The 58,668-nt window shown below is 34.3% G+C and overlaps 3 protein-coding genes across 3 annotated transcripts; 1 reads left to right on the top strand and 2 right to left on the bottom strand.

The window, feature by feature from the left end:
* The first annotated feature begins 20,660 nt into the window (after positions 1-20,660).
* LOC131612059 (AT-hook motif nuclear-localized protein 7-like) lies at positions 20,661-23,166 on the top strand. Its single transcript, XM_058883875.1, has 6 exons — positions 20,661-20,834; positions 21,450-21,858; positions 21,955-22,010; positions 22,089-22,220; positions 22,329-22,490; positions 22,612-23,166. The coding sequence occupies exons 2-6, from the start codon at positions 21,498-21,500 to the stop codon at positions 22,909-22,911; spliced, it is 1,011 nt and encodes a 336-aa protein (XP_058739858.1). The 5' UTR covers positions 20,661-20,834; positions 21,450-21,497; the 3' UTR covers positions 22,912-23,166.
* Positions 23,167-32,693: 9,527 nt separating this feature from the next.
* On the bottom strand, positions 32,694-33,641 carry LOC131612058 (protein cornichon homolog 4-like). Its single transcript, XM_058883874.1, has 4 exons — positions 33,570-33,641; positions 33,260-33,441; positions 32,823-32,945; positions 32,694-32,727 (listed from the first exon to the last, which is right to left on the bottom strand). Exons 1-4 carry the CDS (start codon positions 33,639-33,641, stop codon positions 32,694-32,696), a joined length of 411 nt encoding a protein of 136 aa, XP_058739857.1.
* Positions 33,642-40,190: 6,549 nt separating this feature from the next.
* On the bottom strand, positions 40,191-43,739 carry LOC131614311 (uncharacterized). Its single transcript, XM_058885914.1, has 7 exons — positions 43,603-43,739; positions 43,455-43,511; positions 43,194-43,319; positions 40,943-41,012; positions 40,721-40,816; positions 40,377-40,490; positions 40,191-40,250 (listed from the first exon to the last, which is right to left on the bottom strand). The coding sequence occupies exons 1-7, from the start codon at positions 43,737-43,739 to the stop codon at positions 40,191-40,193; spliced, it is 660 nt and encodes a 219-aa protein (XP_058741897.1).
* Positions 43,740-58,668: the final 14,929 nt, after the last annotated feature.

Raw genomic sequence — 58,668 nt, 5'->3', positions numbered from 1 at the left:
GAGCAACTTCAGAAAAGATTTTGGTTTTAGTTTCTTAATTGATATTATATATTTAATAATTAATAATTGAATGTTTTTTTGCGAAGTTATAAAAATATTAAAACAAATTCTATTCTTTATAAATAAACATTATAATTTAGCATTTAAAAACATTTTTCCAAAATTATTTTAATAAATTAAAAAAATCTATAAAATATAATAAAGCAAGATGAATAAATGAGCAAGTCTGACACATGGCAAACTCAAATCAATATTTTTAATAAATTATAAATACATCTAAATATTTTTTATTTTAAAAACTATTATAAATCTCACCACTTATAAAACTTTTTCATTTTAAATTGTAAATTATAAATAAATCTAAAATATAGTTTTCTCATAAATTTAAATCCGTGCCTCGCACGGGTATACACACTAGTAGTTATTCATTTGTCAACCATTTCGATTGAGATAGTTTGGTTGATTTCAAACAACTAAGTATTAACGTAAGAAAATTCAGTGTTCAATTAAATGCTACACCTATCACTTTTGACCACAATAGTAAGTGTTTTTTCCTGTCCTATTTGCGATAATGACTGCATACACATATCTCTCATGACCAAATTTAAGTGATTTTTACAACTGTTTGCTTAACATGTGGAATATTTTTTAAGATTAAAATTCAAAACTCAAGAACTAAACTATTCTCTCTATTTCCACATGTCCTGCGTAGAACAGCAATACAAATCAAAACAACAATGAGAGCATTCCAAAACAATAAGAATTGTATATGTATCATATAAAAATAAAAAGTTTAATATTGTAATGTGCGTATCTAATGGAAATCATGGGTACGCTATTGTGTCGATTAACAGTTAAAAACGTTGTTGTGTTTATTCTATGCAAATTTTTTGTATATATTAGTTGCATTTTCTAAAGAGTGGGCATTCACTCTAGTTTCACAAAGTGACACTTACTGTCCTTAGAGTGTGTACTCGTTATAGTTTATGTTGTCGACACAATTTTACAACTCATTTGGTCATGTTTCCATTAGTCATTAGACAAAGATCTACTGTTTATGTAACTACATAGCACTATATTTGATATCTTATCACTCCATGTGTCCGCTATCTAAATCACTCAATAGATTATAAAATAGAATTTGAGTCTTAATATTAAAGTTAATGTTGTTTATATCGGTCACATGTAATTTGCATGGCCTGCATAGCTATCAATTTTCAAAAATATAAAAATATTTATATTGTCTTATTAAAAAAATAACACGAATTATTTTGTTTATTACGTTTTATTAATTCTATTATATTCAAAAAATTTATGTTAAATATTATATATTAATATAATTATATCTTATTAATTAAAGTTGTTAAGTCTCTTTAGCAATTTTGCCGTCTAAATTTAAGACAATTTTATAATTTTTTATATTTATTTATGGGTTTAATGAATATACACTGACAGTGTAAAATAGTTTTACACTGTCATCCAATAAAAAACAAGGAGTATGCCATGTCATTAAATTTTTCTTAAAATAAAAATGTAGAGAAATTAGATACATGGTTGTGATTGGTTGACACTGTAAAATAATTTTACACTGTCAGTGTATGATCCCTTTTCTCTTTATTTATTATTATTTATCATAATAACACCTATTTTTCTAATAATAACTACTCCATATAATTTTTCATAAACTACCCACTTCTCCAATAAAAAATTTCAAAAAAATTTCCCACAATCTATTTTATCATGATACTTTCGTATTTCAATTGAGTTAAAAGGTAGTGCATTGACAGAGATGTAAAAAATCTTTACACTGTCATTCAATAATTTAAAATTTGCAGTATGATTTGGTGCTGAACAAGGTCGTGATTGGTTGACAATGCATCACTCATTTTCTCATTTCAATTTCTCTTAAATTAATTACCCACATAATTTTTCAAAAACTACCTACTTGTCACTTAATCACGTTTCAATTTATTTATAATAATAATTAAATAAAAAACTAATGGCTTAAGCCACGTTCCAATTTATAGAAAAAACTAAGAAAATTTTTTTAGCCACCTCCCTATGGGGTCACCCCCCCAGCGAAAATTCCAAAATACCCCTGCTTCGGAAATGAACTTCCGAAACGCTTTTTTTTTTAAAAAAAATTTCCATAATTCGGAAGTGCATCTCCGAAAATACCTCATGGGGGGTGTCTTCGGAGATGAACTTCCGAAAACACCTCATGGGGGGTGAATTCGGAAATGAACTTCCAAATTATGCAGAAACTGTGTTTTTTTTTTATGTTTTTTCTTAACAGTCTCGCATTTTAATTAAACACAAACGCCAAATAAAATAAGCAACAGATAAACTGAAAATACTAATATGATAAATCTGATGAAAATAATATATACAAACCGAAAATAATAATAATACTGTGCGAAAGATACAATCCGAAATCAAAAAATAAATAAACCCGACCACTACTGGGTGTGCCTAACCCTCTCACCCTGGGCCCTCCTCTGCCGCCTGTACCCCGCCGCACGGCCCGCATCAGTGACGATCATCTCCATCACGGCGACTGCATCTGGACCGCCCTGATGAACGACACGTCGATCCAACGCGTCCCGCCCAAGCATCTCTATCCGCTGGCAGATCGGCATGAGATCAATGGCGTGGTCATCCTCGGCCTGCTGGTTCTCCAGGATCTCCTCATGTGTTGGCCTAGGAGCGCCGGGAACGTCGGGTCTCAGCAGAGGATGGGACACCCGGTAGAACCATGTGACGTACCCCTCCTCACTGTGCGAGTCCTGTGTGACCCGAGTGAGACGGTACTCTTGCGGTACCACATGCTGCTGCCACTCCGCCCATATGGCAGTGAGCTGCCCTCGGGTCACTCTGTCGGGAGCAGCCTCAAAGGGTGACCTAGGTATCCGCTGCACGAATCCGAACTGACGCATGCACCGCTCAGGGAGATATCGAACCATGATGGTAGTCCCGCATGTCAACCAGCCAGAATATAAAGCAATGCCGTCAAAGGGGACAATCTGAGCGTAGTCGGCGAACGGCCTCCAGGTGACGTCGTCGTGCATCGTGCGGTCCAAGTACAAACGGTATGGTCCCACCGCATCGTTCCCCCTCTGGAGAGCGTATCTGGCGGCCCTGGGCATGGCGTCAACGTACGCAGGATCGATGTGGAAGCCGTGAATGCGGGAGAAGTAGGAGATGATCCAGCTCTGAAACACAAACACGATAATGTATTAAAAATAAATACGAAACATAGATAAATAAATAAATACGATAATGTGTTAAAATAAAACGTATCGTAAGTAGTGTGCAGGATCCGACCAACTGCCTCGTCCTCCAGTTGGAGGCCTCATTCAGCTTCTGGTAGAGGTATGCCAGAGTAGCTGCCCCCTAGTTCCACTGGTGAACGGTAACCAGGTCCATGAAGTAGCGGAGGTAGGTCACGTCGACGTACCTGGCACTCTTGTCCACAAAGCATGCAGCGCCTACCACATGCATGTACCAGCACCGGAGAGCGCAGCCGCGGTGATAGTGTGTGAACAGCTCGTCACCCTCACCCTCTGCCTCGGCAGCCGCATCCAGATGGTGCTCAAAATAAGTGCTCAGTGTGGTGAACCGGACATGAGGCCCAGAAGTCGTGACGCACTCAAAGTGAGCAACCTCGTGCTCCATGCCTAAATAGAGCGTCATCCACTCAATGGCCTCGACCCTCTGGATCTTGGAGTGGTGCAACAGCGGCCCCCTAATCGGCAGGTGGAGAAAACACTGCACATCATGCAAGGTGATCGTCATCTCCCCAACCGGAAAGTGGAAAGAGGACGTCTCCTTGTGCCAGCGCTCCACAAATGCCCCCTGCATGCCAGTGCTGATGGTGGTGTACCCCGTCATGCAGAGCCCGCTGGGCCCTGAACCTCGCACATGGTCGTTAAACCACTCAGCTGCTGGTTTAAACAGACTCAAAATCTTGCGGGCGTGTGTCATACCCCAATTTTTGACCCTAAGATTCTATATCATTCATATCTCAATCACTAATCAAGAGCTTCACTTGGAAGTTTTGTTTATGGTGTTGCACTCACCTCATCAATAAGAGGGACCATCAAGCACCAATGATTGTTTATCTTGTATGCATATTATACTAACCCAAATACCAAAAACATTGCTTTATTTCTTTGTAGGCTTTTGTTTTGTAGGTACCAAGCCAAGACATGCAATAAACAAGGCATTTTTCACATTTTTGACTGATGAAATCGATTTCCCTACTGGGTAAATCGATTTCCCTGCAGCAATCTTCAACAAAATCACATTCTGGACAGCATGAAATCGATTTCCCTCCTGGGTAAATCGATTTCCCTAGTGTATTTTGCGCCAAATTCTCTTCTGGAACAGAGTGAAATCGATTTCACTCCTGGGGAAATCGATTTCCTTAAGGCGAAATTCAAAAAAATATAAGGAGGGAAGCTTGACATCATTTTGGCACCTTTTCCTTTTATTATTTTTTATCATTTTACCAATTTTCCACCTCATCAAAATTAACCCCTTCATTAGACCCACTTAAACCCCCCCATTTTACCACTTTTTACCATTTAAATACCACTTTAATCACCAATTAAACACAAGCTAATTACCAAATGCAAAAAGACCAAACTACCACTACTCTTGATCTCATCCTATAAATAGAGCCCACTACTCTCTCATTTCTCAAGCTTTGAGAACCAAAAAACCCCTTGCAATTTCTCTCCTCATCCTTACCAAATTCACCAAAGCTCTTTTCCTTTCATAAAGTTTGTGAGTCACATCTTGAACCTCACAAACTTTGAGCTAAACCACCATCAATTTCACTCTTTTTTCTTCAATTGTTGAGAGATCAAGATTTGTGTTGGTGATTCTTGAAGTAGATCTAAGTTTTGTTCAAGATTTGGTAATTTTCTTCATCTCTATTCATCCATCATAATGTGATTCTTTTGTGTTTGTGTGTGATGCATCTTTGATGCTATATTGGTCCTATTTGATGGTGATTTGATGGAAAATTCGTGCTCCAATTGATATGTGATCATAAGGTGTTTGTATATTTGCTTAAGTCAAGTTTTATGCCTTTAAATGTTGTTTTTGCTGAAATTTGCACTGGTCAAATCGATTTCCTTAAGGCTCAAATCGATTTCATGCTGTACGTAACTTGTTTTTTTGAAAACTGCCTTATGGAAATCGATTTCCCTCTGCATGAAATCGATTTCCTGCTGGCAGAATGTGTTTTTTTGCCTTTTTTATGCTTGTTTTGGCTTCCTACTTCCTCCATTTCATTAATATCATTGGATCTAGGATGTTGATAGGTTTGAAATGACCTAATCCATAATATTAGATGAATGATATTAATGATAGTGTGAGTTGATTATCTTTTGTGAATTTTATTCTTCTTCCTCCATTTCATTAATATCATTGGATCTAGGATGTTGATAGGTTTGAAAGAACCAAATCCATAATATTAGATGAATGATATTAATGATAGTGTGAGTTGATTATCTTTATGCATTTTATCTTCTCCTTCTCCTTTTTTTCTTTTGATCGATGAAAGTCTTAATACTTTGAGAATTCTTATGGATTCTTAGTAAAGACTAGATCGTTACCTATTTTATTTTCGTGTGGTATTGCTTTCGGAAGGCGATCTACATATCGTTCTTCTCGCATGCATTAGCACATAAAGTTTTGACCGGCCTCGTTGTAGGGTGATTTCTACATAAATCACTTGGCGATCTGCTTAACATAGCGCAATATTTCGTGTCCCGAATAAAAAAGATTAAACATGGAAGAGAATTGTATGCGGTTGATTTAAGACTTGTGGAGGTTTTTATCGTGTAGTCGCTATGATTCTATCAAGCTTCTGATAAACCCCATTGAATTTAAATCCGAGTACATCATTCACTCACCATAGATCTTCCTACTAACTTTGATAACATACTTGACAAGTTTCAAGATGGTTATCTTTAACACTTAACAACTAACTTTAATTTCCGCACCTTTACTATACCGCTCTTTATATTACCGCTCTTTACATTTCTCGCTTTATCGCTTTACTTTATCATTTCATCATATTTACTTTCCGTCATTTTCTCTTTGTCCACTTGGACATATGTTTATGCTTCTGTTATTTTTCTTTTGTCCACTTGGACCATACTTTATTTTTTTTCGCTAAAACACTAATAAACAACCAAAAATCTAAAAAATACATAAGGTTCTCTTTGGACTATCGGTTACTATCCCTAGCGCTTTGGAGATTCGGACTTATGGACCTAGTACCTCTGGACTCATTCTATTACTATCCTGTGATTATTTAGTCTGTCTGGCATTGGATTGTTGTCTGTTTGTATGTGCAGGTATTTCCTTGAAAGCCCTTGATGGTTAATTCCAAGGCATTGAGATAAGGATTTTACCCGAAAACAGCCGTTACTCTGCCCGATTTTCATCAGAATCTTAATGTGCTTAATGCAAAGTGGTGCTAAGATAATAAGTTCATCTGGATCCCCAAGTGATAATGTTGGTTTAGTATTGATATTCTAAAGGATGGGAAATCTACCTTGACTCATAATGTCAAGTGTTGGCTTCTTCTTCGGTTAGACCGTTCTTTTCCTTAGCTTTTATTTTACGCAATAGGATAGCCTCTTCATCTCCTTCCCATTCTTAAATTTTCAAAATCTTCTCCCTTTTTCCAAAACATTCTTATGTTTGCAAACCTTTTCAAAACCTTTTTCTAAAAAATATCTTTCGCCCTTAGTGGCTTTTCTTCAAAAGTTTAGACACCGTTAATTGTCAAAACGAGTGGTTATACCCCACGATTTTGAAATTGATTGATAATAACGAGATCTTTTCCGCGTGAGAGAGCTAGTGGCATACTCGTTGATTTTATCCGAGTTGGCGCCCTTCTTTCATTTGCGATGCAAAGAACTTGTTTGTTCTCATGCTCAAGATCAATGGCTGAGTATTTCTCTCTAACGACAACAAAGTGTTTATTCGTTTTAAAAACGTTTTCCCAAAAAGCGGAACTACATTAGCTCTGACTTCTCCATTGCACCGAGGAGGTATGTAGGCCCGAAGCTTAACGCTTTGCCGAGCTTATTTAAAAAAATAAAACAAACCGTTTTTTAGCACACACACAACACAGATTTTCAAAAAGGTTCCCGTGGAGTACCACGGATATGAGGGGTGCTTTAAACCTTCCCCTCATATAATCAACACCCGTACCTGAGATCTCTTTCTTGTTTTAAAAAACAAAACTTTGGGTTTTACGTTCTTTTCCCTTTTCCTTTGAAAAAATAAAGCGCGGTGGCGATTTCAAAACGGAATATTGATTCGAGTCAATCCCATGGCTTCGATGTCAGATTTTCCCCGCTACAGAAAAATGGCGACTTCACTGGGGACCCAGTTTTAAGTGTGTTAAGCCTATTTTTGTTTATCTGTATATATTGTTGTGTGCTTTGTATGTTTATTTTCTTTTTTTTTCTTTTTGGTGCTCGATGGTTCCTCTGTGATGAGATAAAGTTCTAACCCGAACTTTGGTGAGTAACTTGAGATAGGAGGTGGTAAGACCAATAGTCGCATGTCTGGAGCAATCCTTAACATGAGCGTCATATGGTGGAACCCCAATCAGTGGAGGCCTCATGGAAGGTAGTAGAGGTTGTTACGAACCATCGTGATAACGCTATTACTTTCAATAGTGAGTGTCCGTAGAAGCTGAATGGCCTAGAACCCTTTTAACCAATCTAAGCCTTTTTAGGATGTAGTGCAGAAACAAGATCAAGTACCAATTTGAGCTTGTTGTCATGCGATACTACGCTCAGACGAGGTCTTTTTAGGCATATTATTGGCGCCCATGAGCAATTGTGCGTGCCGGTAATATCCGATAGAAGATTGAAAACTCTGGGAACCTTTGTAGAACCCGATCGGCAGGTACAAAATTCCTTAGATCATACCTTTTGGGATGGTTAGACCCATGGCTCCATGCTCGTGACGTCGAACCTTTGAACTATGATCTTATGTGACCTTGCGTGCTCTTGGTTGTGGTTGATGCATAAACCATGCATTCATGCATCCATGAAAACTCTTTTTCTTTTGATTTTCAAGGAACTTAGAGGTCTTTCCTTGTAAACATCATAAGTTTCATCAAACTCAATGGATCTTGGGTGTTGATGGGGTGAAAACTCTAATCCACCAAAATGGATGATTGATTTTGATGATAACTTAATCAAAGCTTTAGTCCAATGTTTGAGTGTTTACAAGTTAATATCTTTTTCCTTGAAACTCAAATAATAATAAAAAACAAATTACTGCATTGCATGCATCATTCTACATTTGGTCCTGCTTTCTAAAGAAATTCTCCAGAGCCTTATTTCCTTTCTCCTGGTATCATCAGTACAAAACTTGTGCTAAGAAGAAATGGAAAGCATCAAACAAGAGATTCTTGAGCTCCGTGAAGAGGTGGTTACTTTGAAGGTTGGTATGGAGCATCTGACTGCTCTGGTTGAGGCTTTAGTTGTTGCCCAAGTCAATCCTTCTATGAAGGAAGAAAGGATGGCAAAGGTCTTTCTTGAAACTTTGAACTCATCTTTTCCTGAGGGGATAGTAGTCCATACACCTACTGACTCCCGTGGAGAGGTAGATATGAAAGCGCTTCTAGAAAAGGATGTCCGAAAGGAATGTTTGTTTGAAGAAGGTAACTCAGCTGGTAGTGTGAAGAAGTTTGGTAATGACTTTTCAAAGAAGATAGTCAGGGGAGGAAACAATCATCATCAACATCAGAATGTTTCCTATGTCATTCCTGTATCCAATTCAGTTCATGCAATCCCAGATTATCAGCAGAGCACTCGTCAACAAGATTCTCCACTGAATGAGCAAAATCAATCTCGAAAGCCTAATTTTGATCCTATCCCTATGACCTACACAGAATTGTTCCCTGCTCTAGTTCATAAGAATTTGGTTCAAACAAGGTCACCACCTCCAATTCCAGAGAAGATTCCATGGTGGTACAGTGCTGATGTTACTTGCGCTTTTCATCAGGATGCTCCCGGACACAGTTTAGAAGATTGTTGGGCTTTAAAGGTTGAAGTTCAAAGATTGACTTGTGCTGGTATTTTGTCTTTCCGAGACATTGGCCCTAATGTTCAAAACAATCCCTTGCCAAAGAATGAATGAGTCACTATTGATGGTAGCCTGAAGTTTGAAAGATGTTTCCTTCAGCACAAACCCAGATGGAGAAAGCCTTCTCAGTTTTTAGTATTCTTATTGATTTCCATTTGTAATATTTCTTGTTTTTCAATGCATTGTTTGCATGTAGAAACTTGTTTATTTTTGAATGTTAATGCTAACACAATGATAATGTTTGTCTTGAAGTAATCCATTTGTTTCACTCATGTTTATTTGTTTTTATGCATTATGATACCAATTACTTTTGCCAAACTCTTGCTTATGCAAAGATTGGAAGGAGGATGATGATCTGAAAACGCAAAATTTCTGGTTGTATGCTTTTGAATAAGACCCTGCTGATGATGTACAGGCATTGTTTCAAATTCCCAAACACCGGAGATATAAGGAAGATAATCCCTTGTTAACCCCTTTGAGCCTTGAAGTAGGAGTTTATTTTCTAAACAAAAAAACCCTAATTTTTAACCTGGGGCAGGGTAGTCTTCAGTTAATTTGACCGAGTGTTCATATTTCAAAAAGGATTGTGCATCCAAAGGTCAAGCACGTCATATCCACATCAAAGGATGGATCATGGGAAACCACAATGGTTATTCCCCGCGCATCAAAAGGCTGGAAAATGTGAAACCACAATGGTTATCCTTCGTCCGCCAAGAAATGAGGCAGTCACAACCCTCTCAACAAGTCAAGACAAAGTCAATATCACACGATTTGTTCAAATCAAAAGAATGAATACAAAAAAAATGAAAAAAAAAGAAAGAAGAAGAAAAAGCTCGCTAAGTCAGAAACTTGAAAACAAATGACTTAGGCAAAAGTTAGAGCATCCCGCTGGACGACCAATTCAAAAGAATCAGTCCAGGCAAAAGTTAGGGAAATATAAAAAAAAAAAGAAGAGAAAAGAGTGAAAAGTGAAAAGAAAGGACTACAAAGCAAAAGTCCTCAAAAATGAACAAATCTGTGTGAATACAAAAATGAAGACAAAAGGGTGACTGCTACTCCAAGAAAGCCTCATTAGGTCCTTAATGGCACAAAATCCTTTTGAGAGATGAATACTCATGTTGAGTTAACTGAACATAGAATTGGAGAACATCACGAAGTTGGGGTGGGCTAAATAAACTTTGAGCCTAAAAATCTTTTTTTCTGAAAACCGTGAACCAGGCCACGTTACAACCCTCAAAAGTCCTAATTGAAGCAGGGTTTATTTCGAAAGCATACTTAAACAAGAAAGCGTTCCTGACTCCTATCGGTTATGCTGAAAACTTGTGTTGGTATCATATGCATACAAAAATCAATGTCATTCCTTAACCAGTGATTCATTCACAAGGTTTTGTGACATCTTTTCAATAAAACTTCAAGACTTACATAATTGTTGCATTTTCATTATCATTCTCAGAATAAACATTTTTCTGCTTGTAAACATTTGTTTGACATCCAGGAAGTTTACATCTGATCATCAGTAGAAAACTAAAACATTGCCAGGGGCATGTTGTTTTCCTAGTATAATGCTTTTGCAAGTTTGATTACCATCATGGGGAAAATCTCGAAGACTTTGTCGAGTAAAAGAATGTGCCAAGTTTAGTCAATCTGGGGCAGTTACGTCGAGATTTGACAAATCTCTCCAAAAATCTGTTGATCTGGGGCAGATTATTCCAAGTCTGCATGACGCCAAGGATCTCTATGAACCTTTTTGAGGTAGTTTCCTTTCATAGACCATGTAATCTGGGGCAAGTTGTGAATCCGAAGTTACCTTGATCACCTCATTAGGTTGAAGAACAAAGGTTGTTGCCATGATCAATCCAGGGTATGTCACTCTCTACCAAGAAGTTTTGAGACAACGGTTGACTGTTGGGTTTTCTTTCTCACCTTGTGTTGAGTTTTGAACTAAAATCCCCCGCATGTTAACTTGTTTTCTTTGATGTTAAACTTCTTAGTTCCTCTGCAAGTTCGGAATGGTGATTCTCTCCAAAGAAATTTTCTCTGATTTCCCATAATAGAGCTTGATGTGTTGTCCAATCTTTTTGATAAGAAGAAGATGATCTATAAATTCCTCGCAGAGATTGATAATCCCCACTGAGTTTGTTCTTCGTGGAAGAATTTTTCTTCAGTGTTCCTCCTCAGCTCATTTGTCAGGATGGAATTAATCCCCAGTTGAGTTTATTCCTCAAGGGGCAAAGCTTTGTTTGACCGTTTCTATCCAGCTTGTTCTTGGAGTTGAACTTTGGTCTCTTGCAATACTATTTTGAACCTCTCTAGGCTGGGAAACCTAGATTGAGAAGGCATTTATTTTGCACCTCTTGAGGATTATGCTTTCCTCTATAATGGAGAACTTGTTTGTGATTGATGTTCCTATCAGATATCGAAAGATTTATTTTCCAGCAGTGATGTTATTGCACTCCCTTGGAATTTGTGCTTGAAACCAAGGGGCAGGTTTTGACTTTGAGCAACTTGTGTTATCCCCATCATGTTTTGGTTGACAACAAATTGAAGCCTCTTTATTTGAGCAAGTTTGTGCGTCTCCACATATCAATCTTATCTTCAAATCAAGTGATAATCTCTCATACTTTATGAACTTCTTGATTCCAAATGGAAGAAGCTCAACGAATGGCAGTCTCTTTCAGCAGAAGACAGTTCGTTCCGCTTAAGGATTTCTCGACAGGGTCGGCAAATGGCAGTCTCTTTCAGCAGAAGACAGTTTGTTCCCTTTGAGATAACGGATGGCAGTCTTCTTCATGAAGACAGTTCGTTTAAGAATTCTAATTTTAAAGTCAGCAAATGGCAGTCTCCTCCATTAGAAGACAGTTTGCTCACTTTTTCCTAAGATGGGTCAACGAATGGCAGTCTCTTTCAGCAGAAGACAGTTCGTTCCGCTTAAGGATTTCTCGACAGGGTCGGCAAATGGCAGTCTCCTCCATTAGAAGACAGTTTGCTCACTTTTTCCTAAGATGGGTCAACGAATGGCAGTCTCTTTCAGCAGAAGACAGTCGTTCCGCTTAAGGATTTCTCGACAGGGTCGGCAAATGGCAGTCTCCTCCATTAGAAGACAGTTTGCTCACTTTTTCCTAACATGGGTCAACGAATGGCAGTCTCTTTCAGCAGAAGGCAGTTCGTTCCGCTTAAGGATTTCTCGACAAGGTCGGCAAATGGCAGTCTCTTTCAGCAGAAGACAGTTTGTTCCCTTTGAGATAACGAATGGCAGCCTTCTTCACGAAGACAGTTCGTTTTTGCTTAAAGATTCCTCAGCAAAGTCAGCAAATGGTAAGTCGCTTCAGTGTAAGTGACAGTTTGCATCCAGTTCCTTTTCTCAAGCCATGTCCTTGATTAAAGAAGAAGTTGATCCCTATTCTCAGCGGCAACTCATTGTTCTCAGCAGCTTATCGTCAACCATTGAGGCGGTAATTCAATTTTCTTCTACCTTCAACTATTGAGTTGGTAGCTTATCGTCAACCATTGAGGCGGTAATTCGATCTTCTTCTACCTTCAACCATTGAGTTGGTAGCTTATCGTCAACTATTGAGTCGGTAATTCAATTTTCTTCTACCTTCAACTATTGAGTTAGTAGCCTATCGTCAACCATTGAGGCGCGAAAGGTGATGCTATAACCTCTCTGACGCGAAGTGTTTTCCCCAGAGAAGTTTCTTTTCCCACCAAAGTTCCGTCTCTCCAACAAAGTCTTGCCTTCCCCAGTGGATTTATGCCAGCAAGACATTTGTTTTCCCCAGCGGAGTTATAGCAAGACATGTTTCATCATCATCATATGCATTCATTAAACATTGCATTGCATCTTAGGATCAAAAATTGTGTTTTATATATTTAAGTCTCTTCGATCTTGTCAAAACGAAGATTTCCAATCATCGTATCTCCAAAATCGAAGAAACTTAAATAGAGGCATCTGTCATACCCCAATTTTTGACCCTAAGATTCTATATCATTCATATCTCAATCACTAATCAAGAGCTTCACTTGGAAGTTTTGTTTATGGTGTTGCACTCACCTCATCAATAAGAGGGACCATCAAGCACCAATGATTGTTTATCTTGTATGCATATTATACTAACCCAAATACCAAAAACATTGCTTTATTTATTTGTAGGCTTTTGTTTTGTAGGTACCAAGCCAAGACATGCAATAAACAAGGCATTTTTCACATTTTTGACTGATGAAATCGATTTCCCTACTGGGTAAATCGATTTCCCTGCAGCAATCTTCAACAAAATCACATTCTGGACAGCATGAAATCGATTTCCCTCCTGGGTAAATCGATTTCCCTAGTGTATTTTGCGCCAAATTCTCTTCTGGAACAGAGTGAAATCGATTTCACTCCTGGGGAAATCGATTTCCTTAAGGCGAAATTCAAAAAAATATAAGGAGGGAAGCTTGACATCATTTTGGCACCTTTTTCTTTGATTATTTTTTATCATTTTACCAATTTTCCACCTCATCAAAATTAACCCCTTCATTAGACCCACTTAAACCCCATTTTACCACTTTTTACCATTTAAATACCACTTTAATCACCAATTAAACACAAGCTAATTACCAAATGCAAAAAGACCAAACTACCACTACTCTTGATCTCATCCTATAAATAGAGCCCACTACTCTCTCATTTCTCAAGCTTTGAGAGCCAAAAAACCCCTTGCAATTTCTCTCCTCATCCTTACCAAATTCATCAAAGCTCTTTTCCTTTCATAAAGTTTATGAGTCACATCTTGAACCTCACAAACTTTGAGCTAAACCACCATCAATTTCACTCTTTTTTCTTCAATTGTTGAGAGATCAAGATTTGTGTTGGTGATTCTTGAAGTAGATCTAAGTTTTGTTCAAGATTTGGTAATTTTCTTCATCTTTATTCATCCATCATAATGTGATTCTTTTGTGTTTGTGTGTGATGCATCTTTGATGCTATATTGGTCCTATTTGATGGTGATTTGATGGAAAATTCGTGCTCCAATTGATATGTGATCATAAGGTGTTTGTATATTTGCTTAAGTCAAGTTTTATGCCTTTAAATGTTGTTTTTGCTGAAATTTGCACTGGTCAAATCGATTTCCTTAAGGCTCAAATCGATTTCATGCTGTACGTAACTTGTTTTTTTGAAAACTGCCTTATGGAAATCGATTTCCCTCTGCATGAAATCGATTTCCTGCTGGCAGAATGTGTTTTTTTGCCTTTTTTATGCTTGTTTTGGCTTCCTACTTCCTCCATTTCATTAATATCATTGGATCTAGGATGTTGATAGGTTTGAAATGACCTAATCCATAATATTAGATGAATGATATTAATGATAGTGTGAGTTGATTATCTTTTGTGAATTTTATTCTTCTTCCTCCATTTCATTAATATCATTGGATCTAGGATGTTGATAGGTTTGAAAGAACCAAATCCATAATATTAGATGAATGATATTAATGATAGTGTGAGTTGATTATCTTTATGCATTTTATCTTCTCCTTCTCCTTTTTTTCTTTTGATCGATGAAAGTCTTAATACTTTGAGAATTCTTATGGATTCTTAGTAAAGACTAGATCGTTACCTATTTTATTTTCGTGCGGTATTGCTTTCGGAAGGCGATCTACATATCGTTCTTCTCGCATGCATTAGCACATAAAGTTTTGACCGGCCTCGTTGTAGGGTGATTTCTACATAAATCACTTGGCGATCTGCTTAACATAGCGCAATATTTCGTGTCCCGAATAAAAAAGATTAAACATGGAAGAGAATTGTATGCGGTTGATTTAAGACTTGTGGAGGTTTTTATCGTGTAGTCGCTATGATTCTATCAAGCTTCTGATAAACCCCATTGAATTTAAATCCGAGTACATCATTCACTCACCATAGATCTTCCTACTAACTTTGATAACATACTTGACAAGTTTCAAGATGGTTATCTTTAACACTTAACAACTAACTTTAATTTCCGCACCTTTACTATACCGCTCTTTATATTACCGCTCTTTACATTTTTCGCTTTATCGCTTTACTTTATCATTTCATCATATTTACTTTCCGTCATTTTCTCTTTGTCCACTTGGACATATGTTTATGCTTCTGTTATTTTTCTTTTGTCCACTTGGACCATACTTTATTTTTTTTCGCTAAAACACTAATAAATAACCAAAAATCTAAAAAATACATAAGGTTCTCTTTGGACTATCGGTTACTATCCCTAGCGCTTTGGAGATTCGGACTTATGGACCTAGTACCTATGGACTCATTCTATTACTATCCTGTGATTATTCTGTCTGTCTGGCATTGGATTGTTGTCTGTTTGTATGTGCAGGTATTTCCTTGAAAGCCCTTGATGGTTAATTCCAAGGCATTGAGATAAGGATTTTACCCGAAAACAGCCGTTACTCTGCCCGATTTTCATCAGAATCTTAATGTGCTTAATGCAAAGTGGTGCTAAGATAATAAGTTCATCTGGATCCCCAAGTGATAATGTTGGTTTAGTATTGATATTCCAAAGGATGGGAAATCTACCTTGACTCATAATGTCAAGTGTTGGCTTCTTCTTCGGTTAGACCGTTCTTTTCCTTAGCTTTTATTTTACGCAATAGGATAGCCTCTTCATCTCCTTCCCATTCTTAAATTTTCAAAATCTTCTCCCTTTTTCCAAAACATTCTTATGTTTGCAAACCTTTTCAAAACCTTTTTCTAAAAAATATCTTTCGCCCTTAGTGGCTTTTCTTCAAAAGTTTAGACACCGTTAATTGTCGAAACGAGTGGTTATACCCCACGATTTTGAAATTGATTGATAATAACGAGATCTTTTCCGCGTGAGAGAGCTAGTGGCATACTCGTTGATTTTATCCGAGTTGGCGCCCTTCTTTCATTTGCGATGCAAAGAACTTGTTTGTTCTCATGCTCAAGATCAATGGCTGAGTATTTCTCTCTAACGACAACAAAGTGTTTATTCGTTTTAAAAACGTTTTTCCCAAAAAGCGGGACTACATTAGCTCTGACTTCTCCATTGCACCGAGGAGGTATGTAGGCCCGAAGCTTAACGCTTTGCCGAGCTTATTTAAAAAAATAAAACAAACCGTTTTTTAGCACACACACAACACAGATTTTCAAAAAGGTTCCCGTGGAGTACCACGGATATGAGGGGTGCTTTAAACCTTCCCCTCATATAATCAACACCCGTACCTGAGATCTCTTTCTTGTTTTAAAAAACAAAACTTTGGGTTTTACGTTCTTTTCCCTTTTCCTTTGAAAAAATAAAGCGCGGTGGCGATTTCAAAACGGAATATTGATTCGAGTCAATCCCATGGCTTCGATGTCAGATTTCCCCCGCTACAGCGTGGTTCACCATTTTCACCTTTTTCTTGCATTTCGGAAATGCATTTCCGAAGTCAGGGGTAGTATGGGGTTTTCACCAGAGGTGGACTAGAAGGTAGGGAGGTTGGCAAAGAAATTTTCAAAAACTAATAGAAATAACTAAATCCCCACAATGGTTTAAGCCATTCCATTAAAAATTAATTTATTAATTTCATTTGTTTGAAATTTTAGTTGTTTTAGCCTTTAATATTTTTGTAATTTGGTTTTAATTTTTTCATGAATTTATAATGAATCGAACTTTTCATGTCAAATTCGATTTGAGATTTGAATTGAAGTAATTTTTAACGAGTTGAATCGAACTGAAACGAGTTTGACTAGAGTGTACTCTTTCTCCATGTCCTACTAGTAAGAGACCAAGTGACCCTTATTGCTTTATTTTTTATTTTTTTTGGTTTTCTTGTTGTGTGTAAAGTCATTTTTCAAAATAAATGATAGTGTCAATTATTATGTTTTTGGTGCTGTATGATTAATGTCACAACTTTTCAAAATAGTTGCATTTATATCTTATATTTACTTGAATTGAAACTATACTAATGGAGGGAGGTTTGAGATTGTTGAGAAAAAATCATTTATATTTTTGTTAATTTATTTGTCATATGTTTTTTTCTTAGTTTCATAAACAATTTTTGCATACAAAATAAAAAAATAATTGTTTGTGTTGACTCTCGTTTTATAAAGATCTAATAGGAGTAAAAATATGATAATTTAGAATTTTTTTTCTCATGTCAATTATGATTTTTTCCACAAAATAAAAAATAAATTTGAATATTCAGACGAAACAAAGACAAAAATAAATAAACATTTACTTTATAATAAATAAAGGATTTATTAATAGTTTTAGTTTCCTATTTTAATTCAATTATAAAATTAATCTGTATCTAAAATATTGCAATTTAGTGATTTTTGTGAAAAAGTTCTATGCAGGTGTTTGAATTTGATATATGAAGTTTTACGTTTCGTCCCCTTTATGTGCGTACCAGCCACTCATTTATTTAAAAAAAATATTAAACGTAAAAATTAAAGTAATACTCCCTCTATTTTTTATTATAAGTCGGTTTTGGAAAAAAAATTGTATTTAAATATAAGTCGTTTTACAATTCCAATGAATAATTAATGTTATTTTTTCTATTATATCCTTAAATATTTATTATTCTCCCTCCTTTCAATTATATAAATTTATCTTCCACATGTCATTAATGAAGGATAATTTTGTAAAAACCTTTATAATTTCTCATTTTCATACAATAATTATTATTTTTCTTAAACTGTGTGAAAAGTCTAAAACGACTTATAATAAAAAACGGAGGGAGTACTATGAAAAAGGAAGACAAAGAAATAAATAAAACACGAGGATTGAATTTGCATAAAAGTATCATTATTAATTTGTGTCTGAGTTTGAAATTGTGTCTGGGTCCATTATACTAATGATGTTGGGTTTTGACTTGGATAGAGCATGTGGCCTACAATAACATGACATGAGTAAATGTAAAGTAACTTAGAAGTTCTAGGGTAGGACAAGTGTAACTTCTTATGATTGGATAAAAAAACCTATTGGAGAGCATGGGTGTCCTACATGTGGCAGAAGGACAATGGCTTGAGTTTTGGTTCTTAAATATGAGTAAAAGTAAAACGAGTCAAGATCCACTCTAGTTTTTTCTTCTTCATTTTATGCAGTATCAAAGTTTTGAAAATATAAATGTAATAATGTGATATTTAGTTGGTCAATATCTAATGTTGATGTAAGTATGTTATTTTCCTTTTTATTAAACAACACTTTTTTCTTATTGTTATTGGTCCAAGAGCCTTTCAACTTTACTTCTTTTATATTGTTTATGACCGTTGTAGGATTATCGAGAAGACTCATGGAAAAACTCCAAGAATGTTATCTCACTACAGTTAAAAGGGTATTGAGATACATAAAGGATATGATTGATCATAGTGTGCTCATGCCAAGACAAAAAAAAGATCAAAACAGATGCAGAGATATATGACTACATTTATTCAAATTTTAATGGAGATCAAGACGAGAAAAGAGTACTACAGGCTACATATTAATGATATGAGCCGCTTCAATCTCTTGAAGCACAAGGAAGCAAAGCATTGTGGCTTTGTCATCATGTGAAGCTGAGTACTTTGTTGTATCATTTGTAGCATGTCAAGAAGTATGGATAGAAACGCTGCTAGAAGAGCTCAAGATCATGGAACATAAGAAAATAAAGCTATTTGTCGATAACAAGTCATTTATCGACCTAACCAATCATCCTATGTGTCATGGTCGAAGTGAACACATAGAGAGAATATATCATTTCCTCAAGGATCAAGTAAATAAAAGAAAGCTTGAACTTGAGCATAGAAAGTCAAAATTGGAGTTAGCTGGTATACTCACCAAACCCTTGAAGAAATTTAGGTTTGATGAGCTAAAGAGAAGCATTGGGATGTCTTGAAATCATGAATTAGGAGGTGTGTTAGATGATGTAATGCATGGTTTCATGAAGTAGTTTGTGTTCGACAAGGTTGTGCAACCTAGGTGAATACAACAAATTGTTATGTCAAGTATAACTTTGTATGTTTTCGCTTGAGCCTTGGTTGCCTATAAATAGGGGTGGCAAACGGGCATGCCCGCCCCGTTTAGGCTCGCCTCGCAAAAGCCTGCGAAAAAATGGGACGAGATGGGCAGACATATTTGAGAGTACGGGCCTAAAACCTTGCCCCGCCCCGTAAAAAAGTGAGGATGGGGCGGGTAAAGTCTGCGGACATTGAATCTTTTAGGCCTTAAAATAATAAAATTGTATGAAAAAGCTCATGCCCGCAAAAACCAAAAAAAAAAAAAAACGGGGCGAGGGCATATTAAAGGGAGCGCGCCTAAAACCTTGCTCCGTCCCACAAAAAACTGCGATAAAACGGGCTTTTCCCGCAGGTCAAGCCCGTTTTGCCACCCCTACCTATTTATAGGTTCGATGTTATAATTCAATAATGTGGTTAAGAGTTTTCAGTTGTCCAATTTCATAGCAACTTTACTTTAATAAAATTTCTTTCCTCTCAATATAGTTTTGTATCTCCTTTTCTCTTTCTTCTTCTTTCTCATATTTCTTAAAAACTTTAATTGTTCAAACATTATAAACAAATACTAATATTAATAATAACTAAAACATTAAAAAAAAATCACATTTTGAAATTCACTGTAGACCCCAAACATTTTGGATCAACCTGCCCTTAATTTTAGTTTTGTTTCTTTCACTATTAAAACAAGTGACCTAATTCTAATTATTTCTTCACACAAAATAATTTTTCTTCATACAAATTGAATCCAACATTTTTGGGTAAGATAGCTTTTACTTTCCTCTCAAAATAAATATGATTTTCAATATCTTTCACGTGTAAGCTAACGCAAGTCTTTCCCAACAGAGGCATACCTGCTACAGTGACCAATCCCCATTGTCACGTGCCATTGTATCTATTCAAATTTCAAGTAATAAATACACATCATCTTCTAAGGTTTTTTTTTTCATTAGATAGATCATGCAACTTTTCTCTAACAAAATCATACACCAATTGATAATAATTTTAAAAATTAAATTAAAAAATATAATAATTAATAAATTCTTTATAAATAATAAAAATGGTTGGCCATTTAATACTGACCAGACTTACATGTAAAAACAAATAAATTTGTTGAAAATAGAAAAGATAAAGTCACCATTCTAATTTTCCATCTAAGTAACATTTAACTTTTTTCTTTTAACAAAACAAATTTACAATATTAGCCACTGACCTAAAAAAATTAATTGCCCTTCACGGATCTGAAATTGCTCTTAACTAAATTCTATTTATGGGGCTTAGCAATTTTATTCAAAATTAAAATCTTAAATATTTACCTACTTTATTACCCTTTATTATTTTTTTTCTTCTTTATTATTATTATTTAATTATTGTATTTGTAGTTGTGGTATTTATTTTATTTTCTGCTTTACAGCTTTTTTTCCTATTAAATTTTTTTCACTTTTCAATTCAACCAGCTTTGGAAAAAACAACCACCCAACAAGATTTTTTTTCCAACTTCTAAAATTTGTAAGTTGTTCTGAATTTCTGGGCTTCTTGTTTCCTACCTTTTCCACTTTTTTTTTTAATATTTTTTTATTTTAATAATTTTCACTTTTTGATATGAGTGAACTAGTTAAGTTAAGTTAAGTTAAGTTCTTGATGAAGCTGAAAGAAAATCTTAACACTTAGCTTAAGTGATTTGAATAATCATAGTGACATGTCATGATGGTCTTTGTGTTCTGAAGAATATTCAGTGTTTGATACTGGTAAGTAAAAAACAATTTATTTATTTTTTTCTTCTAATTTTGAGTTTCAGCTTTTTGCTTTTATAAAAGTTTTGGAAAATGCTGAACATGAAGCAGATTTATGCAAAAGGGTGTAGTATATTTTTTTTTCTTTCTATTTTAGTAAAAGCCTTTGAATTTTTATAATGACTTTTGCACTGTTTTAATCAAAACTGTTATGAATGTTTAGTTGAAAGTTTCTATTTTAAATGATGTTTTTAGATTTTTCTTAACCAAGTGGGTTTGTAAATCATAAATTTGCAAATTATTGTACTAAAATTTTTTTTAATGTTTTTTTTTTGTCTTTTGTTGGGAGATTAATTTCTGATTTTACTGCTTGAAAGTTAGAACATTTGCAAAGAAACAACAACATTTGTTGTTGTTTGTGTTTTTTTGTTTGTTGTAATTTTATGATGTTCAAAATAGATCTATGATAATTCAGCAAAACAAAAACTCAAAGTTTGTGGGTTCTTACTTTTTTTTCTTCATTATCTGTGAGAATCCCTTAATGGATTTTTCACTTATGCTTCTCTACTTTGCATGTTGAAGAAGGTTCAATACATTTATGGATTTGTTAATTTTTTTGGCATCATGCAGATTTTGGTTTGATTGTTTAGACATAAGAAGGAAAAGTTTGATATTTGCATGGAAGGGAGAGAAGGTAGCAGCACTGGAGTTACGGTGATAGGAGCGGAAGCTCCGTCGGCGTATCATATGGCACCGAGGAGTGAAGCTCCGAGCCAGCACGGTGCTGTTTCTGAATCAGGAGGTGGAGGAGTTATTGGTGTCTCGCCGGTGAGCTTGGGAATGGATGGAGGGACAATTAAGAAGAAAAGAGGTAGGCCAAGGAAATACGGGCCAGACGGATCGGTTTCTGGTGTGGCGTTATCGCCTTTGCCGATCTCGTCTTCAGGTCCTTTTTCGAATGAGTTTTCGTCGGGGAAGCAAGGGAGACCGAAGGGGATGGAGTTCAAGCAGGCGAAGAAAGTCGGAGTTGATCCTTTTGGTAATTTTGTTTTAATGCCTTTGATGACATTACTGCTTAATTTAAGTATCAACACAGTTCTGCTAATGGCTGTTGTTGTTGTTGTTACTTCTGCAGGTGACTCGGTTGGGACCAACTTTATGCCGCATATCATTACCGTAAACGCTGGCGAAGTAAGCTCGAGAGATAACATTTTTAAAGAGCCAGACAGTTAAGTAATGTTATTTACTTTACTCTTTTGTTGTTTTCAGGACATTACAATGAAGGTTATATCGTTTTCCCAGCAAGGACCGCGAGCTATATGCATCTTATCCGCCAGCGGTGTGATTTCAAACGTTACACTTCGCCAGCCTGATTCGTCTGGCGGTACTTTGACCTATGAGGTGCTGCTCATTGTTTTATTTTTATGATTACATCTTTATCATTGGTACGAAGTTTGTGTTGATTGATACAAAATCTCATGTTTTGTGTTTTATGTATTTTTTGGCTAGGGCCGTTTTGAGATACTTTCGCTGTCTGGATCGTTCATGCCTACCGAGAGTCAAGGAACGAGAAGCCGGTCCGGTGGAATGAGTGTTTCTTTGTCAAGCCCCGACGGTCGTGTTGTAGGCGGTGGAGTTGCCGGTCTTCTAGTAGCCGCCAGTCCTGTGCAGGTAAACATTTATCATCACCATATCCTTATGGTTGGTTGCTATGAAAACAAAAACAGTTTGATTTCATTTTATCTTCTGATAATCACTTATGTTATAAGCACTTAATTAAACTGTTTATCAGGTGGTGGTTGGAAGTTTTCTGCCAAGTAATCAGCAAGACCAGAAACCAAAGAAGCCAAAATCTGATTACCCAACAGCCACCTTAACCGCGCCTATAGCAGTGTCTTCCACGCTGCCACCACCAACCAATGGCGAAAGAGAAGATGTCATGAGTGGACACATACTACAAAATTCCGGAACACTTAACTCAAACCTTACGTCTCCCTCGGCCTTTCGTCGAGAAAACTGGGTTAACATGCACTCCATGCCGGACTCAATGAAGTCTGCAACCGATATTAACATATCTTTGCCCGATAATTAAGTCGACAATCAAATCAAACCGGTGTTGTTGACTACATTCATAACTGAGGTGTTTATTTAATGTTTTCAATGTTGTTCTGTATTATGTAGATTGTTTCAAACAAGTTATCTATTATTGTCTAATTATTATTACCTAGGTTGTATGTTGCAGCTATGTTCCTTTGTTTAATAGAGTTTATGATGTTTAGGCTAATTTGGATGTGATATTTGCTGCAATATGAATTTGTTGAAGCTTAATTTGATGTTATGAGTCCCAACCTAGCTATATATATGATTTTAGTATTACTCATTTCTGGGTACATTTATTTGTTATTTTAATCTAACTCTACATGCTTTAATGTGTGTATTACTGTATTAAAAATACTAGTAAGAGACCCGTTGTGTAAATAATTAAAAAAATGTAATAATTTAGAATCTTCAAATAATAATCATGAAATAAAAACAATAATAACAAAATATTTGTTAATGTGATAACACATGAATGAATCTTAATGTTATAACACTTAGATAATATCAAATACAAATGTAAAATTTTAGATATAAATGCAAAATATGAAGACTATTTATTATATGTATATATTTTAGGGATTAAACATGAGGGAAGACACTGTAAATGAAAAGTATTCAGGTTCACCACACTGCACAAACCAAGTTGTGCCTGTGGGAGATTTGTCATGAGGAACATATCCAACTTAGTGATCTGCAATTGCTTTCCTTAGCTGTTGGATCTCTCTGAGTCAAATAGGTCCTTGTTTGCAGCTTCAACCTACAATTATAAATGAGAAGAAAGCCCCAGCTGAGCATAGAGTGAATTTTGCAATTCAGCCATTTGATCTTGCATTTCTAGCATCATATCGTCTCTTCTCTTCAATTGTTGCCGCAGTTTCTGCATCACTTCCCGCTTCCTGAAAATATCTGAACCAGATTCTGATTATGTGGGCACTTTAGTTCCATAGAACCTCCAGTTCCTGTCCATCGTCACATACATAAATCTAAGTCAAATGCAACACATATTTAGAAAAAATTAACCATTCCAAGCACTCAGTGCCCTGCCCAAAAAAATGGCATCAATGGTAAATTCAGGATTCGATTTGGAATCGTCGTTAATTTGATTAAGTGCTTTTTCAAACTGCAATAAAATCAAATCAATGGTAAATTCACAACAGCTAAGGTACAAACTAACATTTGGAATCGTCATTAATTTGATTAAGTGCTTTTTAGTGCTTTCTCAACAATAATTCTTTGACTATAGTAATGAATATTATAGTGTTAATACAATATATAGCTTCATTAGTACCGTTTATTAGATCCAGAATTGCAAACAAAAGCGGAAAAAACACAAACAGACAACCATGACACACCAAAAACATGTAGGGGAAATATGAATTAATGCGAAATTTTTTGTAGAACATACCGTATATATGAAACTATTGTTCTCAATAGTTCAAATGTAACTAAAATGTGACAGGGAGTTACTTAGTTCAAATGATATTCACTTATACTAAATGAATAAAACAAACCATATGAAAAGGTTAGGCTTTTCCACTTCCAAAACTTAGAATAAGATAAAACAAACCATATGAACTCTTAAGTTTTGAAATGAAAACACAATAGAAGTTGAAAAAAATTTATGGTTCTTAAACTAAAACATCAAAGTAGCAGATGAACAAAGTTTATGTTTTTCAACTTTATCTTTCTTCAACATTGTTAAACAAACGATTTTATTTCATAGATTCAATTAAAGTCTGCTAAAAAAGTTAGGGTAACAGAGAGAGACATAGAGACAATACCTTGAGAATGGCTGAGGTTTTGCTGCGAGATAGAAAGCTAAAGTTGATAAAACATAACAGGTTTATCAAGAGAGAAAACCATATGTTAGAAGAAGAAAGGTGAAGTTAATCTAAAAGGAACCAGATCAAGTTAAAGCTAAGAGACCATCATCCATATTTTCTACCCGTGAGCTTGTACTGAGAGAGGAACTAAGACAAAACCTTCCATTCAACAGTGAACTCTTTATCTCTTCGATCTCTAATCCATGGTATATCTCTTCAATTGTGCACCTACTTCATTTCCATAAGATTTTCGAAAACCCTAAATATTTTCAAAACAAATTGCAATAAAATGTGAGAGAGGGGAAATAATAAATTAAACTTAGTGAAACATGAATCTAGTAAAACCAACAAACAAAAACATGCTGAAGAATGAAGAAACCCTTTGATTAAAGAGGACCTGCAGAGCGTAGAGAGAGAGGGTTTTTCAAAAACCAGACCTTCTTTAAAGTTAACTATTTATGGACAAACACATAATTACTTCCATTATAAGTAATTAATTGTACAATATTTTTTCACCCATTTTCTTAACAAAAGTGTCCAATAGCTCATATGGCCTATCCATCGTCTCGGTGTATTTAAAAACATTAACCCTTTTCAAAAACATGATTCTTGTAGGGGAATTGATCAAGAAACTTATTAAACTTCTATATTTTCTATATGTCCAACCATCTGACATAATTGAATATCCATATTTAGCCTGTTGCATTTCATGACTTCGTCATCATTATTTGGCCTGTCAATCAGAAGAGAAGGTTCGAACATAGTGTTCAACCATAGTTGAAGTAGCCAATATGGGTCAGCCAACAGAAAATTAGTGTCGGACTTGTAATCTTTCAAGGAGTCGATGACACCCCCTAGAGTTTCATAAAGGGATCCCAATATTAGTTGAATCAGACATATGTTTAACCTTCGTGTAACTAATTTTCTAAAGTGAGGAATCTTTTTGTTATTTCAGCGACTTGCAGCATAATATGCAATGCTACAACCATATTGCCAAGAAAGCGACGTGTTCTTTGTCGGATACTTCGTCAATGTCCTTGTTATGATGGCAACCATATAATGACCAAAATTGGCTCGGTCTATGTTGAAGTTATTGGTGTCTTTGATCCTCTCATTAGGGTCGACATTTTCCCCAGTTGGTTGAAGACTGGTAATAGCCGCGACGTCGAAGAGTGTAGGAGTCATCATTCCGCAGGGAAGCTGGAAAGTGTTGGTGGTGTTTTCCCAAAAGTAAAGAGAGGCGACCAATATGTTTTAACAATACGCTAGACCCACTTTCAACAGCTAGATCAAGTCAAAAATACCCATATCTTTCCAGGTTTGGGCCTTTTTTCTTTTCCATTTTCGTCAACCAAGAAAGGTAATTCTCAGGGTCTTCGTAAAGGGGACTAGAGCGAAACACTCGATAAGTGTTGCTCATATAACTTAAGCTGAATGGGTTTCTAGTTTATAAAATTTAGTTGTCTTTAGACTCTGTTGTCTCTAATTTGTTTGTCTCATCGACGGGTTTAGCCTTAGAGGCTTTGGTTTGGATCGCCAATTTCGCACTAAGTTCATCAGCAGTAGCCGTTGGCTTTATCAAGCAAACCAATGACTTAGTGCGATGATAAGCGGGAAAGAATTACCTGATCTTTTAGCATTTTCCTTAGGGTCAGGAAAAGGACCCATCAGCGCACGAGTCTCTCCAAAAATGAGAAAAAGGATAATTACCTGGGATTGGTAAATACGAGCTTTTTCTTCTAGAAATGGAGATTCAGGTACATACTCCTAATTTTGCAGAGAGAAAAGAACCCAAGATCTTGTTAGCAGGAGCTAATGTGACCTTTGAGCTCCTAGCATCCTTGGTGTTCTTTGATTTGTAGGCAACTATTATTGAAATAGCAAGAGGTAATGAAGAAGAGAACTAGTTTTTTGAGGAAAATGTAGATAAATATGAGTACAAGAGAGAGTTGGAAGAAGAAAAAGAGAGAAATGAGAAGAAATGTGTTTTATAGTGAAATAAAGAAACCTTCCAGTGTTCAAAAATTAACATTTGGGCTAGAGTGTGGGACACGCGTAATATGCTGATAGGATGATCGAACAGTTGATTTTTCTGTGGCCCATGTTCTCATTGGAAATAGAAGATCATGATTTCTATTCTGAATCTTGCACGTCTCGATGTGACGTTTAGGGAAATTAGCTATACTAGATGTGACGTCAGTACAGTGTTGCCACGTCGAAAATACTTAAAAAATGTCCCTTTCTTCCTTTGGTCGAAAAAGACATTTTTTGGGGGCAATTTGTTAGTTGGATTTTTCGACATATCTCAAGTGTTCAATAAGTTAAGAGAAGTTTAAAACGATTGAAGAAGTTCAGCCAAACTTGTTGAGGTTATTTTGAAGAAATGTTAGTTAGGTAGTTTGCCAAAGTGGTCTAAGGGAACGTGTCGAAGATTCCACATACGCATCAAGCTTGGGGACTTAGTGATTTTTTCTAATTGATTTGAAGGATCTTTCGACTGGGTGAGTTGAAATACGCAACAAGGCATAGTAATTGTTTTTGGCCTTATTTGAACTCAAAGGACGCGTGAAAGTAAATTAAGGGCGAAAATCATGCAAGCGAAGACGTGTCAGCATTTGGAGAAAGAGACGTTTGTGACAGTTATGTAGTTTTCATTATAAATAGGAAATTATAGCATTAAGTTTTGTGTGTTGCAATTACTACATAAACTCATTATACTCAAAGTATATGAGCGAAAGTGAGAAAATAATTTAACTGAGTGCAATGAATGTGTTTAAACACCACAATTTATTTATGCAAAGTCTTTTACACTAAGTTATTTTCCAGTACTTTTTAATTTCTTTCGAAGCCTTTACTCTATTGCATTTACATTTTATTTGCATCATTTTTACTTTGTCTTAAATATTCCGACCACGTCGAAGTCTACGTCTTTTATACATAAAATCGTACAAAACACACCAGAAACTTTGTACATATATGTCCTAGGATCACCTAGTAGATCCTACAAGTAACCTTTTTGGGAGGACTAGAGTTTGTTTGCCAAATTTCACGCCGAATAATAGTACTTGCCCTATCTTCTTTGTCACACTCATCATTGATGCTTGTTTTCAACGTGTCCTTTTTCCTTATGAATATTAGATTCAATGGATCTTTAGTCTTCTTGGAAGCATGTGAAGAGGTCTCAACTAGCCTCTTTCCGATTTGAATTCTCCAAATTTTTTTAATGTCATCATTAATATTTTCATCCATTTGCAATAGCTTCTATTGTACTCATTTTTTAATTATTTATTTTTCATCCAAATCAGCATGTAACATTGCTTTAACATCCGATGATATTTTAAAGCAAAGATCCACATAAATCTTTATTAATTGATATCTTTTTGCTCTACTTATTCCTCCATTACTAGTGAGACCGCAAAAATGACATCTTCCTTTTTTTATTATTTAGATCCTTCTAATGATTAAAGTGTCATACTATGTTAATGTTACCAGCAGTTGGTTTAAAGGTTTGACCATAAAAGGCAAGCGATGCACAATTTAGGGTTAGGGTAGAAGAAATTACTACCATTGTCTACAAATAAAAGAAAATAGTACAGAGGACAATGAGTTATTAAACTTAAAGAGAAGAAAAACACTGTAAAAAGAATGAGTTATTAAATTTAATAAAGAAGATTCTCTTATTTTCTACAAATTATTATTACTAAAAAAGTAAAGGAGAAACAAAACTATAGAAAAGAAAAAAATTCAAAGAATAAAAGAGGAAGATGAAAAAAGAAAAAAAAAAGAAAAGAAGAAGAACAGATGAATAAGAAAAAGAACAAAGGAAAAAAACATAAACAAATACCTCTTTGCAGGCGTCGACGCTGAATTTGGAGAATAGCATGCAACAACACTTGAAAGGGAGTAATCAGACAATGTAAGAAGAGAATGAGGTAGAAGTGATGAGAACTGAGAAGAACAAGATGAGGATGAGTGATGTAGTGAACGGGTAAGAAGAGTGACAAGACATTGAGAAACTTCCTAAGGTTAGGGAAAAGATGCATGAAATGACATAAATAGTCCTCCAACGTTATTTTTTTAAAGGGTAAATATGATATTTTGGTTCCAAAGTAGATAGTGGATTGTAACCCACTTTGGCCTGGGAAGCGCTCTGCTCCCGCAATTCGCTACATGATCAATCGCAACCACGATCTTAAAATGAGATGTGATGTGCTATAACATAGCGACCAACCTCCACACTGCTTTCTTAGGATATCGCCGCTATTCCTTAGGATTGGTAACTCTACTTCGAATATGTTAAGAAACATGATTGAAACAAGAGAAGAAAGAAAGAAATAATAGATGATCCAATTGTTTAGCATTGCAAAATAAAATAACAAATGATTCAATTGTTTAATATTACTTCAATAATAAGATATGCATTATAATAGATACACGATCACTTTATAGTAATCATGAACAAATAACAAATATTAACTAATTTATAACTAAACTTATTAATTAAGGGGACGTTTGTTTCTTGGATTACGAATTTATTCTCAAGAATATAGGTTGAAATATTTTTCATTCTAATATTTATTTCAAATTTTAAGAAATCATGCCCAGAAACTTTTTTATTACCGGGAGCTTATTTTACACATAGTTTCATCACTTTTGATTCCCATGTTATATGGTGAGAATCTTTTATTCTCATGGAAATAAGAACGAACCACCTATAACTTCCCACTTTTAAATACTTTAATTTTTTTATTTTCAAATTTAAATTAAATATATTTTATAAATATTTTTAAGAAATTAATTTACTCACTAAACATATAAACATATAGACGAAAATAAAATTCTGAGAAATAATATTATCAAGAATATAAATTCTGAGAAATAATATTATCAAGAATATAATTTCAATCTTAAAACAAACACAAGTATCTATAACCAAATATAACAAGCGTAGTATTTCAACTTCGATGTTAATGTTTCCCAACGGCATGCTTTAATGTTATTCAATGTTGTATATAATTTTTGTTCATTGTTTGGTATATATATGCTAGTGATTGAAAAGGACATATAATTTATCGTATGTTCTTAATTATGAGATACTTGATTCAGGGTATGAAAATGAGCTATCAGTAGTATTGCTTGTCTCATCCTCACTAGTTCATACTAGTAGTATTGAAGAAAGAAAAAAGTTGCATGTGTTAAATTCTAAGATCCAAGAAACCTCTTGAAATCATTTTGATTTAGATGGAAACCAACCAATATGACATGATAGGGACATGCCATGTGGAGTTTTTTTGACACACCTTTCAGTCTTTCAGATGCATTTTGCTAACATGAATTCATAGTGTACTTTCGGTTTGGGGTATTATCAGTCGTATTGTTTGAATTACTTTTGAATTAAAAATTCACTCTATACAAAGATAAAATTATTGTGGCTTGGATCTTCTTCTTCCATATTTTTTCATTCACTAATTCCTCTTTATCTCTCTTCTTTAATTTATGTTTTTTTTTTTCAAATTTTTTTCATCTTTACATACATTTTGTGTGAAGGAGAAAGAAGGAGGGAAGGAGAAGATCCAAAGTGAATTATATTGTGAATTTTTTTTAATAACTACTTTTTTTAAAAAAAATTTAAAAATAACCAACTTTTCAAAATATTTACGCAAATGGCCACTTTTTTGCTAAATATCCACATTGTCGCCAGGGGGGTGGCGACAACACTATCTCCTTAACGTAGTCGCCACCCCCTGGCGACAACACCTCCTTTATTTTTTTTTTCAAATTTTTTTATATAATTTTTTTACCTTCATGCGTGGGCCCGGGTCGTCTCCTTGGGTGGCGACAACACTAAATTGAGAATGCTTTTTTGCCTATAAATAGCAGCTCATTCCTCCATCAAGATTCATTATTTTTTCCATAAATTTTCCTATTTTCCCTGCACATTATTGTTCATGTCTCGCATAAGGCCGGAGTCATGGCTCCGAACATCATTCAGCCGTCCCGTGCCGGCACCCTAATATAAAAGATGTTATGGCATATTATTTTTTCTCCGGTCAAACCCCTATGTCGGTTATGTTTTGGAACATCCGTACCTTTAACAACCTGAAGCGGACTCTGATGTCACAGTTAGAAGGGGAGTATAGTCCCGGTGAAGAAATCAAAAGGATCCAGAGGCTTAGAACAAGGGTGTCGCTTATGACCGGAGAGACGATACGTTGGTGGGTTGATGTGAAAACCGACCTTGATACTGAACAAATAATGGATGGAACATATGACATTGTTTTAACCGTTGTAATTTCTTAGGTTTTAATTGTTTGTTGTGTTGTTGTTTTAGTCATTGTGTTGTTTTTTCAATTGTTGTTTTTAGTTAATATTTTATTTCTAGCTATTGTTTTATGTTATTTGCCATGTGTGTTGTAACTCATCTGACTAATGGAAAAAAAGTCTATTTCATTGGTAAAATAAATTACAAATAGCATTGAACCTAAAAATTATGTTGTGGAACTAGATCCACGATTGGGACACTTGTTCTTATTATGTCCTACCTCACGACATATACTACACTTCCTTATTATGTAACAAACTCATATCTTCTTTCTCTTTTGAAAAGGTTAATATGTTAATTATTCTAAAAAATAAGCGAAAAATTTAATTGAATGGTAATAAAAAGTCTATTATTAATCTATTAACAAAATGAAAATAAAAAAATAAATAGGCGGGCAAGCCGCTGCCCGCCAACACGCTACCTTGGCGGGGCGAGTTTGTTTTAGTGCCCATTTTCTCTTGGCGGGCTTGCCCGCTCCGTTTTGTTTTTTGACAGACTAAAAACGGGGCGTAGTGGGCGAGCTATTTTGAGAGGTCCTGTGTAAGAATCTGGAGTTAGCTTCAGTAAAGTTGTGAAATTCGTTTAAAAGGGTCTTATTTAAATGTAAATTAATAGTGGAATGTGTTTATGGAGGCCCTTTTTTATTTAAATGTAAATTAATAGTGGAATGTGTTTATGGAGGCCCTTTTTGCTATATATATATATATATATATATATATATATATATATATATATATATATATATATATATATATATATATATATATATATATATATATATATATATATATATATATATATATATATTGAGAATGAGTAAGTTATACGAGGATGCAAAGTAATTTCTAACAAATACCTTCTTAACTTTCATAGAATTTTAATAAAACTATATAAGATGTAATGATCAATCCATATTTTCTATGGAGTCCTTATTGTATCTCTGTTTGATTCTTAGGGCCATTGACTTTTCTACTAAAATTTATGATACTAGCTAGCTACTCTTTTTCTTATTGTAGCATCTGGTTTTTGAAACTTATGGAACCAAGAGGCAATTCTTAGTTTATAAACACAGCAGTGTCTACAAACTGTTTGCAAACTTCATGTTTTGAGTTTAGTGTATAAGTTAATCTAAGCACAATGTTTACAAATTTCCTTTACCATATAACATAAGTTAATCAAAGAGTGTTTCTAGATTTCTTTCAACTAAGCAAAAATCACATTCAAAATATGCATATGACAGAAAAAAATAAGAGTAAGAATATAATACTAAATGATTATCATCTAAGTTTTCTTTTTCATGCCTAAAGCACTCTAACTAACAAACAAAGAATCTAAAAATTCACCTATAGAAAGTATTACATTTACACCTTCTAATGCTCCACTTTCTCTCATTCTTGCCTATGCATCAACATTGATTGTCAAATTCCCCCATCTCACCACATATGACTCGCACTCACACCGCTGTAATAGTCCATGGAATTCAGTTTATAAGATGGATTCGCCCGCAAAAATATTGAGTCTCCTAGCCTATAGCAGATATAGTTATGTGAAGAATAACACAAAGCAACATGAGCTTCGACCACAAAGATAATGGAAACTTACATTAGGCTTAGAAGGTAAATAGACAGGTTAATGCACTTCGTCGGTGAGGGACCATACCAAGCTAAAAATATATACAGATAAGAAAAAAATCACCAACTTTTTCTTTAAGATAATGCAGGATAGTTGAAAATAAGAAGTTAGTTTTAATCGCAATACCTCAATATAGAGAGGATAAATATGAGAATAAGATGCACAACTTTGAAGAGACGTTTCTTTTTCTCAAAATTCAGCTTGTTGTAGATTTCAGTAACGTCGGCATAGTGGTGTGTTTTGATGTACCTGATATTAGTTTCCACATCAAACTCTAACATATGTTCAGTTTCAACATTCAACATGAACTATATAAAAAGCTATGCAGGATCATGAAATATGATTTGTAGCTATTGCAAAGCCTATTTTCAATGTAACATTAGTTTTTGAGAGAATATTATGACGTGGTTAGATTCATGTAGCCGATCCTATTTAGTACGATAAAACTTAATTGTTGTTATTTAAACATAAGCAAAATGTTAGAGAACTATAGAGAATAATAAAAAATTGTTTGATGCGCTAGAGTTATAAGAATTAGTATCTAGGGTTAAGAGAAAACTTACAAGGAGACATTGTAATAGAGACAAGGGAGAGATATAAAGAATATAAACCAATGTCCTGCGAAAAGATTGAGGAAGCAGAAGAGTGCTTGTATGAAAAACTCTGGCAAGATAACCTGGTTTATCCTAGATGTTGAATCATACGGATTTATATAATCAAACTCCAAGTCCACCAACAATATAAGCTGCAATTAACAATTTCAACATATGCTATAATGACAAAATCAATTCAAATCAATGAGTTTTGATCTATGATCGATGAATACATAGAATTATAAATACAAAGAAAAGAAAAGAATGGAATGGAATGTACCTGGTAACCGAGGAGACAAAAAAGGGTCAAAATTAGAACAAAGGATAGTATCCAATAAAACACTTCCGCCATAACTTGTACCACTGCATGCCTCTCTCTCGATCAGTTTCTCCTTCAACTTTGCTTTTCTTAAACTAACTTCCTTCTTTTTAGGAAATCTAGTTTTTCTTTTTTAACCTCCTTTCTTTCTTTCTATTTATTTATCTTTCCTTTTAACATTTTTTTTATATGACAACTTAATATACATATGATATTATTTGTGACATCCTAATTGTTTAGTGTTTTATTATGATTTTATTGTATTATTGCGTGTGGGAAATCCTAATTGTTTAGTGTTTTATTATGATTTTATCGTATTATTGTGCGTGGGAAATTTGGGTCAGATCATTATAAAAATGAATGGCTAAATCAACAAATAAGTAGGATAGATGCATGAACATGTGTGAGTGCACTTGCCCATTACCTATTTCTTAAGTAGCATTTATGTATATTGAACGGTATCTATGAGTCATCATGTACACCTTTGTATTAGGGATCTTAGAATGCACCTAGAACATGTTTGGAAAAGGTATCATGCATCAAAAATGAATTACATAACATTAAAAATCAGTTGCAAGGCTTAAAAATTATTTTTTGTTCAAAACATTAGTACATGTGTCAGCACATGCATTGCATAGGTCGACACATGTGCTGCAAAAATAAAGCATGTAGTTTCTGTTTCTATGTGTTGACTCATGTGTCAACACATGTTGTCTATGTGTCGACACATGTATTTTTCAAGTCGACACATGTGCTGTTGTTTTAAAGCATGTAGGTATATGTGTCGACACATACATTTTTCAGGTCGACACATGTGGTTCAGTTTTAAAGTCTGTAGTTTTTGTTTGAATGTGTCGACACATGATCTGACACAGGTCGACACATGCATTTAAATAGGTAGACACATGCTGTTGTTTTTTTGAAAAATTTGCATTCCTTTTCAAATTTTTAGGTTTCCCTTTTGCCTCCAACTTGCACTACTATAAATACTTCATACATTCATAATTTTCAACTTAATGAAACTATAAACACATACTAAGATTGCTCATCATCTTCAACCTTGCATACATGCATACACACAAACAAAGTATACATAATCATTCATTGTTTAGGTTCCATCTAGACTTGGTTGATAACATTCAATTTAGGTTGGTTATAACCTAAGGTTGGGTTGAGAATCATAGGGGGTTTCATCGAACAAACTATGGGAGTTTTTACTCCAAGATCAAGGTGTTGATTTGGGGGTTTTCGACAAGAGTTACGCAATTGGACTCGATCAAGTGAAGATCTTTGAAGAACGAGTGGTTCTTACAAAGGAGTAGCGTGAGACGGTGAATCAATTGGTAATTTTGGGTGACGATGACTCGCAATTTGGATTCGACCGAGTGAAAGCTTTGAAGAATGGTGGTTTCTTGCAAATAAGTAGTGTGAGACGGTGAATCAATTGGTGTTTGTTGGGGGACTAAAACAAACTCAGATCAAGGAAAGAGAAGTTCAAGGATCAACATCAAACATTGAGTTTATAGGGTTGGATGGCTTCACATCTCCTGCAAATAATTTTTGGTATAGTAAGATTGATATCTCAATTCCAAATTGGAATTAGGGGCAGACGTAGTCGAATCGAGGATGGTCAGAAAACTACCTAAACAACTCGTTGTGTCCTCTCCCTCTCTCTATATCTTTATCTCTTGCATTTAAATTTCCATTATCAAATTGTTAAATGCAATTGATTCGTAACGATTTCCCATTAATTGTTTTACAGCATTGTTGGTTTGTTGATTGCCTTACAATCAACTAGATTGTAAGAGGATTTTGATATCAACAAAATTAAAGGAAAATTTGAAAAATCGATCGAACACCAAGTGTTCATAATTTGACACTTCAATTTATATGTGTTAAATTTCATTAGGAATTGGTTGCTTAGTGATCACATTAAAATTATTAATTGAGAATTTGATTTGTTAATTGATTATATCATTGTTATCATATACTAAGGGTTGTGCACATATTCGAGGTTCCAATAACTGATTTTGTTTAGATGACTTTCGATCTAAACATGATACTTCTGCTCGCCATAGTTTAAATGTTTTTAAAACCTTTAAAATCTGATTTTTGAAATTGGGGATCTATTCACCCCACTCTAGATAGGTCCCTGTCGGCTAACAACATGTAGGGTGTGGGCTGAGGTATTCCAAGCATACGGTGGCGTAACAAAAATCGGTGACGTGTAAAGAATCAATTTTTTTATTTTGTTCTTTAGTAAAATAAAATTCAGAGCTCAAAAAAGCATTTATTTAACATCAAACCACAAGTCCAGATCTAGCACATTCGAGTTGGACAAGTGGCTTACCATTTGTGTTGTTAAATTTTTGCTAGCGTTCACTCCATTTGCAAAAATATTTACTCTCCTATGTAGGGGTGTTCCCGATGTGGTTTGGGTCAGTTTTGACGTAAAAAAAGTTTTGACGTAAAAAAAACTCATTTGATTTAAGGATAACTTTACTTACGATTCAGTTTGATTTTGGATGATTGATTAAAAAAAATCCAATCTGATCCGATCCAATTTCATGTAGTTTAATTTGGATTGATTTTTGGATATCAAAATTACAAATTATATTTTATATTAAGATTATAAAATTTTATTAAATAATAGATTTTATATAATAGATAGCATAAAGTATATTAAAAATTAGGCAAAATACCATTTTTGGTCCCTTAAGTATACATCGGAGTCCATTATGGTCCCTTATCTTTAAAAAGTTTTAAAGTGGTCATTTAATTGTTCAAAAAGGTCCACGTTAGTCCTTTTCATACATTTTTTTTCAAACGGTGTCAACTTTTGCTTGGGTGACATCTGACGTGGCACATTTTTGTACGTGTGGCATCTGTTTATCATCATTGGTAATCCAAATTTCCAATTTTTTTGATTTAGTCTAGATTCAAACCCATACCATCTTACTTGCAAACAATAGCAACTTACCACTACATCACTTCATAATTGATGTTTATTATTTCAAATCAATTTAACTAATCATATAACATGAACTTCATCAAAACTCTGCTACAGTTTCTTTTGCTATTGTAGCAATGCATCGATAAATTTCTGCAACAACGCCAAATAACCAAATTTAATGGTCATCCATTGTCAATTAACAATTTCCTAACCAATCATTCAAATTTCCATCAAACAAAAAACTATCAATTGTATCTTCTCATTTATCATGAATGAATGACCTAATTGACAGATTATTCACAATTCCAATAATGATTTTAGGGTTTCGGTAAGTTCATCAACCGAATTTCACAAACAAGTGATTCATCACATTAAAACCAATAAAACACAGATACAAATTCATCGGAAAGATCCGGATATATGAAAGTTATTTGCAGATCTTCTAAAAACATTTCACAGATCTGCAACTGATTTTTTAAAGACATTTCATAAGTTTCTGGCCGATTCAATGAATTGGGGTTTTAGGGTTTTGTGGGGCTGGTGATGGCGCGTTGTTATTTTGACTACTTGCAGAAATTGTTTGAAACAATTTTGGTCTGCGACACAAGCAAAATCAACGAAGAAGAAGAAGAAAGGAATTATGTGGAAGAAGAAGAAGAAAGGAATTTATGTAGAAGAAGAAGAAAGGAGTTTATGTGGTAGAAGAAAGGAATTTACGTGGAAGAAGAATAAAGGAATTTATGTGGTAGAAGAAAGGACTAATGTGGACCTTTTTGAACAATTAAAGGACTACTTTGAAACTTTTTAAATATAAGGGACTAGAATGGACTCCGAGGTAAACTTAAGGGACCAAAAATGATATTTTGCCTAAAAATTAATATTATAAAATAAAAATGATAGTTTATGGTTGAAATCAATAAAAAATAAAAATAAATAGATTAAACTAAACTAATAAATTGTATTAAAAAATAGGTACTATCAAATAATAAATTAACACAACATATCATATTAGTAAAAAATAAACAAGTATAAAATATATAAACGTGATTCGGTTTGGTTTGCATCGGTTTTAAAAAATGAATCAAAAATCCGATCCAAATTGAGTGTTTTTTTTGCAAAATAACATCCAAACACATCCATAATATTCGGTTTTTGTGGTTTTTAATTTTTTGGATCGATTTGTGATTTTTTATTTGAATTTTAACACCCATACCCCTAGGTGAGACATAAGGGTATTTTTTTCAATTCACGACTATACACATTGCCGATTTGTTCTAGTAATTCCTACTTGAATTTTCAAAGAGGATTTCAAAAGTAACGTCAAACATAGCTATAAAAAAAGTGCATAACCAAAGGTGATTTTTGACTTGAACCTTCGCATAGTGAGTAAGATTCAAATTTAACTAGAGTGATTGTAGTCTTGTTCTATCTTTAGCATCAAACTCGCAGACAACTTTTTCATAAGGTGTATTTTTAATAAGCATGTGATTTAAAGGCTTTGCACATATATCCCACCTCTACATTCACATAAGTGAATTTATCAAGATTATTCTTGTAGCTAGGTATTCGAATCCACATGGAGTACAAATCTTATTAAGAGTTCATATTAACTTATCCTTTTATGGCTTTAGGAATCATTCTTCTTTGATTTATAATACCATTTTCATCTCATATCACTTCATAACTGGTTATTATCTATTGAAAATAATTATAGGGTTCTCTTGTCTTCTGGTTCGAGTTATTATCATGAATACTCACTGTTTTAAAGGCTATAATACCATTCTTTTATACGTGTTTAGGACATTCTATATAAATAAACCTTTTGCCAAAAGGTTCAAATAAATTTATATCAGTATAAACATGCTTCACTCTAATAGATCCTTTAGAGTGAAACCCTCAAACACTGATGTTCTTGCTATATATGTTTCCTCTCTTACCATTTTAGTCACAGTTATCCATTTTTTCAATAGATGTTGTATTATCATATTGGATCAAAGTAACTATCATCATTTCCCCCTAAAAGGATCTCAACTAGAAAACATCTCAACCAACTTGCTTCGTCACTAGAAATTACAATTGTTAACATTTCTAACTCAATAGTGGGTTGAATATAAATTGTTTGTTTATTAGATTTCAAGAGACTTATCCTTTAACTATGCTAAATATATAATCGCTAGTTTCTTTAGAATCATATGAAAATGGGTTCAAATAAATATCATTATATTCTTCAATGAGAACAGAAAATTTGAGGCTTATAGAATTTTTTAGATAGTATCTAATAAATTATTATTATTTCACAGAGTGGTCGAGGACGAGATACTCGCCAACATAACTACCACCAACAACATTCTTTTATTCTTCAAGAAGAACATGCTGACAAGATTCGTCATCCTAGAGGTTGTGCTCATATACAATGGGACATAAATCAAAGAGAAAAATCTTTGTGACCTTCTAAAGGATCTACACTTTGCCCAACATTTCATTTCGTTAAAGCATCCCAAAACTAATGGTCAAGAAGTTAGCTCATGTTATGCGGGTGCATAAGATCACCTTTATTTTTTGACTGACGAAACTCTTTTCTGCCTTTCTTATGGATTTAAGGTCGTGATATTGATCGAGATATCAGAGTTAAGCTAGAAAACCATATATATTCTCTCGAGGGATCAAAACAAGGAGAGGTGTCAAGAAAAGCTAGACTTCCTTGAATAGATCTATCAAATTAAGAGTATTATGGTCCTCTTCTATCATTTGAATATTTTTTACTGCTAAGAATACTATCCAAGCCAAATTTCCCTTTTTCATATAATTTGTTTTAGTTGAACCACTTTAGTTTCAAGAGATGTGCATTTCTTACATGTTGATGAACTAGCATGAATATCTACTTTTGTTTTACTTCTGTATAAACTATTTTGCAAAACATTTGTTATACTTTCTAAAGATGAAATGTTTTTCTTTTGTTTAGTGCACATTCTAGAGAGATTTATACATTCATCATGTAATTCATTAAAAGCATTTTTGCAGTTTTGGTCGATTAGAACAACATGAAGAAACTAAAAAGAGACATCAAAATATCTCCTTGAAGGCTTAGTCAAAAGCAATTCAACAAGAAGATAGTTCGAAAGAAGATGATAACATAACTCTTATAATAAATAAATTTGGCCAAATCTCAAAGAAAGACAAGACGGTAAGATTTGGTCTAGAGAAGAGATTTGTGAAGAAGAAGAAGAAGAAGAAGAAGAAGAAGGAAACATCAACATCAAATCAAAACTTCACGTGTTTTGAATGTGGAAAACAAGGGCACATCAAGGCCAATTGTTCATCTCTTCAAAGAAAATTGACAAAACTTGATAAGATTTGATGTTGATGTTTTGTTGTGTTCATCCTGATTGGATTCATTAGGTTAGTTGTTTAACATGAACACTTTTGAAATGTTATGTTTATGATGTTTGAAGCAAATTATTTAATATAAGATTTTACATATGGGCTTGTTTGTTTAATTTGATTTATTTCAAATACATGATAAAAGAAATTCACCCCAACAACTTAATCAAATGAGTGGCACAATCATCATGATAATTAAAAGAAGATCCTTATCTTGATTTTGGGGAAGCAAATAATGTGAAACATTTTCATGTAGCCATTGAGTCTAGAGATGCCCATCCTCTATTTTTCAGCTCTAGTCGCAACGCCTGTCACATTATCATAACTCTCGATTATTCAATCAAAATCAGACAATTTATATTCTAAAATATATCTTAAAATTGATTCGAAAGAAATCAAAATATGTACTTTTTCTATAGTAAAAAAAATTGTACCTTAATTCTTCTTCTATTGACATCAAAATCAAAATTTCCAACCCTTGATGCTGATCGATACTCAACAATTGAGTCCTTGTCTTGTGGAAACCAGAACTCAACATCATCCACTAACTGTTCCAACATTACAATACAAAAATTATTTATATATGATTAATATTGTGTTTGCAAATTCTTCCTCAACTAATAGAAGTTGATATTATTAGTTTGAATGTCATCATCAAGATTTAAATCTGATACTAACGGTTGTATTGTGTGTGAGTTTTTAGTGGTTATAACTGTTTGATCTAGGGGAGTAAAAAAAACTACTATCGTTGTGGTGAAGAGTAAAATCACAATCATACCCCCAAGATTGGGCTTTTGTACTCCACTCTAAGATAATCTTCTGTTCTATCTACTATCCTTGGTGTAAAATTTTCTGGTGGTATTGTTGTTTCTATCTGAAAAATTATGAAATGTAAATAGTTTTTGTTAAACTTCAAATATTTGAAATTTCATAGGGAACAATATTTTACAAACCAATTATAAAATATAAAATATAAAACATAAGAGTAGATAAAAATTACTGCATCTATCAGTTCCTCTATTGCTTCTTCTCTGCTTACATGATCTTTCCTACCTTCGGGATTATAGTTCCTGTAGATTAATATAAAATTCATCATTTTTTAGTTTTATAAAAATAAAATTTACAATTTAAAAATGTTATATACTAATACAAAACACATTTTATCGTGTAAAATCTGTGCGAATCTCATCTTTACATACATTTTATTAAATAAAATGTTAAATAAAAAGTAAGTGTTAAATGAATGTTGAAAAGAAAATAGTAATATTTTAAATATGTTTGTCATATTTTATATAGATTAAAAGAATATTATCTCATAATAAATATTAAAGATTAAATAATTAAAAGAATTACATATTTTAAATTATTATTATCTCATATATTTTTATCGTCATATATATATATATATATATATATATATATATATATATATATATATATATATATATATATATATATATATATATATATATATATATATATATATATATATATATATATATATATAAATGTAAAGTGAAAGTAATAATTTGAGCATATCTATTATATTGATTAGAGTCTTTAATTAGAACTAATAAAAAGTGAATATATCATTTTGTAAAGGGAAATGCTTAAAAGCACGACATACATTTCGTGAGTTTCTCACGAATGAACAGACTAATAGAAAAACAAATGGATTAACCGTCAATTTTATTTCCTCGAGTCTCTCAAATGTTTAAGAAAACATAGAATGAAAAAAGGTTTGCCCTCCAATTCCATCCACTTAAAGACTTGTCCACCATTCAGATCAACATCATATAACACCGCCATAACTCTATAAAATTGCTCATAACACAAGGCTGGTTATCTACCACTTTTGTTTTATTTCTACAGATTTAAAATATTTTCATCCCTTGATAAAATTCAATTCTTGATCTTTATCTGTATTCAATGCACTAAAAACAATCTAAAAGGAAAAGTTGTTGGTCGAGTTTCTCTCTATTCCCTGGTGAAAAACAAATTTAGTATAGAAGCAAAGAGAGAATTGTTGGGTGCTCTGGGATTCAAGTTTAGGGGGCAATTGATATGATTGCAAACGGTGCATATATTACTTTATTTTAGCAAAAAATAAAAATCAACAAACTATTAATTGTAAGAATTGAATATGAATGGTAAAAGCATATTCGTGTAATTCGTGGGTATTCGGTTTCGCGACATATAGCAGTGCTGTTTTGTAAATGAAATATATATTTGAAGATAACATATTTTTCAAAAATATTTGAAAAATAACAAAATATCATTTTATAAAAAAAATTAAATTTAAAAAATAATGAATAAATAAAAAGAATTACATGATTTTTTAATTATTATTACTATTATTATTAACTATTAATAAATTTTTATTATTATAAATGTAAAGTAAAAAAATAATAATTTGAGTATGTCTAATTTGAGTACTACCTCTATTTTTTATTATAAGTCGTTTTAGACTTTTCACACAGATTAAAAAAAATAATAATTGTTGTATGAAAATGAGAAATTATGAAGGTTTTTACAAAATTATCCTTCATTAATGACATGTAAAAGATAAATTTATATAATTGAAAGGAGAGAGAATAATAATTATTTAAGGATATAATAGGAAAAATAGCATTAATTATTCATTGGAATTGTAAAACGACTTATATTTAAATACAAATGTTTTTTCCAAAACGACTTATAATAAAAAACGGAGGGAGTATTAATTAGAGTATTTAGTTAAAAAATATAATTAAAACTAATGAAAAATTTGAGGAATTGTCTATAATATATTAATTAGAATCTTTAATAAAGAAATATTTGAGGAATTGTCTTTTTTTTTTTTTTCATGTTTTAATGTTAGAAGACAATAAGGTCCAATTATATATAATGATATAATGATTCATGGACCAATTATTTGGGATAGGACTACCATCGAATTTAGTTGCAGGGAAATGTCAACCTTATTAAATTAAATTTTGTACTGAAAACTGAATAAAGAAAATTTGAATTCTCAGTGTAAAACAAAAACAAAAATTAAGGAATACTACAAAAGTTTTATAAATTTTTTATAGGGATACAAAAAATCACGAGGGAACATTTATAACCCTTCTTGAACTTTGCACTCCTTTAATTTCACGTGGTTAATTTAATTCAGATTCAAAGCATCAGCGATTCAATCCCACATTAATTACTCTAATTAAACTGAAAATTAAATTTTCAATAACAAAATTTAGCAAATTTAGGAAAATTACCAAGGAGGAGCATAATGATCAAGATTAGTAACATCTTCAGAGGTTGATATGCAGTTCTTTGTTAATGGACAAAGTGCCAGTGATGGTGGATTATTTTGTACTCCAAGATATTCTGGTTTTTTACCACTGCACCAAATAATTAATTTTTTGACATAAATTAATTATATATTTAAAATTAAAAAATATATAAAGAAACTCAAATATAAGAAGAAAAATAAGATTTAAAAAACCATGTCATATTATATGATATTTATAACGTACCTTAAGTTGAAGAGTGCAGTAATGGTTGCTAACTCTCCACTCCTTAGTATGAGCTCTCTTAAGATAGAAGAAGAAAAATTAATAAATATTTGCATGAAATGAAATAATATTATTCATGAAGATGTGAGAAATAGATATTCATGAGAACCTTCGTTTGATTTGGTGAGTTCTGGCATCTTTGTGTTTATGTTGAGAGAGTTGAAACCGTGGAAAACATGAAATAGTAATGTTGTGGTTGATGGTGTGAGTGATGTTGAGGTTGCAAAAGGTGCTAGAGAGTGCCATGGATGGAAGATGAACAAGTTCAAGGTGAGAACTAATTCTTAATGGTAAAATGTAAACAATGTTGGTAATTTGCAAATGAGGGATAGGGTGTAGTGACTTGCATTTTATAATGATTCATTAATTATCAGCAATATTATTGTCATTAAAAAAATCTTATAGAAAATACACTTTTTTTTCTTTTTAAAGTAAAAAAAATATTTTAAAATTTTTAGTGTAACTCACAAAAGCAAGAGAAAAATTAAAATTAAAAATTATTTAAATTATATTGGTTTTGTATTTCTTGAATGGTAGCGTTATATTTGGTAAAGGCTCAAACTAGAGCGCTTTTGCCCAACAATTAAACCGTCTGAGGAGGGATTTGGAAATGTCACACAAGAACTGTCTTCAACGTGGGAGTCAAGTTGGAAAGGGTCTATGATGACCCTATAAAGATAGGAGGTCAATAACCTCCCCCAATAAGAGGAGGGCGGTTAAGAGCACGTCCAAAGAGGTAAAAGTTCTAGGGATCAGGGAATCCTATAAATACATTATTCCTTAAGGAGATAAGAGGACGAACTCTCAATTCATCCACACTCAATAACACTCACTATTACATAAAGAGCACTTTGCTCCTAGTAGCCCTAACACCATCAATCTAACTGTCCGCCTACAACCCAGCAGCGCCGATCACCAACAGTGTCTCTCAACTCACGTGATTTGGCCCCTTAAACAACCTCAAAAACTATTGTACAAGGCTACTCGACGCTGTGAGGTAACCCTCACCCTCATATGTGTAATATATCTACTAGGGAATCTGACTCTCTTTCTCCTTATAGGGAAAACACACACACACACATGTACTTTTTGGACAATACAGTGGTGCCCACCGTAAGGTCCTGTAAAACTAACTAGGCTCCCACTTCTTTCTAACAACCATAAAAATTTTCAAAACCTTCTTGTTTTCTTAAACTTGAACCACTTTCAATAAAAACCTTGACTTTATCAAGTGCATTTTCAAAACTTTCTTTTCTTAATAAATGCTAAAACATCTTAAGCATATCAAGCAATTTCAAAAGACTTAAAAAGATAAAATTCATTCAAATCTTTTGTGTTCTTTGTGCATTTTTCTTTTAAACATTTTTTCTCAAAGATTAGACATGAGTCTTCTTCATAGTTGAGATATAATTCTCATATCCCCATATTATTGATTGAAAAAATATTGACTTTTTTCACTTGAGAGTTTGAGGCATGCTTGTTGATTTCTATCCAAGTTTGAGCCCTTCGTCATGATGATACAAAGGTCCATTGTCTCATACTTGTGGGTGATTATTGACTTTTCCCCTTAAAGATGACAAAATGTCTCTTCATTTAAAAATCAATCAAAACAAACAAACGTTTTATTTGTACCACGAACTACGAGGTTTTGATCCTTCATTGCACTTGGATGGTACATAGGCATAAGACTAAAGAAGTCTTGTCAAATAAAAAAATCATAAAAATCACTTATTTTTCTCATCTCCACAATCTTTTTGCAAACAACCAGTTTTAGCCTTAACACAGAATTTCAAAAGGTTCCTTTGGAGTACCAAATATGTGAGGGATGCTAATACCTTCTCTTTGCATAACCAACCCTCGTACCCGTATCTATTTGTTTTAAAACTTTTGTGGGTTTTATTCGTTCTTTTCCCATTCCTTTGGAAACAATAAGATCGGTGGCGACTCTTGCTTATTTACGAGTTAACTTAATCAATAGCTTAATCTCAATTTTCCCGCCGCGGCACTGAGAGAAGTTATCTGCGTGACCAGGGAGTTACCCAATTTTCCTGGGGAGTGGTTTGGTGGGGAGTTACCCATTCGAGCAGGAGTAGTTATCCGAACGACCGGGGAGTTACCAGATTTATCTGAGGAGTGGTTACCCATTCGGCGTGGAATTACCCATTCAATAGGGAGTAGTTATTCGGGCGACCAGGGAGTTTCCTAATTTGTCTGAGGAGTGGTTACCTGTTTGGCGTGGAATTACCTATTCGGACAGGAGTAGTTATTTGTGCAACTTGGGAGTTACCCGATTTTCCTTGGGAGTGGTTACCCGTTCGGCAGGGAGTTACCTGTAACACCCCTTTTCTAACCCCAAAATAATATAGCATAACAACAGAGTGATATAGCATGCATACAATAAAGGATGCCACATTTCGTTTCCACAAAAATGAAAACCAACAAAACATACATAACATACACCCGGTCATAATTATAACACATATTTAAAACTTCATGTTTCTTCAAATATGCATATCGCAACGGAATATTTCTTTCTCAAAATAATTTCAAGGATTAAATCTCATACCATAATCATCTACCAACATAATGACCATATCATCTCATTAATAAGTCATATGAATTCAAAATATAGGCACAAAGGCCACTTAACATATTATATCCAAATACAATGCCAAATAAGAGAATATAACCATTTCTCATAACAATAAACATGAGTTCAAATACCCCACGTGTTACATGACCATAGCATCGACTCACTACCTAAATAAGCGAAATAAACAAACAAGCTCCTCGGCTAATCCTCGTGCAAAGCACCATTATTCTTCAGTAACTGAGCATAGAACATCATTCCAACAGAAGGGTGAGAATTCACATCATTATAAATATATATATAATATAAACAATGAATATAACATACAAACATCCAATGAATTCATCACGCTTCACAATCATAATGAGTTCTACGATTATCGTACATAGCACAACTATCAACGTTACAAGATCAAATAACAATTACCATTTATCATATATCACGCATCAAAATCAAACATCACATAACAAAAATGTGGCTCCAATGCAAATTAATGCGACTTATGCATGTGGTACCAACGTGAACATCAAGCTCACCTCGCTTTCGATTCATTTTTGGAATCAAAGCCACGCTTCCGATACAGACTAGGATCGAAGCCCCAAATACTAACATATAGTCCATAGCTTCCATTTCCATACTAGGATCAAAGCCACAAACTGGAGTACAATCTCCCCATGAATGCATGTGCAACAAGACTCACATTATATGCAATTTAGATTATCTCATAACCTAAATCATCCATGCATATCACAATAATTCGCACACATCAAATTATCCATCAAAATGTTGCACACATACATACATCTTGTAAACAACATCAACAATGCATTAAAATAGCATTTATCAATTTCAAACATCACAATTAACATAAGGTAAACAATACCAATAAATGTTATTCGCATATAATATTAATTCATGACATACGCATACCTAAATAATTGTCATTTACACAACGACACAATGATTAAGTCATTCAATACCAACAAACCTAGTTTTATCATAAAGGTTATTGCATTAGCTTCCTAATTCTTCGAACGGCACACAAAACGGATTTGCGGTTCAAAAGTTATGGTTTTTTATAAAATCTGTAAAAATTGGATAACTTGCGGGACTGCGCAGGTCGACCCAGGCGTCGACTCATAATGATCCTTCCAACAAGCTATGTGTCGACTCATGCTCTGTAGCGGTCGACCGCTTTCTCGAATACAAGGATTCTTGCCTTCACGGGTCCACTCAGGTTGACCTTGCCTTCTGCATAGGTCGACTTATACTGCGTGAAGACCAAAAAATCACCATTTTTCTTCCCTATTCCCCTCATACAATCACCATTAACCAACATACATTCTATGCATCAATTGAAAGCAAATACCTCATCAAACTATCAAACAATATCCAATTTATATCATCAAAATAAGATTCAAAACACCAATTCATGGATTCCATTTCAAAACCTAGAAATTAAAATACTCATTCCTCAATAATGTATCCAACCCATTGCATATAACACATACACCCATAATAACATGAAATTTCACTGTTACCTTGAGTGCAGACCTCTTTCTAGGGTTGCCTCTTTCTCCGCTTCTCTTCTTCCTTTATTCTCTAACTACTGTTTTAATTATTGGGCTTAGTACACATACCTCTTTATTACTATTATTTATAATAATTAGGTCCAATAGCATATTCTATCATTATTACTCCTAGTAATTCAAATAACCCAATTGATACATAATTAAATAATTATCATACCACATAACACTTAAATAATCAAATAACTAATTAAATAGCAAATAAATAAAATTGGGATGTTACATTACTGTCATACCCCAAAATTTGCCCAACATATTTATTCATATTTCAGTCCATCTGACTTTCAAATGCTCAAAGATATACAAGAAGAAAGCATGCAGTCTCTCCCCTAAACAACGACCTCTAAATTAGGGTTTCTGATTTAATCAAGGAATTTGAACTTCTGATATCCCAAGTGGATTCCATGATCTCTCATATGATTCAAAGTGCCCTCATGCCATGTTTCAAGCCCTGATTCAAAAGATTGCTCGCTCAACGGCCCAAACGATCAATAATCGACTGGTTGACCTAAAAGTCAAACTATGGTCAAATCACAGTCAAAGTTCTTGATTTTTTGTCAACATTCTCATTTTGGAATATCATTCATCATCTGATCAAGGATTGATCATGATTCACCAAGAAAATCTCCAAAATCATCTGATTAAGGATAAAGTCAACTGAACTTTGACCGGCCATAACTTTCACATGGAACATCAGAAATTTTCCATCCAAATCTCAATTTGAAGTAAATTGAATTCTCTACAATTTTGTCTCTGACAAGCCAAGGCCATAAATTCACCATTTGGAAAATATAAGTCAAAACATTACAGGTCCTCCAAAAGGTCAACAAAAAGTCATCTTTTTCAAAAGCTCATAACTTGAAAATGGAAGATTCAATTGAGGTGAAACTAAAAGGAACTTTTAGAGGACCCTTTAAGCTTTCCAGAAAGTCCTAGAACGTCTCCATATGACAAATATTGAACGAGTTACGGCTTGCACAAGTTGGTCATTTTTTAAGAAGAACATGAAACCCTAATTAACCAATTTTGCATTTTTTTGACTCATGGGCCTATGTTTTGGACTTTGAACGTGATAATAAGCTTGCATAAGGTCCATACTCCCATTATTTTATTTTTATTATTTTTATTTCATTTATTTTGGATTTTACTCATTAAAATTCAAATTAAATCTAATAAAATGATGAAAATACAAAAGGAATGATTGGAATCACTTTGCAAATAAATATTGGGAATAAAAACTAATTCAAATCAAAAGGATTTCATTGAAATAAGATTGAGCCAAGATTAGAAAGATTTCATACAAAAATTAATCAAAATATCTCATACTTCAATCTTCATAACTCCAAAAGATTTGAACCAAGTTTGTGACCCTAATTCACCTCACTATTTATACACATCACACTCAGAGCATAAGGGGAGAAAATCGAAGAAGGAGGCTACAATGTCATGAGTCCAAAAATTCTCAAGAATAGGAGCACATCCCAAAAATTCTCAAGAATAGGAGCACATCCCAAATCCCTTTTCAGGCCAAACAAGCACCGCCATCGTGCTCGCAGCCCTCTAATTAGGGGGTAGAGTTCCTTGTTCTCGTTTATTCGTGTTGTTTTGCAGATCTGGAAAAGGTGCTTGCCGGAGAAGACGGTGGCTCGCGGTGGTTCTCCGGCGTGGAATTTTTGACTGGGCAGCGTGCTAACTCTGCGCGCTCTGATTGGCTGGATGTAATTTCTGGATTCTCTCTCTGCTCTGATTGGTTGTACACGTTTGTGGTGGGCCCAGGTTGACTCATTCTTTGAATTTCTAAATTATTAGTTGGTTTCATATATTTATGTTCTTATGTATCTTAATATCAACATGAATAAATGACACACATGGCAAAGCGAATGTTGCAGTCACTATAGAATCCTGGGTTCAAATCCCTGGTGCTTCAAACTAATTTTTTATGGGAATTTCCAATATGATCCAGTGCCTGCTGCCACACGCGACAATAATACAGCCTCATCTCGCAGCCGCCAGATCCTTCTGATCACAAATCCAACGTCTCCAGAAGCGAAGCTCCATGGTGCACCTGCAAGAGACCAACACATAGGATCCAGAGCTAAGTATTTCTTAATTTTTTTGTTTTTTTTAATTACATAAATACTTTTTTATTTATTTATTTATTTTCCATATAATTTATTTCCTTCTCTTTATTTATTTATTTCACTTATTTAATAAATTGTTTTCTTTATATAAAATTTTATATTTATTTATTTTAATCGAAAACTCGATTTTTCTACACTTTTATCAATAATTGTTAAAAATTGTTATTTTTGTATATACTTTTAATTAATTAATTAATTGAAAATTAATAATCATTTTTTGTTAACCTCGATTCATTTATAAACCCTAGAATCCGCAAGTAGGTATTATCCACTAACGCATTTTTAAGCCTTATAAACCTCTTTTGGGTCACAATAAGTTTTCTTAAATAACCCTTTTGTAAACTTTTTAGGGTTTGTAATCAATTAGGGTTCAGTTAATGCACTAACATTTCTCTTCTTTGTGTTCGACTTTTCAGGGTTAATCTTTGTGTTCGACTTTTCAGGGTTAATCAAAGATCTTTCAGCCACGCGCCCCGCCATACCAAAAAAAGCTAAGTTTCTATTTAACATCATTTTATTTTTATTCTTCCTTTTGAATTAAAATAGGGTTTGCCTCCATAGTTAATGGATCTGTAATACACTAACCCTTATTATTTTCCTTTAAATTTTCAGAGTTCGAGGATTTTCCTTTTAATTTTCGGAGTTCAAGGAAGATCGAGGCATTCAAGATATTTAAATTAATTATTTATCTCTCTTATTTTTTGCTTTTAATTTCTGCATTCCCCTACAGGTTTTTATTGTAATTCCCCTTCCCCGCAGGTGTTTATTGTAATAGCGTAGGACGTTTATTTTTCTGCCTTTAATTTCTGCAATTTTAAAATGCGTGGTTAGTAATTTAGGGAGTGCAAGACTATTAATTGAATCTAGATCACTAATTTATAAGATAAATGTCATCGAAGTTAACCACGTGATTGTGCACCCACACACCTTTAGGATAACCCTTCTTGTTGCCTGTTGCCTTATTACTTGCTGCCTTGTTGCCTTAATTTTGTTGCCTAAAAATAGTCAAGTCCCTCGATTTCGAGGATACCTAAAGCAATGTTGTCTTTAAAGTTATTGAAACTTCCTCGAGGTTGCCTTATAAAGAATGATTGTCCCAATTGCTAAGGTATCCTCGCATGATGCCTAAAATATTAAATGACTATTATATCCTTCCCTTGGACTACCTACCCGCCCTCTTTATGGTAAGGGACAGTCTTATGGCGTACGATACTCTCGATAACCCTTTCACATCCAATTGAAAGACTTCCTGCCCTCTCATGGTATGGATAGACCCTTTCGCCCGAAAGACTAAAAGAACAATTTTTCTAACTTAGGGTAGTTACTACTAATTGCTTGCTCTAAATTCAAAAATCCTTTTCACACCTCCTTTTCAAATCAAGTTCAAAAAGACTATGCTTATTTACAAGCTAAAGTTTTTATTCAAACTTATTCAAAATCTTTTCAAACAATTCAAACGAACAAATGAGCTAAGCAATTAAGAGCCCATGGAAAACCATGGATTCAAAGGGTGCCTTACACCTTCCCTTTGTATAACTTACCCCCTGAACTCAATCTCTTTCAAAAAGGTTTGTTTCTGTTCTTTTAGCCTTTCTATTAAATTGGATAAAATAAAAGTCGGTGGCGACTCTTGCTTACCGTACATTTCAAATAAAGTCAGTTCACCGTATTACAATTACCCATTCGGTCGGGAGTAGTTATCTGCGCGATCAAGGAGTTACCTAATTTTCCTAGGGAGTGGTTACCCCTTCGGAAGGGAGTTACCCATTCGACCAGGAGTATTTTTCCGCATGATCGGGGAGTTATCCAATTGGTCGGGGAATGGTTACCTGTACGGCGGGGGACTTACCTATTTGGCCGGGAGTATTTTTCCACGTGACTGGAGAGTTATCCAATTGGTCGGGGAGTGGTTACCTGTATGACCCGGGAGTTACCCAATTGATCTGGGAGTGGTTACCCCACGGTAGGCGTCAAATGTTCCTGCCAAGAACATTATTTGGATAATCTCTCTGATGTGAACTGGGCGATACCACAACAGTACAGTATTGAGGAGGTTTTTAGGAGGAGGATGAAGGGTCGCCATTGTTGGCTGCCTCCAGGCTCTTAATCCTTTTCTCCGTTCTTCATACGCCATGTCTTCCTCTTTTATGGATGATGTAGTCCCCCTTTTATAGCATAGGAATGCTTAATGACTATAAACTATAACCGATTTGCTTAATTAGTTATAACTGCTTAATAATGACCTGCGACAGTTTCATGATCTTTGGTCATTCAAACATTGTAACGGATTCGGCCATAACTGCTCCATTATGATGACTGTTTTAGGATATGATGACCTCTTGATCTTTGATACCTAGTCATCAGCTCGACTCCTATTGTTCGGCACATCCGACTTACATTCGCGGTTTTAGTAACTTGGCCTTAAGAATTATGGGGTGTAAAAATTCTATTATAAATTGTCTTGCCATTCTCATATTTTATATCATATTTTCATACTGTTGTCTTAAGCTATATTTAGATTATGGAATGTAACAAAGCAGAGTAGAATGAAGCATAATGAAATGAAATGGAGCAGGCAAAATAAAATATATATCACATTCTATTGTTTGAGTATTTTATTAATAGTATCTCACTTCATTGCATACATCTAGAAAAAAAATAAAAAATTTGAATAGAATGAGATAAAATGAATTTCTATCAAATTTTATTCTATTATTTACATATTTTATTACTTACATATTTCTATAATAGAATTTTATTATTTACCTATCTATTTTATTCCATTTTATATCATCAATATAGGCATAGCCTTCTTAAGAGTTCCATGTATTAGAAAGTTCACTTGTTTTCTTTCTAAAATTTTTATTGAATTTAGGGATGACAAATAGACTCAAACTTAGAGGACTCACTCGCACCCGAATCTAAATTAATTGAGTTCGGGTGCCACTCGATATTTAAGATGAGAATTTAGGTAGTATAAAATTCACACCCGAAATCACGCCCGCTTAGACTTTGAATTACATAAGTGCATATATATATATATATATATATATATATATATATATATATATATATATATATATATATATATATATATATATATATATATATATATATATATATATATATATATATATATATATATATATATATATATATATATATATATATCCAATTTTAAAAAAATAGCACTTGCTACTAAATTTAATAGGACATATAAATTGAATCCACATCTCTATAATTTTTTATTTTATTTTACGAACTTTTAATTTTTTTTTACATATTTGATATTTTCTGCAAAAAAATTTAAAAAATTTAAAAAATTTAAGTTTTATTTTCATAGGCAAAATATTACGCATGAAAATCTGAAGAAAAAAAAAAACATAAAATTTGCAAGAAACATAAATAAAATTAAAAAATACAAAAGCGTTGATTTAAGAATAAATTATAAATTATAGTAGAAACCTACCTCAAGAAAAAATCATGAGAGAGAAACTGCGTGACTCTCTTCCTTCTCTCTAGGTTCCTTCTTTTTCGTCCTCTTTGTTGCAATGGCTTGGCAGAAATCTCATAAGAAAATTTTCAGGCATGTTACTTCTAGATGGGATACGTTCCATATGGTGGCAAGCAGGTGGGAGAAGGGGAGTTAATTTCTACCTTTTATTTCTCTGAGTTTCCAGAGAGGAGCAGAGCGGTGGACATATTCAAGCTTTTTAGTTGTATAGGAGAGGCGGTGGAGGTGGTGATCCCTCCCAAACATAATAAATTTGGAAAACGGTTCGGGTTTGTGAGATTTAAAGAAGTAAAGGAAGAGAGGATGTTAGCGGTAAAACTTGACAACATTTTAATAGATGGTAAGAAAATTCATGTTAACCAACCAAGATTCGCGAGGGAAACAAGGGATGGAAGAAACAGAGGTCAAGTCAATAAGTATTATAACGGAGGTGGAGGCCGCAGGGTGGATAATCAGGGTAGGGTCAACATAAGGGTAGAGAATAACTTGTCATTCGCATATATTGTCCACGGAAGAGAGTCGGGTAAAGGAGTTGAAGCTGTTAGTCCTTTGATCAGTTTCAGTTCAACATCAGAGAGCAAGGAAAGGTGGAAGAAAGCATTCGTGGGTGAGGTTATTTTCTCGGAAGAATCGTACAATATTCAAACACACATGGAGATAGAGGGCTTTTTCTCTATAAAGGTGCATCCTTTAGGGGCGAATTTATGTTTGTTAGAGGAATTGGAGGATGGAATTTTACAAGAACTTATTAAGGATGGAGAATGGTGGTGGAAGTAGTGGTTCAAATCTATCAGTCCTTGGCATTCGAAAATGGTTGATAATGAGAGGGTGATGTGGGTGAGATTGTATGGAGTCCCTTGCCAAGCTTGGAACAGTGACTTCTTTGAAAGAATTGCTAATCACCTGGGTTCATTCATATGTGTGGATGAGAGTACCAGTTCTGCTATTAATATGGATATTGCAAGAATCATGATAAGGGTACCTTTTAGTTTTATTCTGAAAGATCAGCTGAGTGTCTCTATAGATGATGAAATCTTCAATCTAATTCTTCGAGAAGATACATATGGGCCGGTCAGAATCATGGAAAAGAATATCAGAGCTTCAACGGTCAACTCTAACATCTCATCTTCCTTCGGAGTAGACAGTGAAGCTGGAGGGTTTGCAGATGATGAGTTTTTGGAGGAAATTGCTGAAACATGGGGTAACGATAGTCAAGTTGTTGTTGATGGGGAGGGAACGAAAGAGAGGGGTTGGATCGGCGCCGGTGTTGAAGAAGCTGACGACGTTCATGACAAAGGAGGTAACGCTTCTTTACACGGTGGAAATTGTGAAACGCTAGGATGCCCTAGGGATAATGATAACCAGGTGGTAGAGTCAGCTACATTAGCAGATGGCACATCTTTTGATAAGGCTATTCAGGCTATCTTAGAACTCAAAAGGAAGGAGTTGGGTAGAATGAATAACGTTTCTGAGTATTCATCAGAACATACTATCTCGGTGCACCAAATACCAAAGTCACATTATGGTTCTTCTAAAAAGGCGGAGGGGACCATTTCTTTTGCTGACGTTTCAGAAGCTGGATTTAAGGAACAAGAAAAGGCCAAGTCGGTGATATTGGGTGAAGAGGTGGGAGCCACCAATCAATTAGCGGTGACTAGGAGAATGCCTAATATTAAATATTTAAATTTAAATGATATTGGAAGGGACAAAGTTGGGGCAGCGGGTAGGCCCAGCAGGAAAGTTTCTATTGCAAAGCCCATTAAGCAGCATATGGACTCAGGTGTTTTAAATGGACCTTTCCAGGTGCTTCCTTCAAAACTTTCTCTCACGCTTTTGCTACTCCTAGTAGTTCAAATGATATAATTGAATCAGTTTCTTCTGCTTTCCATCCTGTCGATTCAGATATTATTAGGTGCAACTATAGGACTCTCTCGAATTTAGATAGAAGTGGGGGTGTTAGGTTGAGAAAGGAGATGGCAAAACTAGGGGTCTGCTATGTTCAAGAAGGGACCACTGTCCGAAATAATTTGCTGGAAGAGGAAGTTCTGCTTAGGGGAGGTAAAAGAATTGAGGGAAGGAAGGCGACTTTGAACTGTTTTAAATGATTATTGGAAGCTTTAACATAAGCGGGGGAGGTAGTATAATTAAGAGGAAAAAAATTAGAAGCTTGATTTCAAAAGGAAGGGCTGATTTTTTTCTCATTCAAGAAACGAAATTGAAAAATATTTCGGTTTCTTTAGTGAGAAGTATGTGGGGGGAGGATGAAATGGACTATTCTTTTTCAGGTTCTGAAGGCCTCTCTGGTGGTTTGTTGTCCATTTGGAGAACTAGTACGGTTTCGGTATTGGCTAGTTTTAGAGGTCCGAGGTTTCTTGGATCAAAAGTTTTGTGGGAAGGATCTTGCTACTATATTTTCAATGTGTACTCAGCTTGCTCTTTGTCTTCTAAATGTGTTTTGTGGTCTCGGTTGATAGAGTTGAAAAACAAGTACCAAGATGGTGAATGAATTATAGGGGGTGACTTTAATGCGGTGAAAAAGAGAAGTGAGAGGAGTGGAATTTCTTCTAGAAATGGCAATTTGGAATGGAGAGAGTTCTCGGATTTCATTGATGATACCGGTCTTGTTGATGTTCCTTGCAAAGGAAAGAAGTTCTCTTGGTTTAGTGGCGACGGAAAATCTAAAAGTAGAATCGATAGATTTATTATTTCCAATAATATTATATCGAATTGGGGGGTGGTTGGACAATGGATAGGTATGAGAGATGTTTCCGACAATTGCCCGGTTTGGTTGATGGTAGACAAAGAAGATTGGGGTCCAAAATCGTTCAAATTCAATAACGAATGGTTTAATGATAAGAGTTTTGTTGATTTTGTAAAGAAGGGGTGGGAATGGATTAGAGTCCATGGGAGAGGGACTTTGTGTTGAAAGAGAAATTTCGTTTAATAAAAGGGAGATTGATTTGGTGGGAAAGAAATGTTTTTGGTAAAATTGATTTGGAGATAGAGGATAATGTGAAGGAGTTGAACGAGTGGGATGATAGGGATACTTGGGATGAAGAAGTTCAACTAAATAAGGTTAAAGCTTCTAAGAACATATGGTTTAATCTCAAATTAAAGGAGAACATGCTTACTCAAAAAAGTAGGTTGAAGTGGTTAAATGATGGGGATGCTAACAGTAGATTTTTCCATAATGTTGTGAAAGAGAGGAGGCGTAGAAATCGGATTTGTTCGTTACACACTAATGAGGGAGTTGTTAATTCGGTTGAAGCGGTGAAGGAAGAGGTGAGGTCTCATTTTGAAAGAAAGTTCAAGGAGGATTGTTTCGAGAGACCTTTGTTGGATGGAATTGCTTTTAATTCTTTGAGCGAGGAGCAATCTTTATCGATTGAGGTTCCTTTTTCGATTGAAGAAATTAGAGATGCGGTTTGGAGTTGTGATGGCTCAAAAAGTATGGGGCCAGATGGTATTTCTCTTCTTTTTATTAAGAAGTGTTGGTCTTTTCTAAAAGAAGATGTTATTGCGTGTTTTAATAGTTTTTTCTTCGGTGCGGTGTTGTCCAAAAGTATCACTTCTTCTTTTATTGCTCTAATTCCGAAGAATAGCAATCCTTTGGAGCTAGACGATTATCAGCCAATTTGTCTAGTGGGATGTATTTACAAAATGATTTCTAAGCTTTTGGCTTGTAGGATCAAGAAAGTTCTTCCTTCTATTATTTCTAATTGCCAAAGTGCTTTCGTTCCGGGTAGACAAATGATGGATGGAGTGTTAATTGCCAATGAGTTAATTGATTTTGCTAGCAAAGAGGATAAGAAATGTCTTCTCTTTAAAGCTGATTTTGAAAAGGCGTATGACAAAGTGAGTTGGAATTTTCTTAGGTACATGATGAGAAGGATGGGCTTTGGGAATGGGTGGATAAGGTGGATGGAGGCTATTGTTTTCTATAGCAAGATGTCGGTGATTGTGAATGGTAGCCCAACGAAGGAATTCTTGGTAGAAAGGGGGCTCCATCAAGGAGATCCTATCTCTCCTTTTCTTTTTGTTATAGTGGCGGAAGGTCTAAAGGCTTTGGTTGGAAGAGCGGTGGATAATGGTGACTTTGTTGGTTTTAATGTGAACGGAAAATGTTTTGTTGATATTCTTCAATTTGCCGATGACACGCTCTTAATTGGCGATGGGAGTTGGAATCATCTTTGGGCTATTAAGGCGGTTTTACGAAGCTTTGAGTTAGTGTCGGGACTTCGTATTAATTATCACAAGAGCAAGTTGATTGGGGTCAACATTAACCCGCACTTTATGGGAGTGGCTACTAAATTCTTAAATTGTAGGGAGGAGGAGAAGGAGTTCAAATTTCTCGGTATTCTTGTTGGTAAAAATCCTAGGAGAATCTCTTCTTGGAAGCCTCTTTTGGATAATGTTAGGAGGAGATTGAATTCTTGGAAAGGGCGGTGGCTAAGTTTTGGTGGGAGGATAACTCTTTTAAAATCGGTTCTAAGTAGTGTGGCGATTTTTACTCTTTCTTTTTACAAAGCTCCGAAGATGGTTATATCGGAAATTAACAAGATGCAAAGTAATTTTTTGTGGGGAGGGACGGAAGAGAAAAGGAAAATGCATTGGGTGAAGTGGAATGACTTGTGTCTTCCGGTGGAGAACGGCGGCCTTGGTTTTAGAAGATTGGATCTTTTTAATAAAGCGCTACTTTTGAAGTGGAATTGGAGGATTTTCGGTGCTTCTAACGAATTGTGGTATAGAATGTTAAAGGCTCGGTATGATGATGTGAATCTTAGATTGAGTTGTGATTCTTTGAATGTTAAGAAGGATAGGTCTTCGTCGGTGTGGTGGGCGGATTTATTAGCATTGGGAAAAGAGTTACCGGAGAACTATTTTACTAACAATTTTCTTTTTCAGGTTGGAGACGGTCACACTATTTCTTTTTGGAAAGCTCATTGGTTGAATAGCGGTACTTTAAAGGATCTTTTTGTGAATCTTTTCAAGCACTCTTTGTTGCAAGATGTTTCAATCGGAGCCATGGGTGGTTGGATTAATGGGACTTGGACTTGGGGAGATTTAGGTATTCCCGTGAACCAAGCTGTAGGCGAAGCTGCTGTTCCGCTTTCTGAACACAATGCAGCCGCGGTTTCTGCACAGGCTGAGCCTGTCGTGACTGAACCGGCTGCTACTGTTTTACGTCATAATGCTGCCAATACCATTCCTCTTGCTGTTGGTGTCGCGGCTGTTCCGAGCGGTCCTAATTTGCCGGAACTTGCAGACAATTCTAATGAGGATCATTATGGGGCTGATGCACTAGGAAGGGATATTAGCCGAGACATCTTTGTCCGTGTCT

Source organism: Vicia villosa, linkage group LG6, assembly GCF_029867415.1.
Source record: "Vicia villosa cultivar HV-30 ecotype Madison, WI linkage group LG6, Vvil1.0, whole genome shotgun sequence".
NCBI lineage: Eukaryota > Viridiplantae > Streptophyta > Magnoliopsida > Fabales > Fabaceae > Vicia > Vicia villosa.
Note: the sequence above shows the minus strand (reverse complement) of the source record. Positions and strands in the feature narration are given on the sequence as shown.

Excerpts from the sequence above, each read along its gene's own strand:
- LOC131612059 (XM_058883875.1), top strand. The coding sequence starts at position 21,498 with ATGGAAGGGAGAGAAGGTAGCAGCACTGGAGTTACGGTGATAGGAGCG. Across the intron at positions 22,011-22,088 it reads TTACCGTAAACGCTGGCGAA|GACATTACAATGAAGGTTAT; the intron begins GTAAGCTCGAGA and ends TGTTGTTTTCAG. Across the intron at positions 22,221-22,328 it reads GCGGTACTTTGACCTATGAG|GGCCGTTTTGAGATACTTTC; the intron begins GTGCTGCTCATT and ends TTTTTTGGCTAG.
- LOC131612058 (XM_058883874.1), bottom strand. The coding sequence starts at position 33,641 with ATGGCGGAAGTGTTTTATTGGATACTATCCTTTGTTCTAATTTTGACC. Across the intron at positions 33,442-33,569 it reads TTTGTCTCCTCGGTTACCAG|CTTATATTGTTGGTGGACTT; the intron begins GTACATTCCATT and ends TGTTAATTGCAG. Across the intron at positions 32,946-33,259 it reads CTCTATTACAATGTCTCCTT|GTACATCAAAACACACCACT; the intron begins GTAAGTTTTCTC and ends AACTAATATCAG.
- LOC131614311 (XM_058885914.1), bottom strand. The coding sequence starts at position 43,739 with ATGGCACTCTCTAGCACCTTTTGCAACCTCAACATCACTCACACCATC. Across the intron at positions 43,320-43,454 it reads ACTGCACTCTTCAACTTAAG|TGGTAAAAAACCAGAATATC; the intron begins GTACGTTATAAA and ends TATTTGGTGCAG. Across the intron at positions 40,491-40,720 it reads ACAAAAGCCCAATCTTGGGG|TTAGTGGATGATGTTGAGTT; the intron begins GTATGATTGTGA and ends ATGTTGGAACAG.